We start from the raw sequence: 72,089 nt of genomic DNA on the forward strand, positions 1-72,089 counted from the left end.
GCTCTTACAAGAATCGCATGGTGCTGGTCTCATGGGTCACTTTGGACGAGAGAAGACATATGCCATGCTATCCACTCACTACTATTGGCCAAGAATGTACCGAGACGTGGAACGCCTTTGCCGCCGGTGCACAACATGCTTACAAGCTAAGTCCTCTTCCAATCCATATGGTCTTTATACACCGTTGCCTATTCCTTATGCTCCTTGGTCCGATATAAGCATGGACTTTGTACTAGGCTTACCTCGAACTAAATATGGTCATGATTCAATCTTTGTGGTAGTGGATAGATTCTCAAAAATGGCTCATTTTATACCATGTTCCCGAACGGATGATGCTTCACACATTGCCTCCTTGTTTTTTAGGGAAATTATGAGACTCCACGGTGTACCAAGAAGCATTGTCTCCGACCGAGATGTCAAGTTCATGAGTTATCTTTGGAAGACACTAATGGCCAAGTTCAACGTCAAGCTTTTGTTCTCATCATCCTCGCACCCCCAAACCGATGGGCAAACCGAAGTGGTGAACCGAAGCCTCTCCACACTATTACGAGTCCTTGTCAAGAAGAATTTGAAAGCATGGGAAGATTGCATCCCACATGCGGAGTTTGCCTACAACTGCGCCAAGCACTCTACAACATTGAGAAGCCCATTCATGGTCGTCTACGGGTTTGAACCACCTACGGCGATTGACCTCCTTCCTCTTCCGCTACATGAGCAAGTGAACATGGACATCGACAAGCGAGCATAATACATGAAGCAACTCCATGAAGACACAAGGGCAACGATCGAGCAACAAGTTCTCCGTCAAGCCACAAGACTAAACTTGAAGAAAAAGGCACGGATCTTCAATGAAGGCGACCTAGTGTGGATACACATTCGCAAGGACCGCTTCCCTCAAGAAAGAAACTCCAAGCTCAAGCCCCGAGGTGATGGTCCCTTCAAGGTCCTCAAGCGCATCAACGACAACGCCTACGTCGTCGACATCCCAACGTCAAAGTACTTGGTGAGCAACACATTCAATGTGTCCGACCTTTCACCATATCATGGAGATGAGGAGAACATAGAGTCGAGGACGACTCTTTCCCAAGGGGGGGGAGATGATACGGGGTGGCCTATGGACACCGCCGCCTCAAGACCGACAAGCCCTCCTCGTGGTCCAATGACACGAGCTAGAGCCCAAGCGCTACGCCAAGAGGTGAATTCACTCCTCTCTACCTATGCCTTTGACACCCCCTTGGATGGCTTGCTACTTCATGCAAATACACTATGTTCAATCAGGTACATCGGTCAAGACATAAGCCATGGAGTCCAAGCCAATGGAGAGAGAGCAGGAAATGAAGAAGATGGAGCTACAGCGCCCAGGCCGGAACTTCCGCCCTCCAGGACCGGAACTTCCGGCCAGATACCTCCCAGATGCTTCCAAGATGTCGTCCAGCGCCCAGAGAAGTGGAGCCAGCCGGAACTTCCACCCCGAGGGACCGGAACTTCCGCCCAAGTTTCGCCCAAGTTCCGAAAGTCCGCCAAAATGCCCCTGGATGTTACCGCAAGGAAATGGGCCAATTTCGGAACTTGACCGGAACTTGGCCGGAACTTCCGGCTCCCAGGACCGGAACTTCCGCCCCTGACCGGAACTTCCGCCCAAGACGGCCGGAACTTCCTCCACCTCGAACTTCAGCACAGCAATACTTTTCAGCGTGTAACTTACCCCTTCGCCCCCTACTATAAATAGCCTAGTTGGCTCAGATCTGAGATTAGACTTGATTTGAAAGAAAACCTGAGCTTAGCTCACCCTTGTGGGAACCCTACCTAGATCTATGATCTTGTATCCCCACCCGGGCTCCTTATCAACTCGTGAAGATCTCTTTGGCGACTTCTACCATTCGTTTGATCTTTTGCTTGCACTTCTACCTATTTGGTCTTTTGCTTGCACTTCTATCAAACCTTCCGCTCTTTTCGCCCTTCTAGATCTCCCGAGCTTTGATTTGTCGATCTCTTTGCGGGACTTCTACCGGAAGGTCTTTTCCTGCAATCTCTATCGAGTTAGTGTTTCGAGCAAACGAGGGAAAACTCGAATCGTGTGCGTGTGTGTGTTGTATCCCCGCATTTCCCCCACGTGTTCATCGCGTTCATCCACCTACCCCCACGAATCCCTTCAAATCCGTGAAGATCGGGCACATCCCTGGGCTTAGCCCTCACCACTTCCGGTCCTGAGGGGCGGAACTTCCGGTCCCGGGCGGAACTTCCGGTCCTTCCGGGCGGTACTTCCGGTCGCAATCAGATCTGCGGGCTATTCTTTGATTTGGGCGGAAATCCGGGCCGAAAATCTTCGAATTCGTGGAAAATTTGGCACTAAGAGCGGTGGGAAGGTGGGGGAATTGAAGATAAACACCAAAGACAAGTTTCTATTGGACCAAAACCACCAAAAACTCAACAAATCGTGAGATCCAACCAAGGCCAATTTGGGGCTTTTTTTTGGGAAATTTTTTTTTTGGAAATTTTTTTGGGCGAAATTGGTGGAATTGGTGGGTGTGGGGGTCAAATCCGTGGCAAACAAAGAGCTCTTGATACCATATGATAAGGGCTAAGCCCAAGGATGTGCCCGATCTTCAAGGATTTGAAGGGATTCGTGGGGGTAGGTGGATGAACGCGATGAACACGTGGGGGAATCGCAGGGATACAACACACACACGCACACAATTCGAGTTTTCCCTCGTTGGCTCGAAACACCAACTCGATAGAGGTTGCGAGAAAAGACCTTCCGGTAGAAGTCCCGCAAAGAGATCGACAAATCGAAGCTCGGGAGATCTAGAAGGGCGAAAAGACCGGAAGGTTTGATAGAAGTGCAAGCAAAAGACCAAATAGGTAGAAGTGCAAGCAAAAGATCAAACAAACGGTAGAAGTCGCCAAAGAGATCTTCACGAGTCGATAAGGAGCCCGGGTGGGGATACAAGATCATAGATCTAGGTAGGGTTCCCACAAGGGTGAGCTAAGCTCAGGTTTTCTTTCAAATCAAGTCTAATCTTAGATCCGAGCCAACATGGCTATTTATAGGTGGGGGCGAAGGGATAAGTTACACGCTGAAAAGTGCCGTCGTGCTGAAGTTCGCGGTGGCGGAAGTTCCGGTCGTCTTGGGCGGAAGTTCCGATCAGGGGCGGAAGTTCCGGTCCTGGGGGCCGGAAGTTCCGGCCAAGTTCCGGCCTAGTTCCGAAATTGGCCAATTGTCTTGCAGTAACATCCAGTGTTGTTTTGGCGTAATTTCGGAACTTGGGCGGAACTTGGGCGGAAGTTCCGGGTGGGCGGAAGTTCTGGTCCCTCGGGGCGGAAGTTCCGGCTGGCTCCATTTCTCTGGGCGCAGGATGGCATCTGGGGGGCATCTGTAAAGCATCTGGCCGGAAGTTCCGGTCCTGGAGGGCGGAAGTTCCGGCCTGGACGCTGTAGCTCCATCTTCATCATTTCCAGCTCTCTCTCCATTGGCTTGGACTCCATGGCTTGTGTCTTGACCGATGTACCTGATTGAACACAGGGTATTTGCATGAAGTAGCAAGCCATCCAAGGGGGTGTCAAAGGCATAGGTAGAGAGGAGCGAATTCACCTCTTGGCGTAGTGCTTGGGCTCGAGCTCGTGTCATTGGACCACGAGGAGGGCTTGTTCGTCTTGAGGCGGCGGTGTCCATAGGCCACCCCGTATCACAAGGGCACCTATACAAGTCCTTCACCAAGCTACAAGGATCAACGTCTACACCATCGGTGAGGAGGAACAAGAGTCGAGGACGACTCTTCCCCAAGGGGGGGAGATGATGCGGGGTGGCTTTTGGACACCTCCGCTTCTAGACCGACAAGTGCATCCCCGCCTATCGTCGACGATACACCATGGCCACGGAGTCCCCCAAGTGGACCAACAACACAAAACCCCGCCATATATGTCAAGGTGAACTCTTTCCTCTCTATGGTCAATCTCAACACCCACGTGAATGGTATGCTACCTCATGCATATCATCATGATGTCTATAGGTGCCGACGTCGACAAGGACCAAGAGATAAGGAACCCCCATGGTGCAAGGAAGAAGGAAGAAGAAGAAGGGAAGAAGAGGAGAAGGAAGAGGAAGAAGAGGAGGGAGGAACAGGCCGGCCAGCCCAGAGGCCGGTCAGACCGGGCCACAGACCGGACAGGCCAGCCCAGAGGCCGGTCGAGGCCAAGACCTGAGGCAGAGCGCACCCGGCGACAACCGGGCGTCGTACCGGAAGCCAACCGGACGGAGATTTGCGACATTTCCGGTTGGCGACCGGTCAACCGGCCCCACGACCGGACCGGCCGGCCCCAGGCCCGGTCTGACCGGCCCCAGGACCGGATTCGTCGGGTTTGACCCACCAACTTGTACCTTTTCGACCCTTGTCGCCTTGTATGCCTATATAAGACCCCAGGTCGCCCCCATTATGATGCGGGGTGGCCTTTGGACACCTCCTCACCAAGACCAACAAGTCCCCCAAGCGGACCAATGACAAGGGCTCGAGTTAAAGCTCTACACGACAAGGTGAACTCGCTCCTCACTTCCCTCGACCTAGATACCCCATTGGATGGAATGCTACCTCATGCCGAAACCATTTGTGTTATTAGGTACGTGGAGTATCAAGACCATGGAGAGGATGATACGTCATGGTCAAGGGAAGGAGAAGAACAGCTGATAGAGAAGATGTACACGGAGCTGGACCCGAAGTCGCCCCAAGAACGCAAGGAAGAGACGATGAGCGGCCAGTCCAGAATCCGGTCTGACCGGCCTCCTGACCGGGCCACCCGGTCCAGAATCCGGCTGACCGGCCGCCTGACCGGGCTACCAACCGGTGCCATCCGGACGCCATCCCGGGGCCCCCAACCCTCGCCCGGTTACTGCCCGGTCCAGGATCCGGTCACCGACCGGACTGCCCGGTCCCAGGTCCTGTCCAACCGGCCTCCTGACCGGCCTGCACGACTAAAGACGCCTTTTCGGCCCGAAACGTTTTCCTTTGTACCTTTTCGGCCCGTGTCGCCTTGTATCGCTATATAAGCACCCTGGACACCCCTTTTACCCCTTAGACTTGTTTAGAACTCAAACCTAACTTTGAGCTTAGTGTCCCTTGGGTATCATCCCTCTGTAATCAAGGCCGCCCTTGTGGATGTATGAATTTGGTAGTGAGAGATTCTAGTGGATCCACTCTCTCTCCCACTCCTTGATTCGTCCTCCCCACCGGTCTCTCCTCTCGGAATTCTACCTCGAGTCTCTTCCGGGCGGATTCTATTGGCACGGTCCATCGAGCCGTGAGGGTAAGCATCGATTGTATCAGGTTGGTGTGCGTGGATCTTCGTGTGTTCTTCGTGTTCTTCGTGTTCTTCCGCCTCTCCCCCTCTTTCCCCCTTTGATTCTTGGGTCATTCGCGAGATCGGGCCACCATCGGGGTCTTAGACCTCATCATATGGTATCAGCAGCCTTTGGTTTCCGCGGATTTGACCCTCCACCCACCCAATTTCGTTTCTAGAATTTTTTCCAAAAAATAGCCCTAAATTGCCTTTGGACGGATCTGTGATTTGGTTGAGTTTTGAGTGGTTTTGCTCCGTGGATCTGGTGTTGTTGTGCTTGATCTACTATTTCCCCAACTTTTAGCCTCCAATTCCACCGTTTCCCTTCGTTTTGGTCGATTTGGTTTTGGTTTGGGGAAGAACAGGAGAGAGAAAGCTCCAAATCGTGCAACCCGGTTTCGAACCCGGTCAACCGGCCCCCAGACCGGACCGTCCGGCGCAGAACCCGGCCAACCGGCCGCAAACCGGACAGCCGGCTCAGAGACCGGCCCGACCGGCCGCCAGACCGGACACGCCGGCGCCAGCTCCGGTTCAACCGGACCACCGACCGGCTCCTCGTCTTCGACATCGACAAACACCACCGCCGACCACCACCACCACCATCATCTCCACCATCGCAGGTATAACTTGCAGTAACCCTTGTAGCCCTCTTCTTTTTGCGATCTATCCCACGAGCGAAGCTTTCGAGTGTTGCGAAACATCGCACGAGGTCCCGACCGTGAGGGTGTGCGTTGTGTGAGTAAAGCTCATAAGTGGAGCTCGTGAGTGGCACGCAAAAGAGTAAGAGCATAGTGTGCTAGTGAAAAAAAAAGAGAAAAGCAAAGTGCAAAGTGCCACCGATACAAAAAGAGTGAAAATCTTTTAAGCAAGCAAGAGAGATAGAGAAGAGAGACCTCGTGCGAATCTTGGTGTTTCTCCTCTATGCAACCTAGCTTCGATCTCTTCTTGCGTTAGTGTGACATTGAGCACCCTTACTTAGGGGTTTTTCATTTTTCCGCTCGTTCCTTGGTTGCACTAACCCCGTTCATCCCGTGTGTGAGTTCCACATTTTTTTCGTGTTTATAGTGATCTCCACTTTGACACTTGATTTTTGGACCTTACCCACTCTTAACAACATACTCGATTTTGGATTTCGTCTTTTGGCTTTCCACCATCCACTCCTAACACCATATTTGCTAGCTTTTGCGTGTGCCTTTGTGTGTGTCCCGATACAATTGGTCTTACTTTCGGCTTGGTTGATTGCCTCAATACTATCTTACCACGGTAAGAGTGCGAGGTAGTCTCCTTCCACTAACATCCACAACATAGTTCTTGTTTTGTGATCATGGATAGGCACGGAGACCAAGCAAAGGAGGATGAGGTCCTACACCCCTCCGAGAGGTTGGCCACCCAACACAACCTATGGGTGCAACGACAAGAGTTCAAGGACCAACTCAACTTGTTCGAGACACGCATCGACGAAAAATATGAAGAAGTGGCTCACAACTTCGGCCAAGTGAACCAAGATATGATTCTTCTTCGCGAAGCTACAAACAACTTGCATGACCAAGTGACGGCCAATGATGCAAACATGGAACGGCGCATGGATAGCCTCAAGCGCGCCATCAACAACTTGGGATGCCGACATCGACATCGCTCTACTTCCTCATCGTCATCGACCTCCTCACATGATGACTACTCCCATGATCACCATTCGTCCTCAAGCTCCGACTCAAGGCATGGAGATCATCATCGCTCTCGTCGACCGCACGCTCGCCATGATGATTCTCGCTCAAACTCAAGGCGCGGAGAGTTCCATCGCCATGCTCGTCCTCATGAGCGTCCTCAACAAGAGCAAGCTCTTCACCAAGATCGTCACCATGGGCATGACGACCAAACCCACGACAACGTCCTCCACAACATGGAACCGGCACCTCATCGTCAAGCCCATGTGGATGCTCAAGACCAAGGTCATCAAGATCCACCAAGGCGTGACCTCCGGAACCATCCTCGCCATGACCAAAGGGGCCGAGGACAACCACAACATGATCAAGATGAGAGGGCCAACATTGGACAACGTCAACAACCTCGTCAAGATCCGCAACAACTTCATCAACGTGAGCCAAGTGAAGCTAGTGTTCACCTCAACCGCCAACCCAATGCTATGGTTGGTCGTGGAAGACCTCCTCTACCACCTCAAGTCGCAAGAGATGAAGGCATCCGTCCTCGCCGCCGAAACTTGGAAGATGAAGAGAACATGTATGGGAAACTCAAGTTCAACATGCCCAAGTTCAAGGGTGAAGACGACGCCGAGGCCTACCTCTCATGGGCACTCAAGGTTGACAAGATCTTCCGCATCCACAACTACTCCGGTGCCAAGAAAGTAGCCATGGCCTCCCTCGAGTTTGAAGATTATGCCAACACTTGGTGGGAACAAGTTGTCACTCTTAGGGAAGAAAAGGGTGATCCTCCAATTGATACTTGGGAAGACATGAAGGAGGAGATGCAAGCTCGCTTTGTCCCTACACACTACAAGACCGATCTCTTCAACAAGCTACAAAAGTTGAAGCAAGGCACCAAGACCGTTGAGGAATTCTTCAAGGAGATGGAGCTAACTATGATGCGAGCAAACATCCAAGAGTCCGAGAACCAAACCATTGCTAGGTTCTTCAATGGCCTCAACTACCCCATCAAGAGGATTGTGGAGTTCCAACAATACTCCAACATGGTTGAGTTGGTTCACCAAGCTTCCAAGGTCGAGCGTCAAGTGAATGAGGACATCAAGTACTCGAAGTCCAAGCAATACTTCGCCTCCAAACTTGCTACATCAACTCCCACAACAAGTGTCAAGCCAACCGCATCCTCTACACCTTCCAAGCAACCTTCTATACAAAGTCGCATGAAGCAAACGGTGTCCTCCACCGCCTCCTCCAAGGCTTCTACGGGACCCTCCAATGTCACTTGCTTCAAGTGTGGCACCCAAGGCCACAAATCCTTCGAGTGCAAGAACACCAAGGTTATGATCACTATGGAGAATGGTGACATAGAGACGCTAAGTGAGGGCGAATATGAAGCCCTAGTGCAAGCCGCCGTTGCTAATGAGGAAGAGTATGATGAAGAAAGTGGAGAAGACCCTCTCTTATGCACCCACGACCCAAGCCCTTCACTTGTGGTCACTCGAGTGCTCACCACTCAACCCCAAGCTATGGAAGACCAAAGATGCAACATCTTCCAAACTCGGGCCGGCATTGGTGGCAAGTCAATCAAGGTCATCATCGATGGTGGGAGTTGCCACAACTTGGCAAGCACCGAGTTAGGTGAGAAGCTCAACCTCACGCTTCGCAAACATCCTCATCCATACCATGTCCAATGGTTGAGCGACAAGGGCAATGTCAAGATTCAACACACCGTCACCGTCAACTTTAAGATAGGACCCTATGAAGACACCGTCGAGTGTGACGTGGTGCCTATGACCGTGTGCCACATGTTGCTTGGCCGCCCATGGCAATTTGACAAGAAGGCCATACATGATGGTTACTCCAACGCATACACCTTCAAGGTCAAGGACAAGAAGTTCGAGCTTCGCCCAATGACTCCTAGCCAAATCATCGCCGACAATGCGAAGGCTTTAGCGAGGGCACAACACAACACCCACCATAGTGAGTTGAGAGGAGGGGGAGCTACCCACCAAAAAGAGAGTGAGCGCCACCACCCACATATGAGTGAGGGAAAGAGTGTCCTCCTAGCCACCAAAAGCGAGTGGTGAGAAGTGAAAGACAACCCATCCACCACCATACACTACGTGCTCATTTGCAAGGGCCTCTCGTCGGAGACTAACGACTTAACAAACATTCCTTCGTCTTTGTTGTCTCTTTTGAAGGAGTTCCAAGACGTCTTCCCCGACGAGCTACCTCATGGACTACCACCGCTTCGGGGCATCGAGCATCGCATCGACCTTATACCCGGAGCTCCACTACCAAACCGCGCCGCTTACCGCACCAACCCCGAAGATACTAAGGAGATCCAACGACAAATACAAGACCTCCTCGCTAAAGGGTACGTCCGAGAAAGCCTTAGCCCTTGTGCCGTTCCCGTCATTCTTGTGCCTAAACCGGATGAGACGCAACGGATGTGTATGGATTGTCGACCTATCAATGCCATTACCGTCCGTTATCGCCATCCCATTCCGCGTTTAGATGACATGCTTGATGAATTGAGTGGTGCCACCATTTTCTCTAAGATTGATTTGCGTAGCGGCTACCACCAAATTCGCATGGCAATTGGTGATGAATGGAAGACGGCATTCAAGACCAAGCTTGGTCTATATGAATGGCTTGTCATGCCATTTGGTCTTTCCAATGCTCCTTCGACTTTCATGCGTCTTATGAATCACATTTTGCGACCTCTCATTGGCAAGAGCGTGGTTGTTTACTTTGATGATATCCTCATCTATAGCAAAAATCTCGAGGACCATGTTCAACATGTGAGAGAAGTCTTATGCATCTTGCGCCACGAGAAGCTCTTTGCCAACCTACCAAAATGCCATTTCGCTCAAAACAAATTGGTTTTTCTTGGTTTTGTGGTTTCCGCCAACAGGATTGAAGTTGATTCCTCCAAGGTTGAGGCCATCCACAATTGGCCCACTCCCACAAATGTTGATCAAGTTCGAAGCTTCCATGGACTTGCCGGATTTTACCGCCGCTTTGTGAAAGATTTCAGCACCATTGCTTGCCCTTTAAACGAGCTTACAAAAAAGAATGTTCCGTTTGTTTGGGGCAAAGCACAACAAAAAGCTTTTGATGAATTGAAAAAGAGACTCACCGAGGCACCACTACTTTCTCTTCCCGATTTTGCAAAAACATTTGAGATAGAATGCGACGCGAGTGGCCTTGGAATCGATGGTGTTCTCATGCAAAATGGAAAACCCGTGGCATACTATAGCGAGAAGTTGGATGGCGCACGCCTCAACTATCCTATATATGACAAGGAGCTTTATGCTTTAGTTCGTGTTCTTGAAGTTTGGCAACATTACCTTTGGCCAAAAGAGTTTGTGATGCAGCCCCGCCTATCGTCGACGCTACACCATGGCCAAGGAGTCCCCCAAGTGGACCAACAACACAAAACCCCGCCATATACGTCAAGGTGAACTCCTTCCTCTCTATGGTCGGTCTCAACACCAACTTGAATGGCATGCTACCTCATGCCTATCATCATGATGTCTATAGGTGCCGACGTCGACAAGGACCAAGAGAGAAGGAACCGCCATGGTGCATGGAAGAAGGAAGAAGAAGGAGGAAGGAAGAAGGAAGGAAGAGGAAGAAGAGGCGGGAGGAGGAAGACCAGCCGATCACAGGCCCGGTCGACCGGGCTCCTGACTGGACCGCCCGGTCACAGGACCGGTCAACCGGGCTCCTGACTAGCCGGCCGGTTTTCGACCGGAACGTCGACCGGTGCCATCCGGAAGCAATCCCGGGGCTCCCGAGGCCCCGCCCGGTTACGTCCGGCCCAGAATCCGGTTTGGAACCGGATGGCCCGGTCCCAGACCCGGTCCAACCGGCCCTGTGACCTTTTCGACCCATGTCGCCTTGTATGCCTATATAAGACCCCAGCTCGCCCCCATAGCTGGTTAGACAAGATTTAGGCTTAAACATAAATTTGAGCTTTGTCTCCCTAGGGTTTCATCCCCTTTGTATCAAGGCACCCCATGTTGGATGATTGGATCTATGTGAGTGAGATTCTAGTGTAGCCCACTCTCTCTCTCTCACCTACCTCCGTCCTCAACACAGACCTCTCACTCCGGGATTCTACCTCGAGTCTCTCCCGTGGTGATTCTATTGGCGTGGTCCATCGAGCCACGAGGGTAAGTATCGATTGTATCGGGTTGGTATGCGTTGTGTTCTTCGCGTTCTTCGTGTTCTTCCACCTCTCCCTCTCTTTCCCCCTTTGGATCTTGGGTCATTCGCGAGATCGGGCCACACACGGGGTCTTAGACCACATCATATGGTATCAGCAGCCTTTGGTTTCCGCGAATTTGACCCCCCACCCACCCAATTTCGTCTCTAAAAATTTTCCCCAAAAATCCCCAAAAAATAGCCCTAATTTGCCTTTGGATGGATCTGCGATTTGGTTGCGTTTTGAGTGGTTTTGGTCCATGGATTTGGTGTTGAGGTGCTTGATCTACTATTTCCCCCACTTTTTAGCCCCCAATTCCATCGTTTTCCTTCGATTTGGTCGATTTGGCTTGGTTTAGCTCAAGAACAGGAGAGAGAAAACGAGCTGTCCGGTTGAGCACCGGTTGACCGGGCCCCAGACCGACCGGGCCAGCCCAGGATCCGGTCGACCGGCCGTGTGACCGGCCCAGCCGGCCCCAGACCCGGCCAGACCGGCCCCCAGACCGGGCGCCACACAGCCACCACCACTGCCGACCACCGCCACTCCTCCCCATCGCCGGCAAGCACGGCCACCCTCCATCCCACGGGTAAACACCGCCGCGGCCCCACCGCCACCACCGCATCCGCAAGAGCATCGACACCACCCACCACCGGCATACCACTGCCACCACCGCCAAGCTACTTTGACCCATCTTATCTGCTAACTTGTGTTTGCTTGTTCCGGTTTGAGTTCCTTGTTTGTGAAACTAAGCCGCAGCTCCGAAGCAAGCGACGACATCCTCGGCACCCCGGACTTGCAAACGTACTCTTGACACCACCGCCGTCATCGAAAGTTGCGTGTTCATCACCGCCTAACGTCTTAGGTATAACTTGCATTACCCTTGTAACCCCTCTTCTTTTGCGATCTATCCTATCGAGCATTGCTTATCGAGTGTTGCGAGACATTGCACGTGGCCCCGATTGTGAGGTGTGTGTGTAGTGTGGAGTCAAGCTTCTAAGCAAAACTCGTGTGGAAAGATAGCAAAAGCGAGCTAACGCTAACATAGTGCGAGAAAAAGCCGCCAAAACACAAAAAGAGTGCAAGTGCACCATAGAGCAAAAGTGTGCGAGTGCCATCATACATACAAATACACAAAAGAGTGTAAGTGCCACCAAATACAAAAAGAGGAAAAAGCTTTTAAGCAAAAGAGAGAAAAGAGAAGAGAGGCCGCGTGTGAATCTTGTTGTCTCTCATGTTGCAACCAAAGCTTTGCCTCTCCTTGTGTTAGTGTGACACCGAGCCACCCTTGCTTTCGGGCTTCATACACTTTTCCGCTCATTCCTTGGTCGCACTAACCCCGCTTATCCTGTGTGTGAGTTCCATACCTTTTCCGTGTTTATAGTGATCATCGCTTTGACATTCGAGTTTTTGGACTTCACCCACCCTTAACAACAAACTTGATTTTGGATTTCATCTTTTGGTTTTCCACCACACTCACCTACCACCATATTTGCTAGCTTTTACGTGTGTCTTTGTGTGAGTGCCCGATACAATTGTTCTAACTTTCGGCTTTGTTGGATCACCCCAATCTTGTCATACCACGGTAAGATTGCGAGGTAGTGTTCTTCCACTAACATACACCATATAGATACCGTCTTGCTAACATGTATAGCGACGAAGAAGATACGGAGGAGCACACGGAGCACTTCGAGGAGGATGCCTCTTCAAGCACCGCGGATGTGGAGGAACATGTGGAGCTCTACACCGACTATGGCTCCGCGAGCATCGCCAACATGACCGACATCGAGGAGCTCTACACCGACTATGGCTCCGAGAGCATCGCCAACATGGACGACATCAACGAGCTCTACATTGACACTTGCTCAACAAGCATGGATGACATGGTGGAGAACCACGACGAGGACGACATCGACCCCACCATGCATACCGCCGATGCTCCCACATACCCCTACTTGGCCAATGGAGCTACATATGAAGATCGAGGACCTCCACAATGGCATCATCATGTGGATCATCAAGAGCGTCCCCAACATATTCGGCATCGACACACTTCTCCGAGCTCCACAAGGCGCGATCATGAAAGTGCCTATGCACAAGATCACCGACATCACGGACATCAAATGGAGCATCAAGAGCGCCCCCAACATGAGCCATCACCTAGGCAAGGCAAGGACCGTCATCGACACACCATCTCATGATCGTCGTCGACCACCACCACCTCATGGTCTACATCGACATCCTTCCACACATGATCTTCGACGACACCACTCAAGACATGGTGATGAGGCAAGAAGACGAGAGCCTCGACATGAAGACCTTCCTCATAAGGCGACTTCTACCTCTTGCACCACCACCACAATGGCCCCTACCTCGTCATATGCCTATGGACTCCGATGCTACAAGTGCAAGCAACAAGGCCACCCTCCACGGGAATGTCCCAATCTCCTATGTGAGGTGTGCAAGGCCAAGGGTCACATGGCATGGCAATGCACAACGCCAAGCGCCAAGAAGCTCTACTTTGACGAGCTCAATGCACAAGTCTCCAAGATGCCACCACTTGAGGACGACTTAGGAGGCGATGGAGTTGAGCATGGTGAGCATGGGATTCTCCCTTCACCCACGGAGGCGCATGGAGTTGAGATGGTTGAGCATGGGATTTTCCCTTCAACCACGGAGGCGCATGGAGATGAGCAAGTCGAACCTACTCCTACATGCTTGATTGATGAGTTGGTACCAATCCCATGTGAGCATGAGAGCCACTTAGCCCACTTGAGCGAGAGTGATAGTGAGTTGAGTGCCTTCCACCCCATATGTGAGTTTGAGTGCTTCCATTTGGAGGACATGAGTGATACACAAAGTGAGTTGAGAGAGGTAGATGATAGGTCCATGGAGGACATCGCATTTGCTAACACATTAACCTCTCCCTCGCTTGTGTCTTCTTATGTTGCACTAGGTTCCTCGGAGGACGAGTTCCCGCTCATGGAGATGATGTACATGGTGCATGAAGATGATGATATCTCACCATGCTTGCTCCGCGATGGACATTTCGACCACATGGATCCTCCTACTTCCACAACACCTACTTCACATGAGTCGGCCTACAAAGGTAACAACATAGGTGTTGATGATGCCATGATCCCACTAGTGGACATGATGACTTATGAGCGCATGCATGATCTTGATGATACATTTGCTACGTCACTTGATTCTTTCATATTCCCATGTGATGCTTTGCTTGCTAACATTGTTGATCATGTGGAGTTGATTGATTGTGATACCATGAACATGCCATGCTATGAAAGTTTCATATTTGCTCCGCTTGCTTGCAATGATAATGATTATGCTCATGCTTGTGTTGTGACACCCTTGATGAACACTTGCTCTTTCCATAGGGTTGTCGACAACAATGATGACATTAGCTTTCACATGCTTTGCCCAAAATGTTTACACCATTCCATGATCCTTGCATCCAAGATTGTGAACAATTGCTCTTTCTTATTCTTGGAATGCAAGAATGCTTATTTTATTGTTCACGAGATGGCCCCCATAGCCTTCTCAATTTTTGATGATCATGAGTTACCACATGCCATGAATGCACCTTCTTGCCATATGCACCATCGCCATGCATTTCATACTATCTTGCTTGACACTAATGGTGATGTGCACAAGACATGGAACATCATGATGGATGATGTTTTCATCTACCATGCACACACGCTTTTTGTTCTCGCTATCGTGTGTATAGGTACACGGGCGATCACTTCCACCGCTACGGAGCATGAGCTCACGAAACGCGCAATTGAGAGCTACCCCATCAAGGACCTAACCCGCGGGAATCACACCAAAGGGTATGCTCCCACAAGCCTTCACCCTCATGTGTTGCCGACGCTTCTTGACAAGTTTCCGGTTTGGTCCCAAGCCTCGTCACCTCTTTTGCTTCTTATGCAACATATCTTGACATATCTTGTTGGCACAATGGTTGTTGTATGTCTTGATGAGATCATCATACACTCCGAGAATCTCAAGGACCATGTCATACATGTGAGAGACACCTTATGCACCTTGTGCCACAAGTTACACAAAAAGTTGCTCTCCTTTGGATTTCTCATTTCATCTTTGGCAATTGCAATGGATTCTTTGACACTTGAGGATACCCATACTCGGCTCACGCCAACCATACTTTCCCAAGCTAGAAGTCTCCATAGCTTTGCCATTGCACATAAAAATTTTGCCCCAAATTTTGCCGCCGATACTTGCCTTTTGATTGTTCCATTTGTGTGGGACAATGCTACACACAACATTTTTGACACCTTACAAAGCAAACTTTTACTTGCACAAATTTTTGTCCTACCACATTTTGGATACATCGCACTCTTTTGATCACCATTTTTGCCCAATGCCTTTTGGAGAAACGACTTGATGCTTCGTATTTGATTGAGAGCCTCTTGTTCGCCGGTCACCAAATTGGCATCCACAAGCTTTCCTTTTGCAAGTTGTTTTTTCCCCTTGTTCTTCTTCGACCGAGACTTGGCCCCTCCACCACTACATGGGAGACCCGTTATGGACTACAACAAAGACGCCTGCACTACGACGAGCATCCCTAAGGACACAAGGGCACCTATACAAGTCCTTCCTGTCTACCTCATCGGTGAGGAGGAGCAAGAGTCGAGGACGACTCTTCCCCAAGGGGGGGAGATGATGCAGCCCCGCCTATCGTCGACGCTACACCATGTCCAAGGAGTCCCCCAAGTGGACCAACAACACAAAACCCCTCCATATACGTCAAGGTGAACTCCTTCCTCTCTATGGTCGGTCTCAACACCAACTTGAATGGCATGCTACCTCATGCCTATCATCATGATGTCTATAGGTGCCGACGTCGACAAGGACCAAGAGAGAAGGAACCCCCATGGTGCATGGAAGAAGGAAGAAGAAGGAGGAAGGAAGAAGGAAGGAAGAGGAAGAAGAGGCGGGAGGAGGAAGACCAGCCGGTCACAGGCCCGGTCGACCGGGCTCCTGACCGGACCGCCCGGTCACAGGCCCGGTCAACCGGGCTCCTGACCAGCCGGCCGGTTTTTGACCAGAACGTCGACCGGTGCCATCCGGAAGCAATCCCGGGGCTCCCGAGGCCCCGCCCGGTTACGTCCGGCCCAGAATCCGGTTTGGAACCGGATGGCCCGGGCCCAGACCTGGTCCAACCGGCCCTGTGACCGGATTCGTCGGGTTTGACCCACCAACTTGTACCTTTTCGACCCATGTCGCCTTGTATGCCTATATAAGACCCCAGCTCGCCCCCATAGCTGGTTAGACAAGATTTAGGCTTAAACATAAATTTGAGCTTTGTCTCCCTAGGGTTTCATCCCCTTTGTATCAAGGCACCCCATGTTGGATGATTGGATCTATGTGAGTGAGATTCTAGTGTAGCCCACTCTCTCTCTCTCACCTACCTCCGTCCTCAACACCGATCTCTCACTCCGGGATTCTACCTCGAGTCTCTCCCGTGGTGATTCTATTGGTGTGGTCCATCGAGCCACGAGGGTAAGTATCGATTGTATCGGGTTGGTGTGCGTTGTGTTCTTCGCGTTCTTCGTGTTCTTCCACCTCTCCCTCTCTTTCCCCCTTTGGATCTTGGGTCATTCGCGAGATCGGGCCACACACGGGGTCTTAGACCACATCAGTTTGTTATCCATTCGGATCATGAGTCCTTGAAGTATTTGAAAAGTCAACACAATTTGAACAAGAGACATGCTAAGTGGGTTGAGTTCATAGAGTCCTTCCCTTATGTAATCAAATACAAAAAGGGCAAGGAAAATGTGGTTGCGGATGCACTTTCCCGCAAGATTACTCTTCTACTCACCCGCTTGGAGTTTCACATTTTGGGTCTTGATGAGATCAAAGAACTTTACCCTTCCGACGCTTTCTTTGGACCAATCTTTGCCAAGTGTTCCGTTGACCGCGGATTTGATGATTTCTATGTGCATGATGGCTACTTGTTTAAAGCTAACAAGATTTGCATTCCCGAGTCTTCTCTTCGTAAGTTGCTTTTGCAAGAGTCACATGGAGGTGGTCTCATGGGTCACTTTGGACGAGGGAAGACATATTCCATGCTCTCAACCCACTACTATTGGCCAAGAATGTACCGCGACGTGGAACGCCTTTGCCGACGGTGTACAACATGCTTACAAGCTAAGTCTACTTCCAATCCCTATGGTCTTTACATGCCTTTACCCATTCCATATGCACCTTGGTCGGACATAAGCATGGACTTTGTACTTGGCTTACCACGCACAAAACATGGTCATGACTCAATATTTGTGGTAGTGGATAGGTTCTCTAAAATGGCTCATTTCATCCCATGTCATAAGAGCGATGATGCTTCACACATTGCTTCATTGTTTTTCAGGGAAGTGGTTCGCCTACATGGAATACCGGCAAGCATTGTGTCGGATCGAGACGTCAAGTTTATGAGTTACCTATGGAAGTCGCTCATGGCGAAGTTTGGAGTGAAGCTCTTGTTCTCATCGTCCTCGCACCCTCAAACCGATGGACAAACCGAAGTGGTAAATCGAAGCCTCTCCACACTCCTCCGCACACTTGTGAAGACAAATTTGAAGTCATGGGAAGATTGCCTTCCCCATGCGGAGTTCGCCTACAATCGAGCCAAGCACTCCACAACCTCAAGGAGTCCCTTCATGATCGTCTATGGATTCGAACCTCCAACGGCACTCGACATCCTCCCACTACCTCTTCATGAAAGGACGAACATGGACTTCGACGAGCGCACCACCGCCATGAAGAAACTACATGAAGAGACAAGAGCAACCATACAAGAGCATGTACTTCGCCAAGCTAACCGCATCAACGCCAAGAAAAAGGAACGCGTGTTTGAAGAAGGAGACCTCGTTTGGATCCACCTAAGGAAAGAAAGATTCCCGCAAGAACGCAACTCCAAGCTAAAGCCAAGAGGAGATGGACCTTTCAAGGTCCTCAAGCGCATCAACAACAACGCCTACGTCATCGACATACCAACATCCAAGTACTTGGTGAGCAACACCTTCAACATCTCGGATCTCTCACCCTATCATGGAGATGAGGAGGAACAAGAGTCGAGGACGACTCTCTCCCAAGGGGGGGGGGAGATGATGCGGGGTGGCCTTTGGACACCTCCTCACCAAGACCAACAAGTCCCCCAAGCGGACCAATGACAAGGGCTCGAGTTAAAGCTCTACACGACAAGGTGAACTCACTCCTCACTTCCCTCGACCTAGATACCCCATTGGATGGAATGCTACCTCATGCCGAAACCCTTTGTGTTATTAGGTACGTGGAGCATCAAGACCATGGAGAGGATGATACGTCATGGTCAAGGGAAGGAGAAGAACAGCTGATAGAGAAGATGTACACGGAGCTGGACCCGAAGTCGCCCCAAGAACGCAAGGAAGAGACGATGAGCGGCCAGTCCAGAATCCGGTCTGACCGGCCTCCTGACCGAGCCACCCGGTCCAGAATCCGGCTGACCGGCCGCCTGACCGGGCCACCCGGTCCACAACCGGGCTACCAACCGGTGCCATCCGGACGCCATCCCGGGGCCCCCGACCCTCGCCCGGTTACTGCCCGGTCCAGGATCCGGTCACCGACCGGACTGCCCGGTCCTAGGTCCGGTCCAACCGGCCTCCTGACCGGCCTGCACGACTAAAGACGCCTTTTCGGCCCGAAACGTTTTCCTTTGTACCTTTTCGGCCCGTGTCGCCTTGTACCGCTATATAAGCACCCTGGACACCCCTTTTACCCCTTAGACTTGTTTAGAACTCAAACCTAACTTTGAGCTTAGTCTCCCTTGGGTATCATCCCTCTGTAATCAAGGCCGCCCTTGTGGATGTATGAATTTGGTAGTGAGAGATTCTAGTGGATCCACTCTCTCTCCCACTCCTTGATTCGTCCTCCCCACCGGTCTCTCCTCTCGGAATTCTACCTCGAGTCTCTTCCGGGCGGATTCTATTGGCACGGTCCATCGAGCCGTGAGGGTAAGCATCGATTGTATCGGGTTGGTGTGCGTGGATCTTCGTGTGTTCTTCGTGTTCTTCGTGTTCTTCCGCCTCTCCCCCTCTTTCCCCCTTTGATTCTTGGGTCATTCGCGAGATCGGGCCACCATCGGGGTCTTAGACCTCATCACATTAGCTCTTTAGACAAGATTTAGGCTTAAACATGACTTTGAGCTTTGTCTCCCTAGGGTTTCATCGCCTTTGTATCAAGGCACCCCATGTTGGATGATTGGATCTATGTGAGTGAGATTCTAGTGCTTCCCCACTCTCTCTCTCTCTCCCTCACCGATCTCCGTCCCCAACACCTATCTCTCACCCCGGGATTCTACTCCGCGTCTCTCCCGTGGTGATTCTATTGGCGTGGTCCATCGAGCCACGAGGGTAAGTATCGATTGTATCGGGTTGGTGTGTGTTGTGTTCTTCGTGTTCTTCCGCCTCTCCCTCTCTTTCCCCCTTGGATCTTGGATCAATCGCGAGATCGGGCCACACACGGGGTCTTAGACCTCATCAGATGATTTCTATTTGCACCAAGGATTCTTGTTCAAAGGCAACAAACTTTGTGTTCCAATGTCTTCGCTTCACCTTTTTCTCTTACAAGAATCGCATGGTGGTGGTCTCATGGGTCACTTTGGGCGTAACAAGACGCTCTCTATGCTATCTACCCATTACTATTGGCCAAGAATGAAGCGCGATGTAGAGCGCCTATGCAACCGTTGCACGACATGTTTACAAGCTAAGTCCACCTCCAATTCTTATGGTCTTTATACATCGTTGCCTATTCCTTACGCTCCTTGGTCTGATATAAGCATGGACTTTGTACTAGGATTACCTCGAACTAAATATGGTCATGATTCAATCTTTGTGGTAGTTGATAGATTCTCAAAAATGGCTCATTTTATACCATGCTCCCGAACGGATGATGCTTCACACATTGCCTCCTTGTTTTTTAGGGAAATTGTGAGACTCCACGGTGTACCAAGAAGCATTGTTTCCGACCGAGATGTCAATTTCATGAGTTATCTTTGGAAGACACTAATGGCCAAGTTCAACGTCAAGCTTTTGTTCTCATCATCCTCGCACCCCCAAACCGATGGGCAAACCGAAGTGGTGAACCGAAGCCTCTCCACGCTACTACGAGTCCTTGTCAAGAAGAATTTGAAAGCATGGGAAGATTGCATCCCACATGCGGAGTTTGCCTACAACCGCGCCAAGCACTCTACAACATTGAGAAGCCCATTCATGGTCGTCTACGGGTTTGAACCACCAACGGGGATTGACCTCCTTCCTCTTCCGCTACATGAGCAAGTGAACATGGACATCGATAAGCGAGCACAATACATGAAGAAACTCCATGAAGACACAAGGGCAACGATCGAGCAACAAGTTCTCCGTCAAGCCGCTAGACTAAACATGAAGAAAAAGGCACGGATCTTCAATGAAGGAGACCTAGTGTGGATACACCTTCGCAAGGACCGCTTCCCTCAAGAAAGAAACTCCAAGCTCAAGCCCCGATGATGAGATCTGAGATCTAGGGTTTGGCCCGATCTCGCGATTTGACCCAAGATCCAAGGGGAAGAGGTGGGAGAGCGCGAGGAACACGAGGAACACGAAGAACACCGGTACTCACGCACGCACACCACCCTGATACACCCGATACTTACCCTCGTGGCTCGGTAGACCACGCCAATAGAATCTCCAAGGAAGAGGCACGCGGCAGAATTCCCGGAGAGAGATTGGTGTTGGAGAAAGGGGATTGGTGAGGGAGAGAGAGTGCCTTGCACTAGAATCTCACTCAACAATTCACAAATCAACAACTAGAGTGCCTTGATTACAAAGGGATGCTAACCCTAGGGAGAAAAATCTCAAAGTTGTGTTTAAGCTTAATTCAAGTCTAAGGGGTAAAGGAGGGGTCCTGGGTCCTTATATAGGCATACATGGCCAGCAAGGCGAAAAGGTACGCAAACAGGATAACTTAAGCAGTTTGGTGGGGAAATCCCGACGGATCCGGTCCTAGGGCCGGTCAGACCGGGCCTAGCGCCGGGCGTCCGATCGTGCGGCCGGTCAGACCGGGCCTGGCACCGGGGTGCCCGGTCCTGAGGCCGGTCGACCAGTCGCCAACCGGGAACTTCGCAGATTTCCCTCCGGTTGGCGCCCGGTACGACGCCCGGTCCTGACCGGGGGAAACCCGGTTGGCGGCCGGCTGACCGGGCCTGGGGCCGGACGGTCCGGTCGTGGGGCCGGTCGGCCGGGTCCTGCGCCGGCCAGCTTCACTCCCTTTTTCGTGCGCTTCGATTGTCTTCGTGTCCAGCTTCTTGGGCATCTTCTCGACCAGATGCTCCTCTCCTTCCCTTGACCATGGCGTATCATCCTCTCCGGGGTCTTGATGCTCCACGTACCTAATAACACAAAGCGTTTCGGCATGAGGTAGCATTCCATCCAATGGGGTACCGAGGTCGAGGGTAGTGAGGAGCGAGTTCACCTTGTCATTTATCGCTTTAGCTCGAGCCTGTGTCATTGGTCCACTTGGGGGACTTGTTGGCCTTGATGTAGTGTCGTTGGCGAGCGGGGCTACATCATCTCCCCCCCTTGGGAGAGAGTCGTCCTTGACTCTTGTTCCTCATCATCTCCATGATGTGGGGAGAGATCCGAGATGTTGAAAGTGTTGCTCACCAAGTACTTGGATGTCGGTATGTCGATGACGTAGGCGTTGTTGTTGATGCGCTTGAGGACCTTGAAAGGCCCATCTCCTCTTGGCTTGAGCTTGGAGTTGCGTTCTTGAGGGAAACTTTCTTTCCTTAGGTGAACCCAAACGAGGTCTCCTTCTTCAAACACTCGTTCTTTCTTCTTGGCGTTGAGGCGGGTAACTTGGCGAAGGACATGCTCTTGTATTGTTGCTCTTGTTTCTTCATGTAGTTGCTTCAAGGCGGTAGTGCGCTTGTCGAAGTCCATGTTCGTTCTTTGATGAAGAGGTAGTGGAAGGATGTCGAGTGCCGTTGGAGGTTCGAATCCATAGACGATCATGAAGGGACTCCGTAATGTTGTGGAGTGCTTGGCTCTATTGTAGGCAAACTCCGCGTGGGGAAGGCAATCTTCCCATGACTTCAAGTTTTTCTTCACAAGTGTGCGGAGGAGTGTTGAGAGGCTTCGATTGACCACTTCGGTTTGTCCATCGGTTTGAGGATGCGAGGACGAGGAGAATAAGAGCTTCACTCCAAACTTCGCCATGGGTGACTTCCATAGATAACTCATGAACTTGACGTCTCGATCCGACACAATGCTTGCCTGTATTCCGTGTAGGCGAACCACTTCCCAGAAAACAATGAAGCAATGTGTGATGCATCATCGCTCTTATGACATGGTATGAAATGAGCCATTTTTTAGAACCTATCCACTACCACAAAGATTGAATCATGCCCATGCTTTGTTCTTGGTAAGCCTAACACAAAGTCCATGCTTATATCCGACCAAGGTGCATATGGAATGGGTAAAGGCATGTAAAGACCATAGGGGTTGGATGTCGACTTAGCTTGTAAGCATGTGGTGCAACGGTTGCAAAGGCGCTCCACGTCTCGCTTCATGCGTGGCCAATAATAGTGTGTGGATAGCATCGAGAGAGTCTTGTCGCATCCAAAATGACCCATGAGACCACCTCCATGTGACTCTTGCAAAAGCAACTTACGAAGAGAAGACTCGGGTATGCAAACTTTGTTAGCTTTAAACAAGTAGCCATCATGCAAATAGAAATCATCAAATCCTCGGTCAACAGAACACTTTTCAAAGATTGGTCCAAAGAAAGAGTCGGAAGGGTAAAGTTATTTGATCTCCTCAAGACCCAAAATGTGAAACTCCAAGCGGGTGATTAGAAGAGTATTCTTGCGGGAAAGTGCATCCGCAACCACATTTTCCCTACCCTTTTTGTATTTGATAACATAAGGGAAGGACTCTATGAACTCAACCCACTTAGCATGTCTCTTTTTCAAAGTGTGTTGACTTTTCAAATACTTCAAGGACTCATGATCCGAATGGATAATAAACTCTTTAGGCCAAAGGTAATGTTGCCAAACTTCAAGAACACGAACCAAAGCATAAAGTTCCTTGTCATAAATAGGATAGTTGAGGCGTGCGCCATCCAACTTCTCACTATAATATGCCACGGGTTTTCCATCTTGCATAAGGACTCCACCAATACCAAGCACACTCGCATCACATTCGATCTCAAAAGTTTTGGCAAAGTTTGGAAGGACTAAAAGAGGAGCTTCGGTAAGGCGTTTCTTCAACTCATCAAAAGCATTTTGTTGGGCCTTGCCCCACACAAATGGCACATTCTTTTTGGTAAGCTCATTTAAAGGGCAAGCGATGGTGCTAAAATCTTTCACAAAGCTCCGAACTTGCCCAACGGTGGTTGGCGTAGGCCAATTATGTATGGCATCAACCTTCGAAGAGTCCACCTCTATTCCATTGGTGGAAACCACAAAACCAAGAAAAACCAATTTGTTTTGAGCAAAGTTGCATTTTGGGAGGTTGGCATAGAGCTTCTCGTGGCGCAATATGCACAATACTTCTCTCACATGTTGAGTCCTCGAGAGTTTTGCTATAGATGAGAATGTCATCAAAGTAAACAACCACGCTCTTGCCAATGAGTGGTCTCAAAATGTGATTCATAAGACGCATGAAAGTCGAAGGAGCATTTGAAAGACCAAATGGCATGACGAGCCACTCATATAGACCAAGCTTGGTCTTGAATGCCGTCTTCCATTCATCACCAATTGCCATGCGAATTTGGTGGTAGCCACTACGTAAATCAACCTTAGAGAAAATGGTGGCACCACTCAATTCATCAAGCATGTCGTCTAAACACGGAATGGAATGGCGATAACGGACGGTAATGGCATTGATGGGGCGACAATCCATACACATCCGTTGCGTCTCATCCGGTTTAGGAACAAGAATCACGGGAATGGCACAAGGGATAAGGCTTTCTCGAACGTACCCTTTGGCGAGGAGGTCTTGTATTTGGCGTTGAATCTCCTTGGTGTCTTCGGGGTTGGTGCGGTAAGCGGCGCGGTTTGGTAGGGGAGCGCCGGGTATGAGGTCGATGCGGTGCTCGATGCCCCGAAGCGGTGGTAGTCCATGAGGTAGTTCGTCGGGGAAGATGATGAGATCTAAGATCTAGGGTTTGGCCCGATCTCGCGATTTGACCCAAGATCCAAGGGGAAAAGGTGGGAGAGCGAGAGGAACACGAGGAACACGAAGAACACCGGTACTCACGCACGCACACCAACCCGATACACCCGATACTTACCCCCGTGACTCGGTAAATGACGCCAATAGAATCTCCAAGGAAGAGGCACGCGGCAGAATTCCCGAAGAGAGATTGGTGTTGGAGAAAAGGGAATTGGGGAGGGAGAGAGAGTGCCTTGCACTAGAATCTCACTCAACAATTCACAAATCAACAACAAGAGTGCCTTGATTACAGAGGGATGCTTGTCCAAGATGGATGCTAACCCTAGGGAGACTAAGCTCAAAGTTGGTTTAAGCTCAAAATTATGTCTAAGGGGTAAAGGAGGGGTCCTGAGTACTTATATAGGCATACATGGCCAGCAAGGCGAAAAGGTACGCAAACAGGATAACTTAGGCAGTTTGGTGGGGCAAATCCCGACGGATCCGGTTGGCGGCCGGTCAGACCGGGCCTGGCACCGGGTGTCCGGTTGGCGGCCGGTCAGACCGGGCCAGACGCCGGGGTGTCCGGTCGTGGGGCCGGTCGACCGGTCGCCAACCGGAAACTTCGCAGATTTCCGTCCGGTTGGTCTCCGGTACGAGCTTGTGGGAGATCCGGTTGGCGACCGGTTGACCGGGCCTGGGACCGGGTGATCCGGTCTGTGATCCGGTCTGACCGGGTTCTGGACCGGCCGGCGTCTCCTCTTCCTTCGAGCGCTTCGAGTGACATCGGGTCCAGCTTCGTGTCCATCTTCATGTCCCGTTGTTCCTCTCCTTCCCTTGGTCATGGTGCGTCCTCCCCTCCGGGGTCTTGATGGTCCTTGTACCTAATGACACAAAGCACATCGGCATGAGGTAGCATTCCATCCAAAGGCGTACCGAGATCAAGGGTGGTGAGGAGCGAGTTCACCTTATCATGTAGAGCTTTAACTCGAGCCCTTGTCATTGGTCTGCTTGGGGGATTTGTTGGTCTTGGTGAGGAGGTGTCCGAAGGCCACCCCGCATCATCTCCCCCCTTGGGAGAGAGTCGTCCTCGACTCTTGTTCCTCCTCATCTCCATGATAGGGTGAGAGATCCGAGATGTTGAATGTGTTGCTCACCAAGTACTTTGATGTTGGTATGTCGATGACGTAGGCGTTGTTGTTGATGCGCTTGAGGACCTTGAAAGGTCCATCTCCTCGTGGCTTGAGCTTGGAGTTGCGTTCTTGCGGGAACCTTTCTTTCCGTAGGTGGATCCAAACGAGGTCTCCTTCTTCAAACACGCGTTCCTTTTTCTTGGCGTTGAGGCGGTTAGCTTGGCGAAGTACATGCTCTTGTATGGTTGCTCTTGTTTCTTCATGTAGTTTCTTCATGGCGGTGGTGCGCTTGTCGAAGTCCATGTTCGTCCTTTCATGAAGAGGTAGTGGGAGGATGTCGAGTGCCGTTGGAGGTTCGAATCCATACACGATCATGAAGGGACTCTGTGACGTTGTGGAGTGCTTGGCTCGATTGTAGGCGAACTCCGCATGGGGTAGGCAATCTTCCCATGACTTCAAATTGGTCTTCACAAGTGTGCGGAGGAGTGTTGAGAGGCTTCGATTGACCACTTCGGTTTGTCCATCAGTTTGAGGGTGCGAGGACGATGAGAATAAGAGCTTCACTCCAAACTTCGCCATGAGCGACTTCCATAGGTAACTCATAAACTTGACGTCTCGATCCGATACAATGCTAGCCGGTATTCCATGTAGGCGAACCACTTCCCTGAAAAACAATGAAGCAATGTGTGAAGCATCATCGCTCTTATGACATGGTATGAAATGAGCCATTTTAGAGAACCTATCCACTACCACAAATATTGAGTCATGACCCTGTTTTGTGCGTGGTAAGGCAAGTACAAAGTCCATGCTTATGTCCGACCAAGGTGCATATGGAATGGGTAAAGGCATGTAAAGACCATAGGGATTGGATGTAGACTTAGCTTGTAAGCACGTTGTACACCGTCGGCAAAGGCGTTCCACGTCGCGGTACATTCTTGGCCAATAATAGTGGGTTGAGAGCATGGCATATGTCTTCTCTCGTCCAAAGTGACCCATGAGACCACCTCCATGGGACTCTTGCAAAAGCAACTTACGAAGAGAAGACTCGGGAATGCAAATCTTGTTAACTTTAAACAAGTAGCCATCAGGCAAATAGAAATCATCAAATCCTCGGTCAACAGAACACTTTTGATGAGATCTGAGATCTAGGGATTGGCCCGATCTCGCGATTTGACCCAAGATCCAAGGGGAAGAGGTGGGAGAGCGAGAGGAACACGAGGAACACGAAGAACACCGGTACTCACGCACGCACACCAACCCGATACACCCGATACTTACCCCCGTGACTCGGTAAATCACGCCAATAGAATCTCCAAGGAAGAGGCACGTGGCAGAATTCCCGGAGAGAGATTGGTGTTGGAGAAAAGGGAATTGGGGAGGGAGAGAGAGTGCCTTGCACTAAAATCTCACCCAACAATTCACAAATCAACAACAAGAGTGCCTTGATTACAGAGGGATGCTTGTCCAAGATGGATGCTAACCCTAGGGAGACTAAGCTCAAAGTTGGTTTAAGCTCAAATTATGTCTAAGCAATAAGGGAGGGGTCCTGGATCTTTATATAGGCATACATAGCCAGCAAGGCGAAAAGGTAAATAACTTAGGCGGTTTGGTGGGGCCTTCTCGACGGATCCGGTTGGCGGCCGGTCAGACCGGGCCTGGCGCCGGGTGTCCGGTCGTGCGGCCGGTCAGACCGGGCCAGGCGCCGGGGCGTCCGGTCGTGGGTCCGGTCGACCGGTCGCCAACCGGAAACTTCGCAGATTTCCGTCCGGTTGGTCTCCGGTACGAGCTTGTGGGAGATCCGGTTGGCGACCGGTTGACCGGGCCTGGGACCGGGTGGTCTGGTCTGGGATCCGGTCTGACCGGGTTCTGGACCGGCCGGCGCCTTCTCTTCCTTCGAGTTCTTCGAGTGTCGTCGGGTCCAGCTTCGTGTCCATCTTCATGTCCCGCTGCTCCTCTCCTTCCCTTGTCCCTGGTTCGTCCTCCCCCCTCCGGGGTCTTGATGCTCTTTGTACCTAATGACACAAAGCACATCGGCATGAGGTAGCATTCCGTTGGCCTTGATGTAGTGTTGTTGGCGAGCGGGGCTACATCATCTCCCCCCCCCCTTGGGAGAGAGTCGTCCTCGACTCTTGTTCCTCCTCATCTCCATGATGTGGGGATAGATCCGAGATGTTGAAAGTGTTGCTCACCAAGTACTTGGATGTTGGTATGTCGATGACGTAGGCGTTGTTGTTGATGCGCTTGAGTACCTTTAAAGGCCCATCTCCTCTTGGCTTGAGCTTGGAGTTGCGTTCTTGAGGGAACCTTTCTTTCCTTAGGTGAACCCAAACGAGGTCTCCTTCTTCAAAAACTCGTTCTTTCTTCTTGGCGTTGAGGCGGGTAGCTTGGCGAAGGACATGGTCTTGTATGGTTGCTCTTGTTTCTTCATGTAGTTTCTTCATGGCGGTGGTGCGCTTGTCGAAGTCCATGTTCGTCCTTTGATGAAGAGGTAGTGGGAGGATGTCGAGTGCCGTTGGAGGTTCGAATCCATAGACGATCATGAAGGGACTCCGTAATGTTGTGGAGTGCTTGGCTCTATTGTAGGCGAACTCCGCGTGGGGGAGGCAATCTTCCCATGACTTCAAGTTTTTCTTCACAAGTGTGCGGAGGAGTGTGGAGAGGCTTCGATTGACCACTTCGGTTTGTCCATCGGTTTGAGGGTGCGAGGACGATGAGAATAAGAGCTTCACTCCAAACTTTGCCATGAGCGACTTCCATAGATAACTCATGAACTTGACGTCTCGATCCGACACAATGCTTGCCAGTATTCCGTGTAGGCGAACCACGTCCCTGAAAAATAATGAAGCAATGTGTGAAGCATCATCGCTCTTATGACATGGTATGAAATGAGCCATTTTTGAGAACCTATCCACTACCACAAAGATTGAATCATGCCCATGTTTTGTGCGTGGTAAACCAAGTACAAAGTCCATGCTTATGTCCGACCAAGGTGCATATGGAATGGGTAAGGGCATCTAAAGACCATGGGGGTTGGATGTCGACTTAGCTTGTAAGCATGTGTTGCAACGGTTGCAAAGGCGCTCCACGTCTCGCTTCATGCGTGGCCAATAATAGTGTGTGGATAGCATCGAGAGAGTCTTGTCGCGTCCAAAATGACCCATGAGACCACCTCCATGTGACTCTTGCAAAAGCAACTTACGAAGAGAAGACTCGGGTATGCAAACTTTGTTAGCTTTAAACAAGTAGCCATCATGCAAATAGAAATCATCAAAACCTCGGTCAATGGAACACTTTTCAAAGATTGGTCCAAAGAAAGAGTCGGAAGTGTAAAGTTCTTTGATCTCCTCAAGACCCAAAATGTGAAACTCCAAGCGGGTGAGTAGAAGAGTACTCTTGCGGGAAAGTGCATCCGCAAGCACATTTTCCTTGCCCTTTTTGTATTTGATAACATAAGGGAAGGACTCTATGAACTCAACCCACTTAGCATGTCTCTTGTTCAAATTGTGTTGACTTTTCAAATACTTCAAGGACTCATGATCCGAATGGATAACAAACTCTTTTGGCCAAAGGTAATGTTGCCAAACTTCAAGAACACGAACCAAAGCATAAAGCTCCTTGTCATATATAGGATAGTTGAGGCGTGCGCCGTCCAACTTCTCGCTATAGTATGCCACGGGTTTTCCATTTTGCATGAGGACACCGTCAATTCCAAGGCCACTCGCATCACATTCTATCTCAAATCGGGAAGAACAAGTAATGGTGCCTCGGTGAGTCTCTTTTTCAATTCATCAAAAGCGTTTTGTTGTGCTTTGCCCCAAACAAACAGAACATTCTTTTTAGTAAGCTCATTTAAAGGGCAAGCGATGGTGCTAAAATCTTTCACAAAGCGGCGGTAGAAACCGGCGAGTCCATGAAAACTCCGAACTTGACCAACATTTGTGGGAGTGGGCCAATTGTGGATGGCCTCAATCTTGGAAGAATCAACTTCAATCCCATTGGCGGAAACCACAAAACCAAGAAAAACCAATTTGTTTTGAGCGAAGTTGCATTTTGGGAGGTTGGCAAAGAGCTTCTCGTGGCGCAATATGCATAAGACTTCTCTCACATGTTGAACATGGTCCTCGAGATTTTTGCTATAGATGAGAATGTCATCAAAGTAAACAACCACGCTCTTGCCAATGAGAGGTCGCAAAATGTGATTCATAAGACGCATGAAAGTCGAAGGAGCATTTGAAAGACCAAATGGCATGACGAGCCATTCATATAGAACAAGCTTGGTCTTGAATGCCGTCTTCCATTCATCACCAATTGCCATGCGAATTTGGTGGTAGCCACTACGCAAATCAACCTTAGAGAAAATGGTGGCACCACTCAATTCATCAAGCATGTCGTCTAACCGCGGAATGGGATGGCGATAACGGACGGTAATGGCATTGATGGGGCGACAATCCATACACATCCGTTGCGTCTCATCCGGTTTAGGCACAAGAATCACGGTAACGGCACAAGGGCTAAGGCTTTCTCGAACGTACCCTTTAGCGAGGAGGTCTTGTATTTGACGTTGAATCTCCTTGGTGTCTTCGGGGTTTGTGCGGTATGTGGCGCGGTTTGGAAGGGGAGCGCCGGGTATGAGGTCGATGCGGTGCTCGATGCCCCGAAGCGGTGGTAGTCCATGAGGTAGCTCGTCGGGGAAGACGTCTTGGAACTCCTTCAAAAAAGACAACAAAGATGAAGGAATGTTGGATAAGTCGTTAGTCTCCGACGAGAGGCCCTTGCGAATGAGCACGTAGTGTATGGTGGTGGATGGGTTGTCTTTCACTTCTCTCCACTCGCTTTTTGTGGCTAAGAGGACACTCTTTCTCTCACTCATATGTGGTTGGTGGCGCTCACTCTCCTTTTGGTGGGTCGCTCCCTCTCCTCTCAACTCACTATGGTGGGTGTGGTGTTGTGCCCTCGCTAAAGCCTTCGCATTGTCGGCGATGATTTGGCTAGGAGTCATTGGGCGAAGCTCGAACTTCTTGTCCTTGACCTTGAAGGTGTATGCATTGGAGTAACCATCATGTATGGCCTTCTTGTCAAATTGCCATGGGCGGCCAAGCAACATGTGGCACACGGTCATAGGCACCACGTCACACTCAACGGTGTCTTCATAGGGCCCTATCTTGAAGTTGACGGTGACGGTGTGTTGAATCTTGACATTGCCCTTGTCGCTCAACCATTGAACATGGTATGGATGAGGATGCTTGCGAAGCGTGAGATTGAGCTTCTCACATAACTCGGTGCTTGCCAAGTTGTGGCAACTCCCACCATCGATGATGACCTTGATTGACTTGCCACCAATGCCGGCACGAGTTTGGAGGATGTTGCATCTTTGGTCTTCCATAGCTTGGGGTTGAGTTGTGAGCACTCGAGTGACCACAAGTGAAGGGCTTGGGTCGTGTGTGCATAAGAAAGGGTCTTCTCCACTTTCTTCATCATACTCTTCCTCATTAGCAACGACGGCTTGTACTAGGGCTTCATATTCGCCCTCACTTAGCGTTTCTATGTCACCATTCTCCATAGTGATCATAACCTTGGTGTTCTTGCACTCGAAGGACTTGTGGACTTGAGTGCCACACTTGAACAAGTGACATTGGAGGATCCCGTAGAGGCTTTGGAGGAGGCGGTGGAGGACACCGTTTGCTTCATGCGACTTTGGATAGTAGGTTGCTTGGAAGGTGTAGAGGATGCGGTTGGCTTGACGCTTGTTGTGGGAGTTGTTGTAGCAAGTTTGGAGGCGAAGTATTGCTTGGACTTCGAGTACTTGATGTCCTCATTCACTTGACGCTCGGCCTTGGAAGCTTGGTGAACCAACTCAACCATGTTGGAGTATTGTTGGAACTCCACAATCCTCTTGATGGGGTAGTTGAGGCCATTGAAGAACCTAGCAATGGTTTGGTTCTCGGACTCTTGGATGTTTGCTCGCATCATAGTTAACTCCATTTCCTTGAAGAACTCTTCGGCGGTCTTGGTGCCTTGCTTCAAATTTTGGAACTTGTTGAAGAGATCGGTCTTGTAGTGTGTAGGGACAAAGCGAGCTTGCATCTCCTCCTTCATATCTTCCCAAGTGTCAATTGGAGGTTCACCCTTTTCTTCCCTTTGAGTAACAACTTGTTCCCACCATGTGTTGGCATACTCTTCAAACTCAAGGGAGGCCATGGCTATTTTCTTGGCACCGGAGTAGTTGTGGATGCGGAAGATCTTGTCAACCTTGAGTGCCCATGAGAGGTAGGCCTCGGCATCGTCTTCACCCTTGAACTTGGGCATGTTGAACTTGAGCTTTCCATACATATTCTCTTCATCTTCCATGTTCCTTCGGCGAGGACGGAAACCTTCATCTCTTGCGGCTTGGGGTGGTAGAGGAGGTCTTCCACGGCCAACCATAGCATTGGGTTGGCGGTGGAGTTGACACTAGCTTCACTTGGCTCACGTTGATGATGTTGTTGCGGATCTTGACGAGGTTGTTGGCGTTGCCCAATGATGGCCCTCTCATCTTGATCATGTTGTGGTTGTCCTCGACCCCTTTGGTCATGGCGAGGATGATTCCGGAGATCACGCCTTGGTGGATCTTGATGACCTTGGTCTTGAGCATCAACATGGGATTGACGATGAGGTGCCGGTTCCATGTTGTGGAGGACGTTGTCGTGGGTTTGGTCGTCATGCCCATGGTGGGCATGGCGAGCCGCTTGATGACGATCTTGGTGAAGAGCTTGTTCTTGTTGAGGACGTTCATGAGGACGAGCATGGCGATGGAACTCTCCGCGCCTTGAGTTTGAGCGAGAGTCATCTTGACGAACATGCGGGCGACGAGGTCGATGATGATCTCCATGCCTTGAGTCGGAGCTTGAGGAGGAATGGCGATCATGGGAGTACTCACCGTGTGACGAGGTTGATGACGATGAGGAAGTAGAGCGATGGCGATGTCGACGTCCCAAGTTGTTGATGGCGCGCTCGAGGCTATCCATGCGCCGCTCCATGTTTGCATCATTGGCCGTCACTTGGTCATGCAAGTTGTCCGTAGCTTCACGAAGAAGATGCATATCTTGGTTCACTTGGCCGAAGTTGTGAGCCACTTCTTCATATTGCTCGTCGATGCGTGTCTCGAACAAGTTGAGTTTGTCCTTGAACTCTAGGCGTTGCACCCATAGGTTGTGTTGGGTGGCCAACCTTTCGGAGGGGTGTAGGACCTCATCCTCCTTTGCTTGGTCTCCGTGCCTATCCATGATAACAAGACAAGAACTATGTTGTGGATGTTAGTGGAAGGAGACTACCTCACACTCTTACCTTGGTAAGATAGTATTGAGGCAATCAACCAAGACCAAAGTAAGACCAAGTGTATCGGGACACACACAAAGGCACACGCAAAAGCTAGCAAATATGGTGTTAGGTGTGGATGGTGGAAAGCCAAAAGACGAAATCCAAAATCGAGTATGTTGTTAAGAGTGGGTAAGGTCCAAAAATCAAGTGTCAAAGTGGAGATCACTATAAACACGGAAAAATGTGGAACTCACACACGAGATGAACGGGGTTAGTGCAACCAAGGAACGAGCGGAAAAATGAAAAACCCCTAAGCAAGGGTGCTCAATGTCACACTAACGCAAGAAGAGATCGAAGCTAGGTTGCATAGAGGAGAAACACCAAGATTCGCACGAGGTCTCTCTTCTCTATCTCTCTTGCTTTCTTAAAAGCTTTTCACTCTTTTTTTATTGGTGGCACTTTGCACTTTGCTTTTCTCTTTTTTTTTCACTAGCACACTATGCTCTTACTCTTTTGCTTGCCACTCACGAGCTCCACTTATGAGCTTTACTCACACAACGCACACCCTCACGGTCGGGACCTCGTGCGATGTTTCGCAACACTCGAAAAGCTTCGCTCGTGGGATAGATCGCAAAAAGAAGAGGGCTACAAGGGGTACTGCAAGTTATACCTGCGATGGTGGAGATGATGGTGGTGGTGGTGGTCGGCGGTGGTGTTAGTCGATGTCGAAGACGGGAGCCCGGTCGGTGGGCCGGTCTGACCGGAGCTGGCGCCGGCGTGTCTGGTCTGGGGGCCGGTCGGACCGGTCTCTGGGCCGGAAGTCCGGTTGGCGGCCGGTTGACCGAGTGCTGCGCCGGACGGTCCGGTCTGGGGGCCGGTTGACCGGTTTCGAAACCGGGTTTTTACGTTTCTCTCTCTTGTTCTTCCCCAAACCAAAACCAAAAGATCAAATCGACGGGAAAACGATGGAATTGGAGGCTAAAAGTTGGGGAAATAGTAGATCAAGCACAAAGACACCAAATCCACGGATCAAAACCACTCAAAACTCAACCAAATCACAGATCGGTCCAAAGGCACTTTGAGGCTATTTTCTGGAAAATTTTCTAGAAACGAAATCTGGTGGGTGGAGGGTCAAAATCGCGGTAACCAAAGGCTGCTGATACCATATGATGAGATCTGAGATCTAGGGATTGGCCCGATCTCGCGATTTGACCCAAGATCCAAGGGGAAGAGGTGGGAGAGCGAGAGGAACACGAGGAACACGAAGAACACCGGTACTCACGCACGCACACCAACCCGATACACCCGATACTTACCCCCGTGACTCGGTAAATCACGCCAATAGAATCTCCAAGGAAGAGGCACGCGGCAGAATTCCCGGAGAGAGATTGGTGTTGGAGAAAAGGGAATTGGGGACGGAGAGAGAGTGCCTTGCACTAGAATCTCACTCAACAATTCACAAATCAACAACAAGAGTGCCTTGATTACAGAGGGATGCTTGTCCAAGATGGATGCTAACCCTAGGGAGACTAAGCTCAAAGTTTGTTTAAGCTCAAATTATGTCTAAGCAATAAGGGAGGGGTCCTGGATATTTATATAGGCATACATAGCCAGCAAGGCGAAAAGGTAAATAACTTAGGCGGTTTGGTGGGGCCTTCTCGACGGATCCGGTTGGCGGCCGGTCAGACCGGGCCTGGCGCCGGGTGTCCGGTCGTGCGGCCGGTCAGACCGGGCCAGGCGCCGGGGCGTCCGGTCGTGGGTGCGGTCGACCGGTCGCCAACCGGAAACTTCGCAGATTTCCGTCCAGTTGGTCTCCGGTACGAGCTTGTGGGAGATCCGGTTGGCGACCGGTTGACCGGGCCTGGGACCGGGTGGACCGGTCTGGGATCCGGTCTGACCAGGTTCTGGACCGGCCGGCGTTTTCTCTTCCTTCGAGTTCTTCGAGTGTCGTCGGGTCCAGCTTCGTGTCCATCTTCATGTCCCGCTGCTCCTCTCCTTCCCTTGTCCCTGGTTCGTCCTCCCCTCCGGGGTCTTGATGCTCTTTGTACCTAATGACACAAAGCACATCGGCATGAGGTAGCATTCCATCCAAAGGTGTACCGAGATCAAGGGTGGTGAGGAGCGAGTTCACCTTATCATGTAGAGCTTTAACTCGAGCCCTTGTCATTGGTCCACTTGGGGGACTTGTTGGCCTTGATGTAGTGTCGTTGGCGAGCGGGGCTACATCAACTTTGCAAAGATTGGTCCAAAGAAAGAGTCGGAAGGGTAAAGTTCTTTGATCTCCTCAAGACCCAAAATGTGAAACTCCAAGCGGGTGAGTAGAAGAGTATTCTTGCGGGAAAGTGCATCCGCAACCACATTTTCCTTGCCCTTTTTGTATTTGATAACATAAGGGAAGGACTCTATGAACTCAACCCACTTAGCATGTCTCTTGTTCAAATTGTGTTGACTTTTCAAATACTTCAAGGACTCATGATCCGAATGGATAACAAACTCTTTTGGCCAAAGGTAATGTTGCCAAACTTCAAGAACACGAACCAAAGCATAAAGCTCCTTGTCATATATAGGATAGTTGAGGCGTGCGCCGTCCAACTTCTCGCTATAGTATGCCACGGGTTTTCCATTTTGCATGAGAACACCGCCAATTCCAAGGCCACTCGCATCACATTCTATCTCAAATGTTTTAGCAAAATCGGGGAGAACAAGTAGTGGTGCCTCGGTGAGTCTCTTTTTCAATTCATCAAAAGCGTTTTGTTGTGCTTTGCCCCAAACAAACAGAACATTCTTTTTAGTAAGCTCATTTAAAGGGCAAGCGATGGTGCTAAAATCTTTCACAAAGCGGCGGTAGAAACCGGCGAGTCCATGAAAACTCCGAACTTGACCAACATTTGTGGGAGTGGGCCAATTGTGAATGGCCTCAATCTTGGAATAATCAACTTCAATCCCGTTGGCGGAAACCACAAAACCAAGAAAAACCAATTTGTTTTGAGCGAAGTTGCATTTTGGGAGGTTGGCAAAGATCTTCTCGTGGCGCAATATGCATAAGACTTCTCTCACATGTTGAACATGGTCCTCGAGATTTTTGCTATAGATGAGAATGTCATCAAAGTAAACAACCACGCTCTTGCCAATGAGAGGTCTCAAAATGTGATTCATAAGACGCATGAAAGTCGAAGGAGCATTTGAAAGACCAAATGGCATGACGAGCCATTCATATAGACCAAGCTTGGTCTTGAATGCCGTCTTCCATTCATCACCAATTGCCATGCGAATTTGGTGGTAGCCACTACGCAAATCAACCTTAGAGAAAATGGTGGCACCACTCAATTCATCAAGCATGTCGTCTAAACGCGGAATGGGATGGCGATAACGGACGGTAATGGCATTGATGGGGCGACAATCCATACACATCCGTTGCGTCTCATCCGGTTTAGGAACAAGAATCACGGGAACGACCAAGGTCTTTCTCGAATGTACCCTTTGGCGAGGAGGTCTTGTATTTGGTGTTGAATCTCCTTGGTGTCTTCGGGGTTAGTGCGGTAGGCGGCACGGTTTGGTAGGGGAGCGCCGGGTATGAGGTCGATGCGGTGCTCGATGCCCCGAAGCGGTGGTAGTCCATGAGGTAGCTCGTCGGGGAAGACGTCTTGGAACTCCTTCAAAAGAGACAACAAAGACGAAGGAATGTTGGATAAGTCGTTAGTCTCCGACGATAGGCCCTTGCAAATGAGAACGTAGTGTATGGTGGTGGATGGGTTGTCTTTCACTTCTCTCCACTCGCTTTTTGTGGCTAAGAGGACACTCTTTCTCTCACTCATATGTGGTTGGTGGCGCTCACTCTCCTTTTGGTGGGTCGCTCCCTCTCCTCTCAACTAACTATGGTGGGTGTGGTGTTGTGCCCTCGCTAAAGCCTTCGCATTGTCGGCGATGATTTGGCTAGGAGTCATTGGGCGAAGCTCGAACTTCTTGTCCGTGACCTTGAAGGTGTATGCATTGGAATAACCATCATGTATGGCCTTCTTGTCAAATTGCCATGGGCGGCCAAGCAACATGTGGCACACGGTCATGGGCACCACGTCGCACTCAACGGTGTATTCATAGGGGCCTATCTTGAAGTTGACAGTGACGGTGTGTTGTATCTTGACATTGCCCTTGTCACTCAACCATTGGACATGGTATGTATGAGGATGTTTGCGAAGTGGGAGGTTGAGCTTCTCGCATAACTCGGTGCTTGCCAAGTTGTGGCAACTCCCACCATCGATGATGACCTTGATTGACTTGCCACCAATTCCGGCTCGAGTTTGGAAGATGTTGCATCTTTGGTCTTCCATAGCTTGTGGTTGAGTTGTGAGCACTCGAGTGACCACAAGTGAAGGGCTTGGGTCGTGTGTGCATAAGAGAGGGTCTTCTCCACTTTCTTCATCATACTCTTCCTCATTAGCAACGGCGGCTTGTACTAGGGCTTCATATTCGCCCTCACTTAGCGTCTCTATGTCACCATTCTCCATAGTGATCATAACCTTGGTGTTCTTGCACTCGAAGGACTTGTGGCCTTGAGTGCCACACTTGAAACAAGTGACATTGGAGGATCCCGTAGAGGCTTTGGAGGAGGCGGTGGAGGACACCGTTTGCTTCATGCGACTTTGGATAGTAGGTTGCTTGGAAGGTGTTGAGGATGCGGTTGGCTTGATACTTGTTGTGGGAGTTGTTGTAGCAAGTTTGGAGGCGAAGTATTGCTTGGACTTCGAGTACTTGATGTCCTCATTCACTTGACGCTCGGCCTTGGAAGCTTGGTGAACCAACTCAACCATGTTGGAGTATTGTTGGAACTCCACAATCCTCTTGATGGGGTAGTTGAGGCCATTGAAGAACCTAGCAATGGTTTGGTTCTCGGACTCTTGGATGTTTGCTCGCATCATAGTTAACTCCATTTCCTTGAAGAACTCCTCAACGGTCTTGGTGCCTTGCTTCAACTTTTGGAGCTTGTTGAAGAGATCGGTCTTGTAGTGTGTAGGGACAAAGCGAGCTTGCATCTCCTCCTTCATATCTTCCCAAGTGTCAATTGGAGGTTCACCCTTTTCTTCCCTTTGAGTAACAACTTGTTCCCACCATGTGTTGGCATACTCTTCAAACTCAAGGGAGGCCATGGCTACTTTCTTGGCACCGGAGTAGTTGTGGATGCGGAAGATCTTGTCAACCTTGAGTGCCCATGAGAGGTAGGCCTCGGCATCGTCTTCACCCTTGAACTTGGGCATGTTGAACTTGAGCTTTCCATACATATTCTCTTCATCTTCCATGTTCCTTCGGCGAGGACGGAAACCTTCATCTCTTGCGGCTTGGGGTGGTAGAGGAGGTCTTCCACGGCCAACCATAGCTTCACTTGGCTCACGTTGATGATGTTGTTGCGGATCTTGACGAGGTTGTTGGCGTTGCCCAATGATGGCCCTCTCATCTTGATCATGTTGTGGTTGTCCTCGGCCCCTTTGGTCATGGCGAGGATGGTTTCGGAGGTCACGCCTTGGTGGATCTTGATGACCTTGGTCTTGAGCATCAACACGGGCGTGACGATGAGGTGCCGGTTCCATGTTGTGGAGGACGTTGTCATGGGGTTGGTCGTCATTCCCATGGTGGGCATGGCAAGCCGCTTGATGACGATCTTGGTGAAGAGCTTGTTCTTGTTGAGGACGTTCATGAGGACGAGCATGGCGATGGAACTCTCCGCGCCTTGAGTTTGAGCGAGAGTCATCTTGACGAACATGCGGGCGACGAGGTCGATGATGATCTCCATGCCTTCAGTCGGAGCTTGAGGAGGAATGGCGATCATGGGAGTTGATGCGGGGTGGCCTTCGGACACCTCCTCACCAAGACCAACAAGTCCCCCAAGCGGACCAATGACAAGGGCTCGAGTTAAAGCTCTACACGACAAGGTGAACTCGCTCCTCACTTCCCTCGACCTAGATACCCCATTGGATGGAATGCTACCTCATGCCGAAACCTTTGTTTTATTAGGTATGTGGAGCATCAAGACCATGGAGAGGATGATACGCCATGGTCAAGGGAAGGAGAAGAACAGCTGATCGAGAAGAGGTACACGGAGCTGGACCCGAAGTCGCCCCAAGGACGCAAGGAAGAGACGATGAGCGGCCAGTCCAGAATCCGGTCTGACCGGCTGCCTGATCGGGCCACCCGGTCCAGAATCCGGCTGACCGGCTGCCTGACCGGGCCACCCGGTCCACAACCGGGCCCCCAACCGGTGCCATCCGGACGCCATCCCGGGGCTCCGGAACCTCGCCCGGTTACCGCCCGGTCCAGAATCCGGTCACCGACCGGACTGCCCGGTCCCAGGTCCGGCCCAACCAGCCTCCTGACCGGCCTGCACGACTAAAGACGCCTTTTCGGCCCGAAACGTTTTCCTTTGTACCTTTTCGGGCCGTGTCGCCTTGTACCGCTATATAAGCACCCTGGACGCCCCTTTTACCTTTTAGACTTGTTTAGAACTCAAACCTAACTTTGAGCTTAGTCTCCCTTGGGTATCATCCCTCTGTAATCAAGGCCACCCTTGTGGATGTATGAATTTGGTAGTGAGAGATTCTAGTGGATCCACTCTCTCTCTCACTCCTTGATTCGTCCTCCCCACCGGTCTCTCCTCTCGGAATTCTACCTCGAGTCTCTTCCGGGCGGATTCTATTGGCACGGTCCATCGAGCCGTGAGGGTAAGCATCGATTGTATCGGGTTGGTGTGCGTGGATCTTCGTGTGTTCTTCGCGTTCTTCGTGTTCTTCCGCCTCTCCCCCTCTTTCCCCCTTTGATTCTTGGGTCATTCGCGAGATCGGGCCACAATCGGGGTCTTAGACCACATCATATGGTATCAGCAGCCTTTGGTTTCCGCGGATTTGACCCTCCACCCACCCAATTTCGTTTCTAGAAAATTTTCCAAAAAAAAAATAGCCCCAAATTGCCTTTGGACGGATCTGTGATTTGGTTGAGTTTTGAGTGGTTTTGCTCCGTGGATCTGGTGTTGTTGTGCTTGATCTACTATTTCCCCACCTGTGAGCCTCCAATTCCATCGTTTCCCTTCGTTTTGGTCGATTTGGTTTTGGTTTGGGGAAGAACAGGAGAGAGAAAGCTCCAAATCGAGAAACCCGGTTTCCAACCCGGTCAACCGGCCCCCAGACCGGACCGTCCGGCGCAGAACCCGGCCAACCGGCCGCAAACCGGACAGCCGGCCCAGAGACCGGTTCGACCGGCCGCCAGGCCGGACACGCCGGCGCCAGCTCCGGTCAAACCGGACCAGCAACCGGGCTCCCGTCTTCGACATCGACTAACACCACCGCCGACCACCACCACCACCATCATCTCCACCATCGCAGGTATAACTTGCAGTAACCCTTGTAGCCCTCTTCTTTTTGCGATCTATCCCACGAGCGAAGCTTTTCGAGTGTTGCGAAACATCGCACGAGGTCCCGACCGTGAGGGTGTGCGTTGTGTGAGTAAAGCTCATAAGTGGAGCTCGTGAGTGGCACGCAAAAGAGTAAGAGCATAGTGTGCTAGTAAAAAAAAAGAAAAGCAAAGTGCAAAGTGCCACCGATACAAAAAGAGTGAAAAGCTTGTAAGCAAGCAAGAGAGATAGAGAAGAGAGACCTCGTGCGAATCTTGGTGTTTCTCCTCTATGCAACCTAGCTTCGATCTCTTCTTGCGTTAGTGTGACATTGAGCACCCTTGCTTTGGGGTTTTTCATTTTTCCGCTCGTTCCTTGGTTGCACTAACCCCGTTCATCTCGTGTGTGAGTTCCACTTTTTTTTTTCCGTGTTTATAGTGATCTCCACTTTGACATTTGATTTTTGGACCTTACCCACTCTTAACAACATACTCGATTTTGGATTTCGTCTTTTGGCTTTCCACCATCCACTCCTAACACCATATTTGCTAGCTTTTGCGTGTGCCTTTGTGTGTGTCCCGATACAATTGGTCTTACTTTCGGCTTGGTTGATTGCCTCAATACTATCTTACCACGGTAAGAGTGCGAGGTAGTCTCCTTCCACTAACATCCACAACATAGTTCTTGTTTTGTGATCATGGATAGGCACGGAGACCAAGCAAAGGAGGATGAGGTCCTACACCCCTCCGAAAGGTTGGCCACCCAACACAACCTATGGGTGCAACGCCAAGAGTTCAAGGACCAACTCAACTTGTTCGAGACACGCATCGACGAGCAATATGAAGAAGTGGCTCACAACTTCGGCCAAGTGAACCAAGATATGAATCTTCTTCGTGAAGCTACGGACAACTTGCATGACCAAGTGACGGCCAATGATGCAAACATGGAGCGGCGCATGGATAGCCTCGAGCGCGCCATCAACAACTTGGGACGCCGACATCGACATCGCTCTACTTCCTCATCGTCATCGACATCCTCACATGATGACTACTCCCATGATCACCATTCGTCCTCAAGCTCCGACTCAAGGCATGGAAATCATCATCGCTCTCGTCGACCGCACGCTCGTCATGATGATTCTCGCTCAAACTCAAGGCGCGGAGAGTTCCATCGCCATGCTCGTCCTCATGAGCGTCCTCAACAAGACCAAGCTCTTCACCAAGATCGTCATCAAGCGGCTCGCCATGCCCACCATGGGCATGACCACCAACCCCAAGACAACGTCCTCCACAACATGGACCCGGCACCTCATCGTCAAGCCCATGTGGATGCTCAAGACCAAGGTCATCAAGATACACCAAGGCGTGACCTCCGGAACCATCCTCGCGATGACCAAAGGGGCCGAGGACAACCACAACATGATCAAGATGCAAGGGCCAACATTGGACAACGTCAACAACCTCGTCAAGATCCGCAACAACTTCATCAACGTGAGCCAAGTGAAGCTAGTGTTCACCTCAACCGCCAACCCAATGCTATGGTTGGCCGTGGAAGACCTCCTCTACCACCTCAAGCCGCAAGAGATGAAGGCATCTGTCCTCGCCGCCGAAACTTGGAAGATGAAGAGAACATGTATGGGAAACTCAAGTTCAACATGCCCAAGTTCAAGGGTGAAGACGACGCCGAGGCCTACCTCTCATGGGCACTCAAGGTTGACAAGATCTTCCGCATCCACAACTACTCCGGTGCCAAGAAAGTAGCCATGGCCTCCCTCGAGTTTGAAGATTATGCCAACACTTGGTGGGAACAAGTTGTCACTCTTAGAGAAGAAAAGGGTGATCCTCTAATTGATACTTGGGAAGACATGAAGGAGGAGATGCAAGCTCGCTTTGTCCCTACACACTACAAGACCGATCTCTTCAACAAGCTCCAAAAGTTGAAGCAAGGCACCAAGACCGTTGAGGAGTTCTTCAAGGAAATGGAGTTAACTATGATGCGAGCAAACATCCAAGAGTCCGAGAACCAAACCATTGCTAGGTTCTTCAATGGCCTCAACTACCCCATCAAGAGGATTGTGGAGTTCCAACAATACTCCAACATGGTTGAGTTGGTTCACCAAGCTTCCAAGGCCGAGCGTCAAGTGAATGAAGACATCAAGTACTCGAAGTCCAAGCAATACTTCGCCTCCAAACTTGCTCCAACAACTCCAACAACAAGCGTCAAGCCATCCGCATCCTCTACACCTTCCAAGCAACCTACTATCCAAAGTCGCATGAAGCAAACGGTGTCCTCCACCGCCTCCTCCAAAGCCTCTACGGGACCCTCCAATGTCACTTGCTTCAAGTGTGGCACCCAAGGCCACAAGTCCTTCGAGTGCAAGAACACCAAGGTTATGATCACTATGGAGAATGGTGACATAGAGACGCTAAGTGAGGGCGAATATGAAGCCCTAGTACAAGCCGCCGTTGCTAATGAGGAAGAGTATGATGAAGAAAGTGGAGAAGACCCTCTCTTGTGCACACACGATCCAAGCCCTTCACTTGTGGTCACTCGAGTGCTCACCACTCAACCCAAGCTATGGAAGACCAAAGATGCAACATCTTCCAAACTCGAGCCGGCATTGGTGGCAAGTCAATCAAGGTCATCATCGATGGTGGGAGTTGCCACAATTTGGCAAGCACCGAGTTATGCGAGAAGCACAACCTCACACTTCGCAAGCATCCTCATCCATACCATGTCCAATGGTTGAGTGACAAGGGCAATGTCAAGATTCAACACACCGTCACCGTCAACTTCAAGATAGGACCCTATGAAGACACCGTCGAGTGTGACGTGGTACCTATGACCGTGTGCCACATGTTGCTTGGCCGCGCATGGCAATTTGACAAGAAGGCCATACATGATGGTTACTCCAATGCATACACCTTCAAGGTCAAGGACAAGAAGTTCGAGCTTCGCCCAATGACTCCTAGCCAAATCATCGCCGATAATGCGAAGGCTTTAGCGAGGGCACAACACAACACCCACCATAGTGAGTTGAGAGGAGAGGGAGCTACCCACCAAAAAGAGAGTGAGCGCCACCACCCACATATGAGTGAGAGAAAGAGTGTCCTCCTAGCCACAAAAAGCGAGTGGAGAGAAGTGAAAGACAACCCATCCACCACCATACACTACGTGCTCATTTGCAAGGGCCTCTCGTCGGAGACTAACGACTTAACCAACATTCCTTAGTCTTTGTTGTCTCTTTTGAAGGAGTTCCAAGACGTCTTCCCCGACGAGCTACCTCATGGACTACCACCGCTTCGGGGCATCGAGCACCGCATCGACCTCATACCCGGCGCTCCCCTTCCAAACCGCGCCGCATACCGCACCAACCCCGAAGACACCAAGGAGATTCAACGCCAAATACAAGACCTCCTCGCTAAAGGGTACGTTCGAGAAAGCCTTAGCCCTTGTGCCGTTCCCGTGATTCTTGTGCCTAAACCGGATGAGACGCAACGGATGTGTATGGATTGTCGCCCCATCAATGCCATTACCGTCCGTTATCGCCATCCCATTCCGCGTTTAGATGACATGCTTGATGAATTGAGTGGTGCCACCATTTTCTCTAAGATTGATTTGCGTAGTGGCTACCACCAAATTCGCATGGCAATTGGTTATGAATGGAAGACGGCATTCAAGACAAAAAGCTTGGTCTATATGAATGGCTCGTCATGCCATTTGGTCTTTCCAATGCTCCTTCGACTTTTATGCGTCTTATGAATCACATTTTGAGACCTCTCATTGGCAAGAGCGTGGTTGTTTACTTTGATGACATTCTCATCTATAGCAAAAATCTCGAGGACCATGTTCAACATGTGAGAGAAGTCTTATGCATATTGCGCCACGAGAAGCTCTTTGCCAACCTCCCAAAATGCAACTTTGCTCAAAACAAATTGGTTTTTCTTGGTTTTGTGGTTTCCGCCAACGGGATTGAAGTTGAATCTTCCAAGGTTGAGGCCATCCACAATTGGCCCACTCCCACAAATGTTGGTCAAGTTCGAAGCTTCCATGGACTTGCCGGATTTTACCGCCGCTTTGTGAAAGATTTCAGCACCATTGCTTGCCCTTTAAACGAGCTTACAAAAAAGAATGTTCCGTTTGTTTGGGGCAAAGCACAACAAAAAGCTTTTGATGAATTGAAAAAGAGACTCACCGAGGCACCACTACTTGCTCTTCCCGATTTTGCTAAAACATTTGAGATAGAATGCGACGCGAGTGGCCTTGGAATCGGTGGTGTTCTCATGCAAAATGGAAAACCCGTGGCATACTATAGCGAGAAGTTGGATGGCGCACGCCTCAACTATCCTATATATGACAAGGAGCTTTATGCTTTGGTTCGTGTTCTTGAAGTTTGGCAACATTACCTTTGGCCAAAAGAGTTTGTTATCCACTCGGATCATGAGTCCTTGAAGTATTTGAAAAGTCAACACAATTTGAACAAGAGACATGCTAAGTGGGTTGAGTTCATAGAGTCCTTCCCTTATGTAATCAAATACAAAAAGGGCAAGGAAAATGTGGTTGCGGATGCACTTTCCCGCAAGATTACTCTTCTACTCACCCGCTTGGAGTTTCACATTTTGGGTCTTGAGGAGATCAAAGAACTTTACCCTTCCGACTCTTTCTTTGGACCAATCTTTGCAAAGTGTTCCGTTGACCGAGGATTTGATGATTTCTATTTGCATGATGGCTACTTGTTTAAAGCTAACAAGATTTGCATTCCCGAGTCTTCTCTTCGTAAGTTGCTTTTGCAAGAGTCACATGGAGGTGGTCTCATGGGTCACTTTGGACGAGAGAAGACATACGCCATGCTCTCAACCCACTACTATTGGCCAAGAATGTACCGCGACGTGGAACGCCTATGCCGACGATGTACAACATGCTTACAAGCTAAGTCTACCTCCAATCCCTATGGTCTTTACATGCCTTTGCCCATTCCATATGCACCTTGGTCGGACATTAGCATGGACTTTGTACTTGGCTTACCAGGCACAAAACATGGTCATGACTCAATATTTGTGGTAGTGGATAGGTTCTCTAAAATGGCTCATTTCATACCATGTCATAAGAGCGATGATGCTTCACACATTGCTTCATTATTTTTCAGGGAAGTGGTTCGCCTACATGGGATACCGGCTAGCATTGTGTCGGATCGAGACGTAAAGTTCATGAGTTACCTATGGAAGTCGCTCATGGCGAAGTTTGGAGTGAAGCTCTTATTCTCATCATCCTCACACCCTCAAACCGATGGACAAACCGAAGTGGTCAATCGAAGCCTCTCAACACTTCTCCGCACACTTGTGAAGACCAATTTGAAGTCATGGGAAGATTGCCTACCCCATGCGGAGTTCGCCTACAATCGAGCCAAGCACTCCACAACTTCACGGAGTCCCTTCATGATCGTCTATGGATTCGAGCCTCCTACGGCACTCGACATCCTCCCACTACCTCTTCATGAAAGGATGAACATGGACTTCGACAAGCGCACTGATACGTCTCCAACGTATCGATAATTTCTTATGTTCCATGCTACTTTATTGATGATACCTACATGTTTTATGCACATTATATGTCATATTTATGCATTTTCTGGAACTAACCTATTAACGAGATGCCGAAGAGCCGATTCTTTGTTTTCTGCTGTTTTTGGTTTCAGAAATCCTAGTAAGGAAATATTCTCGGAATTGGACGAAACTTTCGCCCAGGGTCCTATTTTTGCACGAAGCTTCCAGAAGACCGAAGAGATAACAAAGTGGGGCCACGAGGCAGCCAGGAGCTAGGGCGGCGCGGCCCAAGCCCTGGCCGCGCCACCCTGCCCCCTGGGCCCCTCGTGTGGCCCCCCGCGTTGACCTTCCGCCTACTTAAAGCCTCCGTCGCGAAACCCCCAGTACCGAGAGCCACGATACGGAAAACCTTCCAGAGACGCCGCCGCCGCGAATCCCATCTCGGGGGATTCAGGAGATCGCCTCCGGCACCCTGCCGGAGAGGGGATTCATCTCCCGGAGGACTCTACACCGCCATGGTCGCCTCCGGAGTGATGAGTGAGTAGTTCAGCCCTGGACCATGGGTCCATAGCAGTAGCTAGATGGTCGTCTTCTCCTTGTTGTGCTTCATTGTTGGATCTTGTGAGCTGCCTAACATGATCAAGATCATCTATCTGTAATACTATATGTTGTGTTTGTCGGGATCCGATGGATAGAGAGTACTATGATTATGGTGATTATCAATCTATTGTTTATGTGTTGTTTATGATCTTGCATGCTCTCCGTTATTAGTAGAGGCTCTGGCCAAGTTTGTACTCTTAACTCCAAGAGGGAGTATTTATGCTCGATAGTGGGTTCATGCCTCCATTAAATCTGGGACAGTGACAGAAAGTTCTAAGGTTGTGGATGTGCTGTTGCCACTAGGGATAAAACATTGATGCTATGTCTAAGGATGTAGTTGTTGATTACATTACGCACCATACTTAATGCAATTGTCTGTTGCTTAGCAACTTAATACTGAATGGGGTTCGGATGATAACCTGAAGGTGGACTTTTTAGGCATAGATGCAGTTGGATGGCGGTCTATGTATTTTGTCGTAATGCCCAATTAAATCTCACTATATTTATCATATCATGTATATGCATTGTTATGCCTTTCTCTATTTGTCAATTGCCCGACTGTAATTTGTTCACCCAACATGCTTTTATCTTATGGGAGAGACACCTCTAGTGAACTGTGGACCCCGGTCCTATTCTTTACATACCATACAATCTACTGCAATACTTGTTTACTATTTTCTTTGCAAACATCTTCCACTCGATACGCTTAATCCTTTGTTACAGCAAGCCGGTGAGATTGACAACCTCACTGTTTTGTTGGGGCAAAGTACTTTGGTTTTGTTGTGCAGATTCCACGTTGGCGCAGGAATCCCTGGTGTTGCGCCGCATCACATTTCGCGACCATCAACCTTCAACGTGCTTCTTGGCTCCTACTGGTTCGATTAAACCTTGGTTTCTTTCTGAGGGAAAACTTGCTACTGTGCGCATCATACCTTCCTCTTGGGGTTCCCAACGAACGTGTGAGTTACACGCCATCAAGCTCTTTTTCTGGCGCCGTTGCCGGGGAGATCAAGACACGCTGCAAGGGGAGTCTCCACTTCTCAATCTCTTTACTTTGTTTTTGTCTTGCTTTATTTTATTTACTACTTTGTTTGCTGCACTAAATCAAAACACAAAAAAATTAGTTGCTAGTTTTACTTTATTTACTGTCTTGCTCTCTATATCAAAAACACAAAAAAATTAGTTACTTGCATTTACTTTATCTAGTCTGTTTTATTTACTGTTGCTAAAATGAATACCCCTGAAAATACTAAGTTGTGTGACTTCACAAATGCAAATAATAATGATTTCCTATGCACACCTATTGCTCCACCTGCTACTACAGCAGAATTCTTTGAAATTAAACCTGCTTTACTGAACTTGGTTATGAGAGATCAATTTTCTGGTGTTAGTTCTGATGATGCTGCTGCCCATCTCAATAATTTTGTTGAACTTTGTGAAATGCAAAAGTATAAAGATGTAGATGGTGATATTATTAAAATGAAAGTGTTTCCTTTCTCATTAAGAGGAAGAGCTAAAGATTGGTTGCTATCTTTGCCTAAGAATAGTATTGATTCATGGACTAAATGCAAGGATGCTTTTATTGGTAGATATTATCCTCCCGCTAAAATTATATCTTTGAGAAGTAGCATAATGAATTTTAAGCAATTAGATACTGAACATGTTGCTCAAGCATGGGAGAGAATGAAAACTTTGGTAAAGAATTGCCCAACCCATGGACTGACTACTTGGATGATCATCCAAACCTTCTATGCAGGACTAAATTTTTCTTCGCGGAATTTATTGGATTCAGCTGCTGGAGGTACCTTTATGTCCATCACATTGGGGGCGGCTACAAAACTTCTTGATGATATGATGATAAATTACTCTGAATGGCACACGGAAAGAGCTCCACAAGGTAAGAAGGTAAATTCTGTTGAAGAAACCTCTTCCTTGAGTGATAAGATTGATGTGATTATGTCTATGCTTGTGAATGGTAGATCTAATGTAGATCCAAATAATGTTCCTTTAGCTTCATTGGTTGCTCAAGAAGAAAATGTTGATGTGAATTTCATTAAAAACAATAATTTCAACAACAATGCTTATAGGAACAACTCTGGTAATAACTATAGGCCATATCCTTCTGCTAATGGTAATGGTTATGGTAATTCTTATGGGAATTCTTACAACAATAATAGGAGTGTACCCCCTGGTCTTGAAGCTATGCTTAAAGAATTTATTAGTACACAAACTTCCTTTAACAAATCTGTTGAGGAAAAGCTTGATAAAATTGATACTATTGCTTCTAGAGTTGATAGACTTGCCTCTGATGTTAATCTTTTAAAATTGAAAGTTATGCCTAATAATGATATTGATAATAAGATCACTACTACAGCAAATGCCATCCAAGTTAGAATTAATGAGAATATAAGATTAATGGCTGAACTGCGTGCTAGGTGGGATAGAGAAGAAAATGAAAAACTAGCTAAAGAGAATAATGTAGCTAAAGTATGGACTATCACCACCACTAGTAATGCTAATTCTTCACATGTTGCTGCACCTCCTACTATCAATGGTAAAATAATTGGTGTTGGCAATGTTTCTACTCCTAGTGCAAAGCGAACAAAACTGCCTGAAATTGCTAAAACTGCTGAAACTGCTTGTGATAAAACTGCTGAAATTTTTTCCAACCTTGGGAACAATGATCCCATTGCTGTAGCTCATAATGATTTAGATTTTGATGATTGCCACATCTCTGAAGTTATAAAGTTCTTACAAAAACTTGCTAAAAGTCCTAATGCTAGTGCTATAAATTTAGCCTTTACAAAACATATTACAAATGCTCTCATAAAAGCTAGAGAAGAGAAACTAAAACTTGAAACTTCTATTCCTAGAAAGTTAGAAGATGGTTGGGAGCCCATCATTAAAATGAAATTCAATGACTTTGAATGTAATGCTTTATGTGATCTTGGTGCAAGTATTTATTATGCCTAAAAAGATTTATGATATGCTTGACTTGCCACCATTGAAGAATTGTTATTTGGATGTTAATCTTGCCGATAATGTTAAAAAGAAACCTTTGGGGAGGATTGATAATGTGCATATTACGGTTAACAATAACCTTGTCCCCGTTGATTTTGTTGTCTTGGATATCGAATGCAATGCATCTTGTCCTATTGTGTTGGGAAGACCTTTTCTTCGAACCGTTGGTGCTGTTATTGATATGAGGGAAGGTAATATTAAATGTCAATTTCCTCTCAAGAAAGGTATGGAACACTTCCCTAGAAAGAGAATGAAGTTGCCTTTTGATTCTATTATTAGAACAAGTTATGATGTTGATGCTTCTACTCTCGATGTTACTTGATTTGCACTTTCTGCGCCTAGCTGAAAGGCGTTAAAGAAAAGCGCTTATGGGAGACAACCCATGTTTTTACCTACAGCAATTTTTTGTTTTATTGAGTCTTGGAAGTTGTTTACTACTGTAGCAACCTCTCCTTATCATGTTTTTGTGCCAAGTAAAGTTTCTATGTCAAAGTTGATGTTATATTTGGGATCGCTGCGCAGAAACAGCATTGCTGTCTGTCACGAATCTGGGCACAGTTCTCTGTAGAAAATTCGAAAAAATCTGCCAATTTACGAGCGTGATCCTCAGATATGTACGCAACTTTCATTAGTTTTGAGTTTTTCCATTTGAGCAAGTCTGGTGCCAGCTTTAAATTCGTCTTTACGGACTGTTCTGTTTTTGACAGATTCTGCCTTTTATTTCGCATTGCCTCTTTTGCTATGTTGGATTCATTTCTTTGATCCATTAATGTCCAGTAGCTTTATGCAATGTCCAGAAGTGTAAAGAATGATTGTGTCACCTCTGAATGTGTGAATTATTAATTGTGCACTAACCCTCTAATGAGTTTGCTTGAAGTTTGGTGTGAAGGAAGTTTTCAAGGGTCAAGAGAGGAGAATGATATACTATGATCAAGAGGAGTGAAAGCTCTAAGCTTGGGGATGCCCCCTTGGTTCACCCCTGCATATTGTAAGAAGACTCAAGCGTCTAAGCTTGGGGATGCCCAAGGCATCCCCTTCTTCATCGACAACATCATCAGGTTCCTCCCCTGAAACTATATTTTTATTCAATCACATCTTGTGTTCTTTACTTGGAGCGTCGGTTTGTTTTTGTTTTTGTTTTTGTTTGAATAAAATGGATCCTAGCATTCACTTTGTGGGAGAGAGACACGCTCCGCTGTTGCATATGGACAAATATGTCCTTAGGCTTTACTCATAATGTTCAAGGCGAAGTTTCTTCTTCGTTAAATTGTTATATGGTTGGAATGGGAAAATGCTACATGTAGTAATTCTAAAATGTCTTGGATAATGTGATACTTGGCAATTGTTGTGCTCATGTTTAAGCTCTTGCATCATATGCTTTGCACCCATTAATGAAGAAATACATAGAGCTTGCTAAAATTTGATTTGCATATTTGGTTTCTCTAAGGTCTAGATAATATCTAGTATTGAGTTTTGAACAACAAGGAAGACGGTGTAGAGTCTTATAATGTTTACAATATGTCTTTTATGTGAGTTTTGCTGCACCTGTTCATCCTTGAGTTTGCTTCAAATAACCTTGCTAGCCTAAACCTTGTATCGAGAGGGAATACTTCTCATGCATCCAAAATCCTTGAGCCAACTACTATGCCATTTGTGTCCACCATATCTACCTACTACATGGTATTTCTCCGCCATTCCAAAGTAAATTGCTTGAGTGCTACCTTTAAAATTCCATCATTCACCTTTGCAATATATAGCTCATGGGACAAAATAGCCTTAAAAACTATCGTAGTATTGAATATGTACTTATGCACTTTATATTTTATTAAGTTGCTTGTTGTGCGATAACCATGCTTCTGGGGAACGCCATCAACTATTGTTGAATATCATGTGAGTTGCTATGCATGTCCGTCTTGTCTGAAGGATCTACCATTTTAGTGGTTGGAGCATGCAAAATTGTTAGAGAAGAACATTGGGCCGCTAACTAAAGCCATGAATCATGGTGGAAGTTTCAGTTTTGGACATATATCCTCAATCTCATATGAGAATAATAATCATTGCTACATGCTTATGCATTTAAGAGGAGTCCATTATCTGTTGTCCATGTTGTCCCGGTATGGATGTCTAAGTTGAGAATAATCAAAAGCGAGAAATCCAAAATGCGAGCTTTCTCCTTAGACCTTTGTACAGGCGGCATGGAGGTACCCCTTTGTGACACTTGGTTGAAACATGGCATGCAAAGATCCGGTAGTCCAAGCTAAGTAGGACGAGGTGCGGACACTATTAGTATACTATGCATGAGGCTTGCAACTTGTAAGATATAATTTACATAACTCATATGCTTTATTACTACCGTTGACAAAATTGTTTCATGTTTTCAAAATAAAAGCTCTAGCACAAATACAGCAATCGATGCTTTCCTCTTTGAAGGACCATTCTTTTATTTTTATTGTTGAGTCAGTTTACCTATCTCCTTCCACCTTAAGAAGCAAACACTTGTGTGAACTGTGCATTGATTCCTACATACTTGCATATTGCACTTGTTATATTACTTTATGTTGACAATATCCATGAGATATACATGTTATAAGTTGAAAGCAACCGCTGAAACTTAATCTTCCTTTGTGTTGCTTCAATACCTTTACTTTGATTTATTGCTTTATGAGTTAACTCTTATGCAAGACTTATTGATGCTTGTCTTGAAGTACTATTCATGAAAAGTCTTTGCTATATGATTCACTTGTTTACTCATGTCATTACCTTTGTTTTGATTGCTGCATTCATTACATATGTTTACAAATAGTATGATCAAGATTATAATGGCATGTCACTTCAGAAATTATCTTTGTTATCGTTTTACCTGCTCGGGACGAGCAGAACTAAGCTTGGGGATGCTGATACGTCTCCAACGTATCGATAATTTCTTATGTTCCATGCTACTTTATTGATGATACCTACATGTTTTATGCACATTATATGTCATATTTATGCATTTTCTGGAACTAACCTATTAACGAGATGCCGAAGAGCCAGTTGCTGTTTTCTGCTGTTTTTGGTTTCAGAAATCCTAGTAAGGAAATATTCTCGGAATTGGACGAAACTTTCGCCCAGGGTCCTATTTTTGCACGAAGCTTCCAGAAGACCGAAGAGATAACAAAGTGGGGCCACGAGGCAGCCAGGAGCTAGGGCGGCGCGGCCCAAGCCCTGGCCGCGCCACCCTGCCCCCTGGGCCCCTCGTGTGGCCCCACGCGTTGACCTTCCGCCTACTTAAAGCCTCCGTCGCGAAACCCCCAGTACCGAGAGCCACGATACGGAAAACCTTCCAGAGACGCCGCCGCCGCGAATCCCATCTCGGGGGATTCAGGAGATCGCCTCCGGCACCCTGCCGGAGAGGGGATTCATCTCCCGGAGGACTCTACACCGCCATGGTCGCCTCCGGAGTGATGAGTGAGTAGTTCACCCCTGGACCATGGGTCCATAGCAGTAGCTAGATGGTCGTCTTCTCCTTGTTGTGCTTCATTGTTGGATCTTGTGAGCTGCCTAACATGATCAAGATCATCTATCTGTAATACTATATGTTGTGTTTGTCGGGATCCGATGGATAGAGAGTACTATGATTATGGTGATTATCAATCTATTGTTTATGTGTTGTTTATGATCTTGCATGCTCTCCGTTATTAGTAGAGGCTCTGGCCAAGTTTGTACTCTTAACTCCAAGAGGGAGTATTTATGCTCGATAGTGGGTTCATGCCTCCATTAAATGCAGGACAAAGTGATGAAAGTTCTAAGGTTGTGGATGTGCAGTTGCCACTAGGGATAAAACATTGATGCTATGTCTAAGGATGTAGTTGTTGATTACATTACGCACCATACTTAATGCAATTGTCTGTTGCTTAGCAACTTAATACTGAATGGGGTTCGGATGATAACCTGAAGGTGGACTTTTTAGGCATAGATGCAGTTGGATGGCGGTCTATGTATTTTGTCGTAATGCCCAATTAAATCTCACTATATTTATCATATCATGTATATGCATTGTTATGCCTTTCTCTATTTGTCAATTGCCCGACTGTAATTTGTTCACCCAACATGCTTTTATCTTATGGGAGAGACACCTCTAGTGAACTGTGGACCCCGGTCCTATTCTTTACATACCATACAATCTACTGCAATACTTGTTTACTATTTTCTTTGCAAACATCTTCCACTCGATACGCTTAATCCTTTGTTACAGCAAGCCGGTGAGATTGACAACCTCACTGTTTTGTTGGGGCAAAGTACTTTGGTTTTGTTGTGCAGATTCCACGTTGGCGCAGGAATCCCTGGTGTTGCGCCGCATCACATTTCGCGACCATCAACCTTCAACGTGCTTCTTGGCTCCTACTGGTTCGATTAAACCTTGGTTTCTTTCTGAGGGAAAACTTGCTACTGTGCGCATCATACCTTCCTCTTGGGGTTCCCAACGAACGTGTGAGTTACACGCCATCACACACCACCGCCATGAAGAAACTACATGAAGAAACAAGAGCAACCATACAAGAGCATGTACTTCGCCAAGCTAACCACCTCAACGCCAAGAAAAAGGAACGTGTGTTTGAAGAGGGAGACCTTGTTTGGATCCACCTACGGAAAGAAAGGTTTCCGCAAGAACGCAACTCCAAGCTCAAGCCAAGAGGAGATGGACCTTTCAAGGTCCTCAAGCGCATCAACAACAACGCCTACGTCATCGACATACCAACATCAAAGTACTTGGTGAGCAACACTTTCAACATCTCGGATCTCTCACCCTATCATGGAGATGAGGAGGAACAAGAGTCGAGGACGACTCTCTCCCAAGGGGGGGGAGATGATGCGGGGTGGCCTTCGGACACCTCCTCACCAAGACCAACAAGTCCCCCAAGCGGACCAATGACAAGGGGTCGAGTTAAAGCTCTACACGACAAGGTGAACTCGCTCCTCACTTCCCTCGACCTAGATACCCCATTGGATGGAATGCTACCTCATGCCGAAACCCTTTGTGTTATTAGGTACGTGGAGCATCAAGACCATGGAGAGGAAGATACGCCATGGTCAAGGGAAGGAGAAGAACAGCTGATCGAGAAGAGGTACACGGAGCTGGACCCGAAGTCGCCCCAAGGACGCAAGGAAGAGACGATGAGCGGCCAGTCCAGAATCCGGTCTGACCGGCTGCCTGACCGGGCCACCCGGTCCAGAATCCGGCTGACCGGCTGCCTAACCGGGCCACCCGGTCCACAACCGGGCCCCCAACCGGTGCCATCCGGACGCCATCCCGGGGCTCCGGAACCTCGCCCGGTTACTGCCCGGTCCAGAATCCGGTCACCGACCGGACTGCCCGGTCCCAGGTCCGGCCCAACCGGCCTCCTGACCGGCCTGCACGGCTAAAGACGCCTTTTCGGCCCGAAACGTTTTCCTTTGTACCTTTTCGGGCCGTGTCGCCTTGTACCGCTATATAAGCACCCTGGACGCCCCTTTTACCTTTTAGACTTGTTTAGAACTCAAACCTAACTTTGAGCTTAGTCTCCCTTGGGTATCATCCCTCTGTAATCAAGGCCACCCTTGTGGATGTATGAATTTGGTAGTGAGAGATTCTAGTGGATCCACTCTCTCTCCCACTCCTTGATTCGTCCTCCCCACCAGTCTCTCCTCTCGGAATTCTACCTCGAGTCTCTTCCGGGCGGATTCTATTGGCACGGTCCATCGAGCCGTGAGGGTAAGCATCGATTGTATCGGGTTGGTGTGCGTGGATCTTCGTTTGGTCTTCGCGTTCTTCGTGTTCTTCCGCCTCTCCCCCTCTTTCCCCCTTTGATTCTTGGGTCATTCGCGAGATCGGGCCACAATCGGGGTCTTAGACCACATCAGGAGTAGTCACCGTGTGACGAGGTTGATGACGATGAGGATGTAGAGCGATGGCGATGTCGACGTCCCAAGTTGTTGATGGCGCGCTCGAGGCTATCCATGCGCCGCTCCATGTTTGCATCATTGGCCGTCACTTGGTCATGCAAGTTGTCCGTAGCTTCACGAAGAAGATTCATATCTTGGTTCACTTGGCCGAAGTTGTGAGCCACTTCTTCATATTGCTCGTCGATGCGTGTCTCGAACAAGTTGAGTTGGTCCTTGAACTCTTGGTGTTGCACCCATAGGTTGTGTTGGGTGGCCAACCTTTCGGAGGGGTGTAGGACCTCATCCTCCTTTGCTTGGTCTCCGTGCCTATCCATGATAACAAGACAAGAACTATGTTGTGGATGTTAGTGGAAGGAGACTACCTCGCACTCTTACCTTGGTAAAATAGTATTGAGGCAATCAACCAAGACCAAAGTAAGACCAAGTGTATCGGGACACACACAAAGGCACACGCAAAAGCTAGCAAATATGGTGTTAGGTGTGGATGGTGGAAAGCCAAAAGACGAAATCCAAAATCGAGTATGTTGTTAAGAGTGGGTAAGGTCCAAAAATCAAGTGTCAAAGTGGAGATCACTATAAACACGGAAAAATGTGGAACTCACACACGAGATGAACGGGGTTAGTGCAACCAAGGAACGAGCGGAAAAATGAAAAACCCCTAAGCAAGGGTGCTCAATGTCACACTAACGCAAGAAGAGATCGAAGCTAGGTTGCATAGAGGAGAAACACCAAGATTCGCACGAGGTCTCTCTTCTCTATCTCTCTTGCTTGCTTAAAAGCTTTTCACTCTTTTTGTATTGGTGGCACTTTGCAGTTTGCTTTTCTCTTTTTTTTTACTAGCACACTATGCTCTTACTCTTTTGCTTGCCACGCACGAGCTCCACTTATGAGCTTTACTCACACAACGCACACCCTCACGGTCGGGACCTCGTGCGATGTTTCGCAACACTCGAAAAGCTTCGCTCGTGGGATAGATCGCAAAACGAAGAGGGCTACAAGGGGTACTGCAAGTTATACCTGCGATGGTGGAGATGATGGTGGTGGTGGTGGTCGGCGGTGGTGTTAGTCGATGTCGAAGACGGGAGCCCGGTCGGTGGGCCGGTCTGACCGGAGCTGGCGCCGGCGTGTCCGGTCTGGGGGCCGGTCGGACCGGTCTTTGGGCCGGCAGTCAGGTTGGCGGCCGGTTGGCCGAGCTCTGCGCCGGACGGTCCGGTCTGGGGGCCGGTTGACCGGTTTCAAAACCGGGTTTCACGATTCTCTCTCTTGTTCTTCCCCAAACGAAAACCAAAAGATCAAATCGACGGGAAACGATGGAATTGGAGGCTAAAAGTTGGGGGAATAGTAGATCAAGCACAAAGACACCAAATCCACGGATCAAAACCACTCAAAACTCAACCAAATCACAGATCGGTCCAAAGGCAATTTGGGGCTATTTTTTGGAAAATTTTCTAGAAACGAAATCGGGTGGGTGGAGGGTCAAAATCGCGGTAACCAAAAGCTGCTGATACCATATGATGAGATCTGAGATCTAGGGTTTGGCCCGATCTCGCGATTTGACCCAAGATCCAAGGGGAAAAGGTGGGAGAGCGAGAGGAACACGAGGAACACGAAGAACACCGGTACTCACGCACGCACACCAACCCGATACACCCGATACTTACCCCCGTGACTCGGTAAATCACGCCAATAGAATCTCCAAGGAAGAGGCACGCGGCAGAATTCCCGGAGAGAGATTGGTGTTGGAGAAAAGGGAATTGGGGAGTGAGAGAGAGTGCCTTGCGCTAGAATCTCACTCAACAATTCACAAATCAACAACAAGAGTGCCTTGATTACAGAGGGATGCTTGTCCAAGATGGATGCTAACCCTAGGGAGACTAAGCTCAAAGTTGGTTTAAGCTCAAAATTATGTCTAAGGGGTAAAGGAGGGGTCCTGAGTACTTATATAGGCATACATGGCCAGCTAGGCGAAAAGGTACGCAAACAGGATAACTTAGGCAGTTTGGTGGGGCAAATCCCGACGGATCCGGTTGGCGGCCGGTCAGACCGGGCCTGGCACCGGGTGTCCGGTTGGCGGCCGGTCAGACCGGGCCAGACGCTGGGGTGTCCGGTCGTGGGGCCGGTCGACCGGTCGCCAACCGGAAACTTCGCAGATTTCCGTCCGGTTGGTCTCCGGTACGAGCTTGTGGGAGATCCGGTTGGCGACCGGTTGACCGGGCCTGGGACCGGGTGATCCGGTCTGTGATCCGGTCTGACCGGGTTCTGGACCGGCCGGCGTCTCCTCTTCCTTCGAGCGCTTCGAGTGACATCGGGTCCAGCTTCGTGTCCATCTTCATGTCCCGTTGTTCCTCTCCTTCCCTTGGCCATGGTGCGTCCTCCCCTCCGGGGTCTTGATGGTCCTTGTACCTAATGACACAAAGCACATCGGCATGAGGTATCATTCCATCCAAAGGCGTATCGAGATCAAGGGTGGTGAGGAGCGAGTTCACCTTATCAGGTAGAGCTTTAACTCGAGCCCTTGTCATTGGTCCGCTTGGGGGACTTGTTGGTCTTGGTGAGGAGGTGTCTGAAGGCCACCCCGCATCAGAAGACGTCTTGGAACTCCTTCAAAAGAGACAACAAAGACGAAGGAATGTTGGTTAAGTTGTTAGTCTCCGACGAGAGGCCCTTGCAAATGAGCACGTAGTGTATGGTGGTGGATGGTTGTCTTTCACTTCTCTCCACTCGCTTTTTGTGGCTAAGAGGACACTCTTGCTCTCACGCATATGTGGTTGGTGGCGCTCACTCTCCTTTTGGTGGGTCACTCCCTCTCCTCTCAACTCACTATGGTGGGTGTGGTGTTGTGCCCTCGCTAAAGCCTTCACATTGTCGGCGATGATTTGGCTAGGAGTCATTGGGCGAAGCTCGAACTTCTTATCCTTGACCTTGAAGGTGTATGCATTGGAGTAACCATCATGTATGGCCTTCTTGTCAAATTGCCATGGGCGGCCAAGCAACATGTGGCACACGGTCATGGGCACCACGTCACACTCAACGGTGTCTTCATAGGGGCCTATCTTGAAGTTGACAGTGACGGTGTGTTGTATCTTGACATTGCCCTTGTCACTCAACCATTGGACATGGTATGGATGAGGATGCTTGCGAAGCGTGAGGTTGAGCTTCTCACATAACTCGGTGCTTGCCAAGTTGTGGCAACTCCCACCGTCGATGATGACCTTGATTGACTTGCCACAAATGCCGGCACGAGTTTGGAAGATGTTGCATCGTTGGTCTTCCATAGCTTGGGGTTGCGTTGTGAGCACTCTTGTGACCACAAGTGAAGGGCTTGGGTCGTGTGTGTGCATAAGAGAGGGTCTTCTCCACTTTCTTCATCATAATCTTCCTCATTAGCAACGGCGGCTTGTACTAGGGCTTCATATTCGCCCTCACTTAGCGTCTCTATGTCACCATTCTCCATAGTGATCATAACCTTGGTGTTCTTGCACTCGAAGGACTTGTGGCCTTGGGTGCCACACTTGAAACAAGTGACATTGGAGGGTCCTGTAGAGGCCTTGGAGGAGGCGGTGGAGGACACCGTTTGCTTCATGCGACTTTGGATAGAAGGTTGCTTGGAAGGTGTAGAGGATGCGGTTGGCTTGACACTTGTTGTGGGAGTTGTTGTAGCAAGTTTGGAGGCAAAGTATTGCTTGGACTTTGAGTCTTGATTTCCTCATTCACTTGACGCTCGGCCTTGGAAGCTTGGTGAACCAACTCAACCATGTTGGAGTATTGTTGGAACTCCACAATCCTCTTGATGGGGTAATTGAGGCCATTGAAGAACCTAGCGATGGTTTGGTTCTCGGACTCTTGGATGTTTGCTCGCATGATTGTTAACTCCATCTCCTTGAAGAACTCCTCGACGGTCTTGGTGCCTTGCTTCAACTTTTGTAGCTTGTTGAAGAGATCGGTCTTGTAGTGTTGTGGAACAAAGCGAGCTTGCATCTCCTCCTTCATGACTTCCCAAGTGTCAATTGGAGGTTCACCCTTTTCTTCCCTTAGAGTGACAACTTGTTCCCACCAAGTGTTGGCATAGTATTCAAACTCGAGGGAGGCCATGGCTACTTTCTTGGCACCGGAGTAGTTGTGGATGCGGAAGATCTTGTCAACCTTGAGTGCCCATGAGAGGTAGGCGTCGGCATCGTCTTAACCCTTGAACTTTGGCATGTTGAACTTGAGCTTTCCATACATATTCTCTTCATCTTCCAAGTTTCGGCGGCGAGGACGGATGCCTTCATCCCTTGCGGCTTGAGGTGGTAGAGGAGGTCTTCCACGGCCAACCATAGCATTGGGTTGGCGGTGGAGGTGAACACTAGCTTCACTTGGCTCCCGTTGATGATGTTGTTGCGGATCTTGACGAGGTTGTTGGCGTTGTCCAATGATGGCCCTCTCATCTTGATCATGTTGTGGTTGTCCTCGGCCCCTTTGGTCATGGCGAGGATGGTTTCGGAGATCACGCCTTGGTGGATCTTGATGACCTTGGTCTTGAGCATCAACATGGGCTTGACGATGAGGTGCCGGTTCCATGTTGTGGAGGACATTGTCGTGGGGTTGGTCGTCATGCCCATGGTGGGCATGGCGAGCCGCTTGATGACGATCTTGGTGAAGAGCTTGTTCTTGTTGAGGACGTTCATGAGGACGAGCATGGCGATGGAACTCTCCGCGCCTTGAGTTTGAGCGAGAGTCTTCTTGACGAGCATGCGGTCGACGAGGTCGATGATGATCTCCATGCCTTGAGTCGGAGCTTGAGGACGAATGGCGATCATGAGAGTAATCATCGTGCGACGAGGTTGATGATGATGAGGAAGTAGAGCGGTGGCGATGTCGACGACCCAAGTTGGTGATGGCGCGCTCGAGACTATCCATGCGCCTCTCCATGTTTGCATCATTGGCCGTCACTTGATGATGCTAGTTGTCCGTAGCTTCACGAAGTAGATTCATATCTTGGTTCACTTGGCCGAAATTGTGGTCCACTTCTTCATATTGCTCGTCGATGCGCGTCTCGAACAAGGTGAGTTGTTCCTTGAATTCTTGGCGTTTCACCCATAGATTGTGTTGGGTGGTCAACCTCTCGGAGGTGCGTAGGACTTCATCTTCCTTTCCTTGGTCTCCGTGCCTATCCATGATAACAAGGCAAGAACTATGTGGTAGATGTTAGTGGAAGGAGACTACCTCGCACTCTTACCTAGGTAAGATAGTATTGAGGCAATCAACCAAGCCGAAAGTAAGATCAAGTCTATCGGGTACACACACAAAGGTACACGCAAAAGCTAGCAAATATGGTGTTAGGCGAGTAGGATGGAAAGCCAAAAGACGAAATCCAAAATTGGGTGTGTTGTTAAGAGTGGGTAAGGTCCAAAAATCGAATGTCAAAGTGGCGATCACTATAAACACGGAAAAATGTGGAACTCACACACGAGATGAGCGAGGTTAGTGCAACCAAGGAACGAGCGGAAAAAGGAAAAACCCCTAAGGAAGGGTGCTCAATGTCACACTAACGCAAGAAGTGGTCGAAGCTAGGTTGCATAGAGTAGAAATACCAAGATTCGCACGAGGTCTCTCTTCTCTATCTCTCTTGCTTGCTTAAAAGCTTTTCACTCTTTTTGTATCGGTGGCACTTTGCACTTTGCTTTTTCTCTTTTTTTTCACTAGCACACTATGCTCTTACTCTTTTGCCTGCCACTCACGAGCTCCGCTTATGAGCTTTACTCACACAACGCACACCCTCACGGTCGGGACCTTGTGCGATGTTTCGCAACACTTGAAAAGCTTCGCTCGTGGGATAGATCGCAAAAAGAAGAGGGCTACAAGGGTTACTGCAAGTTATACCTGCGATGGTGGAGATGATGGTGGTGGTGGTGGTCGGCGGTGGTGTTAGTCGATGTCGAAGACGGGAGCCCGGTCGGCGGGCCGGTCTGACCGGAGCTGGCGCCGGCTTGTCCGGTCTGGGGGCCGGTCGACCGGTCTTTGGGCCGGCTGTCCGGTTGGCGGCCGGTTGGCCGGGTGCTGCGCCGGACGGTCCGGTCTGGGGGCCGGTTGACCGGGTTCGCAACCGGATTTCACGATTCTCTCTCTTGTTCTTCCCCGAACCAAAACCAAAAGATCAAATCGACGGGAAACGATGGAATTGGAGGCTAAAAGTTGGGGGAATAGTAGATCAAGCACAAAGACACCAAATCCACGGATCAAAACCACTCAAAACTCAACCAAATTACAGATCGGTCCAAAGGCAATTTGGGGCTATTTTTTGGAAAATTTTCTAGAAACGAAATCGGGTGGGTGGAGGGTCAAAATCGCGGTAACCAAAGGCTGCTGATACCATATGATGAGATCTGATATCTAGGGTTTGGCCCGATCTCGCGATTTGACCCAAGATCCAAGGGGAAGAGGTGGGAGAGCGCGAGGAACACTAGGAACACGAAGAACACCGGTACTCACGCACGCACACCAACCCGATACACCCGATACTTACCCTCGTGGCTCGGTAGACCACGCCAATAGAATCTCCAAGGAAGAGGCACGCGGCAGAATTCCCGGAGAGAGATTGGTGTTGGAGAAAGGGGATTGGTGAGGGAGAGAGAGTGCCTTGCACTAGAATCTCACTCAACAATTCACAAATCAACAACTAGAGTGCCTTGATTACAAAGGGATGCTAACCCTAGGGAGACAAAGCTCAAAGTTGTGTTTAAGCTTAATTCAAGTCTAAGGGGTAAAGGAGGGGTCCTGGGTCCTTATATAGGCATATATGGCCAGCAAGGCGAAAAGGTACGCAAACAGGATAACTTAAGCAGTTTGGTGGGGAAATCCCGACGGATCCGGTCCTGGGGCCGGTCAGACCGGGCCTGGCGCCGGGCGCCAGTCATGCGGCCGGTCAGACCGGGCCTGGCACCGGGGCACCCGGTCCTGAGGCCGGTCGACCGGTCGCTGATGAGGACATCTCTATGATAGATTCAACCAATACTCCTACAACCACATCTCAGGAATGGATCTAGCATGGATGCCAAGCATTGGATTAGGAACGTGCATGGAGATGGCAGCAGACCTGCAAGGATTCAGGATGGCGTTGCAAGCGAGGATTTCAGAACATTGAAGCCACCATAATGGAGCAACGATGCTTGGACGAATTCTACAAGTTTCCCCATCATAAAATTCGTCCAAGAGTTATTATTGGTGTTGCATCACCTTATTTAATGGGCCAGGCCCATGTATTTTCGGATTAGGTATTTTAGGGGATTGTAAGAGGCCATATAAGTGGAGGAAGGCCCATTTAGGGGTGTTTTTGGCCAACCCTAACTGGTTGGACGAAAATCCCTTCACTTCCCTCATATATATCCCACTGTAGCCGTCATTAGAACTTGGATTTTGATTAGATTAAAAGTTAGCCAATTGCTGCAACTACGTGTACTTCTTTTGAGGCCAACGCCCAGAACAAGACCGACTATTCGGAATCCCACCATTATCTATCAAGCTTTCATCTCTATTCGCAATATTCTGATTGCATCTTTAGTTCTTACTTGTTCTCGATTTCAGGTAGGAATTAAGACCCTTGCTGGTCAGGCTGATCGTGCTCCCGCAAGATCAGTAACTCCCGGAGATTGTCCTAGCGATTGCATTGGCGCATGAGCTTTGCACCTGTAGTCGGATCGTGAAGCACGAACTCCACCAACAAATCGAATTATCCACGTCTCATCGAAAGATCGGCCACCTTTGCCCTATCAAGTGGTATCAGATTTCAGGTTGCTCGGTGAGATTTTACAGTTTTCCTAGTTTAGATTGCATCTGCCATCATACCCATAAACCACGAAAAAGCCAAAAAAAAATACTGTTAGGGTTTTAGATCATCTTCCCATAAAACCCCCTGCCACGCCTTGCATTGTCTTTTCAGTTTTGCATAGTTGAATTTGTGTCTGCATCTTCGTGTCGAGTTGCTGGTCTTAGCGTCTAGTTCCTTTAGAGTTTCGAGTTCTGGTCATATTAGTTACGCCGCCGCCGCTCGCACCATACGAAGATCACCACCATCATCGCCATATACACCCTGCCATATACACCCTGCCATATATACCCTGTCATATACGCCCTGCCATATACACTGTGCCATATACACCCTGCCATATACTTCCGCCATCGCAGTATACATCTGTATCCACCATATACCCCGTTTCCTACCGCGACACGGTTTGTTGCTGTTTCTCTGCCGTGACAGAGTCCGAGTAGAATTAGGTTTTATTTGTTTTTCCCTCTTAGCTGTTGCCTTCTAATTCCGTCTGTGCTGTAGAAAAAATTCCTTGAGATAAGTTTCGGCCGCCAGGAAAGAATTGTGAAGGAGAGCAAAAAAATATAAAAAATAAAAAAAGAGTCTGGAAATGCCTCCGAAAAAAATTTCTGGCTACATTGGTTTTCGACCGTGGAGATCATTTTTCGCCACTGGTCGTTATAGCGACATTTTTTTTGGCGCCTGCGCGCTTTCCGGAGCACTTTCGACATTTCGACAATTTTTTTTTCTGAGGCTATACTGTTTTTAGACCTCGGGGATCAGTTTGAGACACTCGCCATCATAGTGATTTTTCGCATCTCGGGTCACCACATCATCGCCACCTCATCGCTGCTAGTTGCTTGTGTGCCGCGTTGTGACCTCGTTTGTGTTCTAGGCTCGCGTCTCTAGTACGGTCTAGCCTAGGACCAGCACAGTACCGTTGTTGAGCATAATTTCAATACTGCATCGTTGTTTTGACAATTGCTGTTTTGCTACCATATTAGCCTTCCTACAGCTCCTCATATTGTCTCCACGTGCTTGGTGTCGACCCCTGGTAATCGCTTTGGCAATCCTTGGAGACGATGATCCTTGTTGGTTGTTACATCGCCTTCCTCCTGTTTGGTAAGAACTTGTAAGAGCTTTGTATTTTGCTTGACGAATTGCGTGTGAACCACCATATTCCGTAGTTTTGTAGGCATATACATTTGTGCTTTTCTGTACTAACCATGTCAGGACCAGTTGATCCGGCCGCTGTTGACCCGGCCGAGATGACTAGTGAGAAGTTGCATGCTCATTTCACCCACCTTTTGGGCGGACACGCACGCGACGTCGATGCGCGTATTGGTGATGTTGACACCAAACTCACCGACGCGCTGGACAAGCTGGATGGCCTCGAGACAGCTTTCAACTCCAAGCTCGACGCCAAGTTCCAGGAGCTCTTGACTCGGTTGCCGCCACCTCGCGACAACGTGCGACGACGCGCACGCCGCGTCCCTATTGCGGATGTGCCTACGGGTACCGCTCCTGCTGCTGCCGCCGCACCTGACGCGCCTTCTGATGAAGGATACGAGGATTATGGAGGGAACGAGGACGAGCATGTAGATGAGAACATGCTGGATGACGAGGAGGTCCAACAACCTGCACCTGGTCGTCCACGACAACTGAACCGCAACGCTCGCCCACCTCCACGGCCGGTACGTGACGATGATCATGTTGCTAAACTTAAATTGAATATTCCGCCATTTGAGGGTAGATATAATCCTGATGCATATCTTACATGGGAATTGGAAGTAGAGCAACGCTTTGCATGTTTACGCTATCCTGATCATTTGCGTGTTAGTGCTGCTACTTGTGAGTTCACAGATTTTGCATCTATTTGGTGGTCTGAGCATTATAGAGTACACCATGCTAATATTCCTACTACTTGGGTTGGTTTAAAACTTGCTATGCGTACTCGTTTTGTTCCTCCACATTATCAACGTGATTTGCTAAATAAATTGTCTCGCTTAGAACAAGGAAAAAATTCTGTAGAAGACTATTATCAAGAATTGCAAACTGGCATGATTCGTTGTGGTATTGTAGAGGATAATGAGGCTATGCTCGCACGTTTCTTTGGTGGTTTGAATAAAGAGATTCAGCATATTTTAGATTATAAGGAGTACAACACTATTACTCGCTTGTTTCATCTTGCTTGCAAAGCTGAACGTGAAGTGCAGGATCGTCAACCACCATGGAGAAAAGCTAATGTTTCTGCAGGTCGTACATCGTCATGGACTACGCGACAATCAGCGCCACAATCTCGTGGGGCTACACCAGCACCTTCTACCTCCAAGTACACCGCGCCTGCATCACGAGCACCACCGGCTGCTACTTCACCACCATCTGTTGGTCCTCCTCGGAGTTCATCTTCGATGGCCTCCACGGGGAAGACGCGCGACATACAATGTCGCAAATGCTTGGGTTTTGGACACATAGAGAGAGAATGCAGAACCAAGCGTGTGATGTTGGTGCGTGAAGATAGAGAATATGATTCTGCAAGTGACTTTGATGAAGATACATTGGCCCTTATTGCTGCACGTGATGGTGCCAATTCTGATTCTGAGAAAGAGATGGAGGTAATGGAAGCTGACACTGCTGATCAGTACAGGAGCTTAGTTGCACAGCGCGTGTTGAGCGTGCAATTGAGCAAAGCTGAGCATGATCAACGCCACAATCTGTTCCAAACAAGAGGCGTTGTCAAAGAGCGAGCTATAAGGATCATCATTGATGGAGGGAGCTGCAATAATCTGGCTAGCGTTGACATGGTGGAGAAACTTTCTCTCCCTACAAGACAGCGCACTCATCCATACTACATTCAATGGTTTGAGGGCTCTCGGAAGCTCAAGGTAACAAGAACTACACGTGTGCATTTTACTATTGGTACATATTCTGATTTTGTGGATTGTGATGTTGTACCTATGCAAGCTTGTTCTTTGTTACTTGGTAGACCTTGGCAATTTGATAGAGAATCTATTCATAATGGTAAAACTAATCAATATTCTCTTATGCATGATGGAAAGAAAATTGGTCTCAAACCTATGACTCCTAAACAAATACTAAAAGATGATCTTGCTACACCTAGTAGAGTAAAAAATGAGGAGAAACATAAGAGTGAGAATCAGATTGTTGCCGCAGATTTTGTTCCACATAAGACTAATACTAAATCAGATTCGAACCATGCTACTGAAATTCGTTTGAAAAATCCTTGTTTGCTTGCTAGCAAATCTGATATTGCTGAACTTGATGTGAACACCACTCAATGCTATGCTATTATTTGCAAAGAAGTTATGTTTTCATTTGAGGATATGCCTCCTTCTTTGCCACCTACGGTTGCTAACCTTTTGCAGGAATTCATTGATGTGTTCCCACAAGATGTACCACCTGCACTACCACCTATCCGTGGGATAGAACACCAGATTGACTTGATTCCAGGTGCTTCGCTGCCCAACCGTGCGCCATATCGTACCAATCCTGAAGAGACGAAAGAGATTCAGCGACAAATTCAGGTTCTCCAAGATAACGGTTACATTCTTACTGCGCAGGGAATTGAAGTTGATCCAGCCAAGATTGAGGCAATTGAGAGTTGGCCGCAGCCAAAGACGGTCACACAAGTGAGGAGTTTTCTTGGCCTCGCTGGTTTCTATAGGCGCTTTGTGAAAGATTTTGGATCCATTGCTGCGCCGCTGAATGAGCTTACAAAGAAGGATGTGCCCTTTGTGTGGGGCGATGCACAACAAGAAGCCTTCGTGATATTGAAAGATAAGTTAACACATGCTCCATTACTCCAACTTCCTGATTTCAATAAGACTTTTGAGCTTGAATGTGATGATTTGTCTATTGAGTTGATTGAGGATAGATTTGTTACTTTGAAATTATCTTCTGATCAATCAACTGAGATGCTTACTGGTTTTGTTCCTCCACATGAGATTGGTGAATGCAATGTTGTCTTAAATATGCCATGTGATGAGATAGAAAATGATTTGGTCACACCACCTATATTAGAGGATTGTGCTATTAATTTGATGTTATGTGATCAAACAACTGAGATAGATGATGGTTTAAGTGCACCTATTGTAGATTCTAATTTGTGCTTTCATATGAGTGAGCTTGTTGAGATAAGTGAAACTGAGAATGGACCATGTGACATAATTTTTGAATCTGATTTGGTTCACATAAAACTGGTTAGACATGATGAAGTGAAAACTAAAATTTCCAATGATATTTGTTTATGGTCTATTAAGATGGATCCTCCTATGTCTCTATCACATGCTAGAAATAAAATTGCTGAACTCAAATATTTGAAGAGTGTTTATGTCCATGATTATACTTTTAATTTAATTGGAGATTATGGCGTAGACAATGAATTTTTGGTGAATAAAATTTCCATTACATGTGATGATGTTCCATATACTATTGGTTTGATGGGAAGTAAAATTCCACCTATGTTCAATCATTTTGATATGACCTCCAATACCGGCATAGACTTTATGCTAAATAGCTTGTTGCATGATCGCTTATTTAAGCTAGTTGTAGCATGTAATTTGGAAATACTGAATTTTGGTTTACCACTATTGGGATGGTTTAATGACGAGAATTACAATTTGAAAGGAGTTAATATGTGCTTAACTTATATCTGCAAACTGAGTTGTGATAAATGTTTAATGGGGACTAATGAGCTTCTACGCTACTACAATACTGATATATGTACAAAATTAAATGGGAAACATGAAAGAGCTGTTAAAACGGATGACATATACATATACCATGCATATACCTTGTCTCTTTTGTTAGCATGTTTACAGAATAAACATCGCCGAGGACGGCTTTTCTTTCAAGAAAGGGAGGATGGTGAGGACATCCCAACCTCCGATTTGAAGGCATATCTTGGTGAAAAAGATGAGACTACGTCGAGGAAGACTTCAATTCAAGTAGGGGAGGATGATGAGGACATCTCTATGATAGATACAACAAATACTCCTACAACCACATCTCAGGAATGGATCTAGCATGGATGCCAAGCATTGGATTAGGAACATGCATGGAGATGGCAGCAGACCTGCAAGGATTCAGGATGGCGTTGCAAGCGAGGATTTCAGAATATTGATGCCACCATAATGGAGCAACGATGCTTGGACGAATTCTACAAGTTTCCCCATCATAAAATTCGTCCAAGAGTTATTATTGGTGTTGCGTCACCTTATTTAATGGGCCAGGCCCATGTATTTTCGGATTAGGTATTTTAGGGGATTGTAAGAGGCCATATAAGTGGAGGAAGGCCCATTTAGGGGTGTTTTTGGCCAACCCTAACTGGTTGGACGAAAATCCCTTCACTTCCCCCATATATATCCCTCTGTAGACGTCATTAGAACTTGGATTTTGATTAGATTAAAAGTTAGCCAATTGCTGCAACTACGTGTACTTCTTTTGAGGCCAACGCCCAGAACAAGACCGACTATTCGGAATCCCACCATTATCTATCAAGCTTTCATCTCTATTCGCAATATTCTGATTGCATCTTTAGTTCTTACTTGTTCTCGATTTCAGGTAGGAATTAAGACCCTTGCTGGTCAGGCTGATCGTGCTCCCGCAAGATCAGTAACTCCCGGAGATTGTCCTAGCGATTGCATTGGCGCACGAGCTTTGCACGTGTAGTCGGATCGTGAAGCACGAACTCCACCAACAAATTGAATTATCCACGTCTCATCGAAAGATCGGCCACCTTTGCCCTATCAGTCGCCAACCGGGAACTTCGCAGATTTCTCTCCGGTTGGCGCCCGGTACGACGCACGGTCCTGACCGGGGGAAACCCGGTTGGCGGCCGGCTGACCGGGCCTGGAGCCGGACGGTCCGGTCGTGGGGCCGGTCGGCCGGGTCCTGCGCTGGCCAGCTTCACTCCCTTCTTCGTGCGCTTGGATTGTGATAAGGGCTAAGCCCGGGGATGTGCCCGATCTTCACGGATTTGAAGGGATTCGTGGGGGGAGGTGGAGGAACGCGAAGAACACGGTGGTAGGTGGGGTGGATCGGAGATACAAACGCAACGCACACACACACAAACCGGTTGTTCTTCGTTGGCCCGATACACCAACCCAATAGAATTGCGAGGTAAAAGACTCACGAGGAGTAGAAGGCCTCACAAAAGATTGGCAATAGAAATCGATAGAGTTCCAAAGAGGAAAAGAGCGCAAAGATAGAATTGCAAATAGCAAAAGATCCAAACACTAGAATTCCTAGAATGGAAGAGATCGACTTCCTAGAAGAGTTCCCACAAGGGTCAAGAGCAAAGCTCGTGTTTTAGTTTCACATCAATCCTAATCTCAGATCTGAGCCAACTAGGCTATTTATAGTAGGGGGCGAAGGGGTAAGTTACACGCTGAAAAGTATTGTTGTGCTGAAGTTCGAGGTGGCGGAAGTTCCTGCCGTCTTGGGCGGAAGTTCCGGTCAAGGGCGGAAGTTCCGGTCCTGGGAGCCGGAAGTTCCGGCCCGGCCGGAAGTTCCGGCCAAGTTCCGGTCAAGTTCCGAAATTGGCCCATTTCCTTGCAGTAACATCCAGGGGCATTTTGGCTGACTTTCGGAACTTGGGCGGAACTTGGGCGGAAGTTCCGAGTGGGCGGAAGTTCCGGTCCCTCGGGGCGGAAGTTCCGGCTGGCTCCACTTCTCTAGGCGCTGGACGGCATCTTGGAAGCATCTGGGAGGTATCTGGCCGGAAGTTCCGGTCCTGGAGGGCGGAAGTTCCGGCCTGGGCGCTGTAGCTCCGTCTTCATCATTTCCAGCTCTCTCTCCATTGGCTTGGACTCCATGGCTTGTGTCTTGACCGATGTTCCTGATTGAGCATAGTGTATTTGCATGAAGTAGCAAGCCATCCAAGGGGGTGTCAAAGGAGAGAATTCACCTCTTGGCGTAGTGCTTGGGCTCGAGCTCGTGTCATTGGACCACGAGGAGGGCTAGTTGGTCTTGATGTAGTGTCGACCTTGGGTGGGGTTACATCATCTCCCCCCCCCCCCCTTGGGAAAGAGTCGTCCTCGACTCGATGTTCTCCTCATCTCCATGGTATGGTGAGAGGTCGGACACATTGAACGTGTTGCTCACCAAGTACTTGGATGTTGGTATGTCGACGACGTAGGCGTTGTCGTTGATGCGCTTGAGGACCTTGAAGGGACCATCACCTCGGGGCTTGAGCTTGGAGTTTCTTTCTTGAGGGAAGCGGTCCTTGCGGAGGTGTATCCATACTAGGTCGCCTTCATTGAAGATCTGTGCCTTTTTCTTCAAGTTTAGTCTTGTGGCTTGACGGAGAACTTGTTGCTCGATCGTTGCCCTTGTGTCTTCATGGAGTTTCTTCATGTATTGGGCTCGCTTGTCGATGTCCATGTTCACTTGCTCATGTAGCGGAAGAGGAAGGAGGTCAATCGCCGTAGGTGGTTCAAACCCGTAGACGACCATGAATGGGCTTCTCAATGTTGTAGAGTGCTTGGCGTGGTTGTAGGCAAACTCCGCATGTGGGATGCAATCTTCCCATGCTTTCAAATTCTTCTTGACAAGGACTCGTAGTAGCGTGGAGAGGCTTCGGTTCACCACTTCGGTTTGCCCATCGGTTTGGGGGTGCGATGATGATGAGAACAAAATCTTGACGTTGAACTTGGCCATTAGTGTCTTCCAAAGATAGCTCATAAACTTGACATCTCGGTCGGAGACAATGCTTCTTGGTACACCGTGGAGTCTCACAATTTCCCTAAAAAACAAGGAGGCAATGTGTGAAGCATCATCCGTTCGGGAGCATGGTATAAGGTGAGCCATTTTTGAGAATCTATCAACTACCACAAAGATTGAATCATGACCATATTTAGTTCGAGGTAATCCTAGTACAAAGTCCATGCTTATATCGGACCAAGGAGCATAAGGGATAGGCAACGGTGTATAAAGACCATAAGAGTTGGAGGTGGACTTAGCTTGTAAACATGTCGTGCAACAGTTGCATAGGCGCTCGACATCGCGCTTCATTCTTGGCCAATAGTAATGGGTGGAGAGCATCGAGAGCGTCTTGTCACGCCCAAAGTGACCCATGAGACCACCACCATGCGATTCTTGTAAGAGCAAAAGGCGAAGCGAAGACATTGGAACACAAAGTTTGTTGCCCTTGAACAAGAAACCTTGGTGCAAATAGAAATCATCGATGCCCTTTTCAATGGAGCACTTTGCAAAAATTGGGCCAAATAAGGTATCGGAGGCATATTGTTCTTTGATTTCATCAAGGCCCAACACATGGAAATCCAAACGAGTGAGTACAAGGGTGAGCTTGCGGGAAAGGGCATCCGCAACGACATTGTCCTTGCCCTTCTTGTATTTGATTACATATGGAAAGGACTCAATGAACTCAACCCATTTTGCATGTCTTTTGTTCAAAGTGTGTTGACTTTTCAAATACTTCAAAGATTCATGGTCGGAGTGAATAATGAACTCTTTTGCACAAAGATAGTGTTGCCAAACTTCAAGAACACGAACCAAAGCGTAAAGTTCCTTATCATAAATTGGATAGTTGAGGCGTGCGCCATCCAACTTCTCACTATAATATGCCACGGGTTTTCCATTTTGCATGAGGACACCACCAATTCCAAGGCCACTCGCGTCACATTCTATCTCAAATGTTTTAGCAAAATCGGGAAGAACAAGTAGTGGTGCCTCGGTGAGTCTCTTTTTCAATTCATCAAAAGCTTTTTGTTGTGCTTTGCCCCAAACAAACGGAACATTCTTTTTAGTAAGCTCATTTAAAGGGCAAGCGATGGTGCTAAAATCTTTCACAAAGCGGCGGTAAAATCCGGCGAGTCCATGGAAGCTTCGAACTTGACCAACATTTGTGGGAGTGGGCCAATTGTGGATGGCCTCAACTTTGGAAGAATCAACTTCAATCCCGTTGGCGGAAACCACAAAACCAAGAAAAACCAATTTGTTTTGAGCAAAGGTGCATTTTGGGAGGTT

This window comes from Lolium perenne, chromosome 5, assembly GCF_019359855.2.
Source record: "Lolium perenne isolate Kyuss_39 chromosome 5, Kyuss_2.0, whole genome shotgun sequence".
NCBI lineage: Eukaryota > Viridiplantae > Streptophyta > Magnoliopsida > Poales > Poaceae > Lolium > Lolium perenne.